The sequence below is a fragment of the Saccostrea echinata genome, unplaced genomic scaffold (genome assembly GCF_033153115.1).
Source record: "Saccostrea echinata isolate AGI-Se365-2 ecotype Australia unplaced genomic scaffold, CSIRO_AGI_Sech_v1 ptg000050l, whole genome shotgun sequence".
NCBI lineage: Eukaryota > Metazoa > Mollusca > Bivalvia > Ostreida > Ostreidae > Saccostrea > Saccostrea echinata.
The window spans coordinates 1,825,915-1,898,003 of record NW_026889799.1 but is presented as its reverse complement, the minus strand read 5'-3'; the positions used below and the strand labels follow the sequence as shown (position 1 = coordinate 1,898,003).

Here is a 72,089-nt window from a genome sequence, read left to right as displayed (position 1 = left end):
TATCGAGGTATAATTTGACAATTTTAAAAATTGAGTGTTAAATTCCTGACCTAGTTCAAAATTGTTTAAATCAAGCCCCGAGGGATACGTATGCTGGGGCTACAGTAAGGGAGGAAAGTTTTACTTGGGATATCCCTTTAATAAAGGTAAAAGTTTGAATGTATTCTCAAGAACCACTGGATCAGTAAACATAAAACTTGCACGTAAGTTTCTGATTTAGTGTAGATTTCAAATTATAACCTTCAGGGACATGATGGGCCATAATAGGGATAACAGGCTAATTCAAAGAATCTGTGTTCCCAGCTTAAGGAAAGAAGAGCATGCGCAATCTAGAGGGGTCGAGGGGGCACTTTAAGAAGGGCGGGCGGGGCCATAAGAAGTTATGGTATAAAATTTAATTGCAAAAACTCAAAAGATTCTTGAGATATCTCCCGGAAATAAAATTTTTACTCACAAACAGAATGTATAAATTGATGACTTTGACCTTTGACATTTTGAGCTCAAAATTAATAGGGGTCTTTCTTAGGCCGTAAGAACTTGTGGTATAAAATTTCATTGCAAAAACTCAAAGGCTTCTCGAGATATAGTGTGGAAACAAAAGTGTTAAAACAGACAGAATTTTTGACCTTGCCCTTTGACCTTTTTACAACAAATCAAGAGGGGTCTTCCAAAGGCTATGGGAAGTTGTTAATATGTAAAATTTCATTGTAAAAGCTCAAAGGCTTCTTGAGATATCACGTGGAAACGAAAGTGTTACAAACAGACAGAAAGACAGACTAACAGACGCACAGACATACAGACCAAAATTAATATCCCCCACTTTCAGTGAAAGCGGGGGACAAAAATATTGAATGGTAAAATATTAGTGTAAAAACTTTTGAAAAACTTCATATCAAGATCCACTTGGTCGGAATGTTAGCGTCCTGATGAGGCCATCTTTAAATAATTGTCTGGTTGCCCTTTCCCGACCGACCGGCTAAAATGGCTCGACTTTACCTTTTTTTAAACTCCAGGAGGCAATTATTTTTTTATGCATTTCGGAAAATAGATTTTGAAAATTCAGCATTGATGTTGAAATTTTCTAGGAAAAAGAAATTCTCACCTAAATAGCCTTTCAATTTTTTCATCGTGAGTAGGGGGAGGGCAAACAAACTTTATTTTAATGTTGGCCAGAAGTGAAAATTTCAAATTGATCAAATCATGACCTTTTGTAGTTGCTTTGGACCAATTTAGGGAAGCCAGTCTTAAAATGGGAACACAGAGAAAAAAATCAAAAATTTAAAAATGTTCTAAATGCTAATTGACCAGAATAAGTAAGCTTCGTGATAAATATTTTAAATTGGTCCAATCATGGCCTCTGGGAAAAGGATCAGACCACGATAGTAGATCAACTTTTAAATATGAATATATATAATAAATCGTCTTTAAAAATCCTTTCAAGAATGACTGGGCAAAGAGAGATAAAAATTAGTATTAATTACACAGTTTAATTCACTTTCTTCCAAGTAGAAAAAAATGCAAGATTTTAACAGAAGTTTGCTAGAAAGACAACAGTTATGTTCCTTTTCTGTAGTTATTTTCGTAGAAAATTTCTATAGCCCAAAGAAATGTTTCCCCTCATCAGATTCATGCATCTTATGTTTTTTCATCAGGTCGTTTTCATAGAAATGCCCATAGTCTTAGCTCACTAGCGCATGATGCTTGTATATACTCGGGTATAATCGGTTATCCTTTATGCCGTTTGTAATTTTTGCGGTAATTTTGGAGGGATTTGCAATTGACCCGCTTATAAGTCGGTACATCTTTTTGCCATAATTGGTTGACAATTTCAAATTCATTGAAAAAAATGACGTCGATATTTAATTTTAGATCATTAAGAAAATAAGTAACGCACACTTAAGTTAAAAATAAAACTATTACAGTTTATAAAATCTTGTACTTTATGCATAATCTTATAATACATAAAGGATATAATATGTATAGACGTTGTTCAATGATAATCGCCGTGATTGTTTATTAAATAATATATTTCGTCGTCCAGAAAAATACTAATCTTTCTATGACTCGTCTATAAGTCGGACAGAGAGTTTTGGATCAAAAAACCGAGTTATAGGCGAGTTAATACGGTATATACAGATAGCATTTAATTTTTATTTTTGGATCCAAATTTTATCACACTTAATTAAAACAAATTTTAATCTTTGTGTCTATACTTAAATATGATTACGATATATTGTCCACACTTCAATTTGAGGTTTTGATTGATTTTTTTTTTAAATTATGTTTTAATATGTAATGTTTAGCGACCTCTAAATGGTTATTAAACATTTATGGAGGATTTTCAGCATTTTTATGGAATTTATTTCAAGAGTGGGCAGGTTTTCTTTAATTATATTTTAATGTGTGAACGTCCGAAATAAATTTCAGACCGAACTACAAAACGTTGAATTTCCTTTGATTTTCCTTTCATAACGTTTTCTGTGACGTCATATCTGAACGATTGAAAGACGTTAAAGCTCTTAGTGTTTGAGACTGAGAATTGTAAACATGAATCTTTAACAACAATTTGGAGAAGCTCAAGTAATCCATTTGAGTCTGTGTCAGGGTGGTTTATTTGCTTTCGCTTTCTATCAGTAATAGTATATTTTAGTAATAGTATTTAATTCATAACGCTTTTCTTGAAGGAAAGGAAAATCGGGAGTCTTAATCCCAATCTTTATATTTCCACTGTGAAAATATCATTTGTGAAATGTCACATTTTTTCAAGAGATAAATTACATTTTTCTCTTTACTTTGTTGAAAAGTATACACACTTTGTTTGAATTTGATGTTTCCTTCCACCAAAGATTTCCTCAGGTATTTGAGATAAATATATATAATGAAATCGAAATACACGAAATAATATTAGCAAAACATCTAACTTCAATTGATACCGGTATTCAAATTTCCATAACAGGTTAAAAGTTTGTCAGTAACTAATGGTAGGATGTTTTATGGAGCTGGATCTGCAAGTGTTGGCAATCCATCAGAAAGCCTTGGAGGAATTGTTTATGGATACACAGAGTCTGAAATACTGATATGGACACCAACTAGTATAAATAGTCACTTAATCTACATTGATGGCGTTTGGGGAGACGGAAGTGACAAGCTGCAGGAAGACAGAGTGCAAATAACAGTTAAGATCATCAATACTGATATTTCAGGTATCACTCAAAGCGTTTTGTGGAGAGGTACTGCCTCCACATCCGCATATATATCCCAAGGAATTAACATCCCCCTGAAATTTGGCACTTCTATGTACTTCACTTGGTATGGAATGTCAGACAAAATACAAGCCAAATAAATTATATGTTTTATTGCAAACGAGGTCACCAAATCGACCGTAGAATTTGCAAAAAGTTGACGTTAAACGAAGTTGTTGAAATCCTTGTAATACCCTATAACGGGTATTTTCTGCGGTTGGAAAATTTTACGGTTTACCCCTTTTAAAGAAGCAAGTTAATTTCGGCGTTTTCAATTTCTGTGGTTGCACTACATCGCAAAAATTATTTACGGGGTATGTTCACTAAACTCCAAGAATTATCAAAACATTGCCATGTTTACGTTTTATAAATTTTTATTAAGACATATTGATCAAAGGTGCATGTTAACTGGTACATGTATTAAGCTAAATTAAACTACTTTCTTTTTGTTAGTTCGTAAAATTTTGTCGAGTCCCAATTGAAATGAATTACATTACTGCAGTATCAGTACACCCAAACAACATGAACAACAATAAAAATCTTTATTCAAACAGACGTTTATTTTATGCGATCTATTAAAATATTTATATAGATAATGATAATTAATGCACCCAAGCCATATTCTAAAATACAATTATAATAATTTGCCATCAAAAATATTATTAATTCCAGTTAAGTGTGCCGTTTTGCATTACGTCACAACCTATGATGACAGCTGTGATCAAGGTATATAATACACGCCTCCTAACCGCAAACTTTATGACTGGTAGTTTCTTCTTATCCTTGATTGGTTGCTCGTGCAACAGACTATTTCCGTGTCAATGTTGATAAAATGAGTTGACCAATCAGACAGCGGCGTTGTGAATTGTTTACGCTGGGCGCATCTATCGAAAAAGATCGTGACGTAATGCGAAACGGCACACTTCACTGGAATTGATAATAACTTGGTGTTTGTATTTAAGGCTCACAAAATCAGTTGCATAATCAAGTATCCTAAAATCACAGGTGCCATGTGCATTTATGCGTAACTAATCCTGTCAGTCGTCCGCATTGGTTGAAATTCACGAGGCAATCAAGCCACATATATATACAAGCAGTAATTATGTTCTCAAGATAAAACACAAGATTGAAAAAGTGTTTAAATAAGAAAGGAACAAAGAAAAGCTACCATGTATTGTTTGCAGCTATCGGAGTTTGGACTAATAATCGCGAAATCTCTTTTAATCATTCATATCCGTATTTAAAATTAAGAAATAGGTACAAGAAAAGATGTTATTTTGTATAAACTTATTAAATACTTATTATTTACAGGAAGGTTTGTTTCAATATATTTTGTACAAATCCTGACTTCTAAAATCTTCAAATTTCGATGACACCCGAATTTTCTCGCTAACAAGGACATGTCCACTCATGAGTCTGCGGACGCCCTTGCGTCCCCAATAATTTTGCTGAGTCCAGTAGGCAGGTTCTTGCGTTAACGAGAACCCTGTGACATACATACCACTTATCATAAATGCATGAATAAAATATCTGTATAAATATTAAAAATATTTTGCGATTGCAATTTTTGCGGATTTAACCTATCCGCAAAATTCCGCAAAAATTGGACAACCGCAGAAAATATCCGTTATACCATATCAAATTATTTGTCAGAAGCTACCCTAGGTTTAAAAAATTGAGCTTATACATAATATGCTTCCGCGTATTGAATCAGTTGGGAGACATATCCGCCATATGCAGGTGATGTTCTTATATTACCACATATTAAATAACTGAAGTTGACGATGGAAAAGCTGAAGTCTTCCTGTTTGTCGTACAGTTTAGTTCTTAGTTGGCCATAATCGTCTATCAAAAATACATTCTAACTTATAAATAAGAAAAGAAAACCATTACACTAATTTCTTTGTTAAACAATATACATGTATATCAAATATACAAATACAAATAGATGAGGACTCTTTTTTAATGAAATCTAAAAGACAGGGAATTAGATATTAATTCGTAAAATGGAAGTAGTTTGAACTATAATGTAATTAATTCTGATTCTTTCATTATTACTTTAATTACTGCATGAAATTTCATATTTGAATTTAATCATTGATGAATATCATTTGAATTATCTCTAGAATGTGCACCGCCACCTGATATTTTAAACACTGTAAAGGTGAATAATGGATTAGGCAGAGGAAGTCTGACATCTTACTCTTGTTTGGCGGGATTCGTGAGTAATGGTGGACTGAGCGTCTCGTCATGTAACGGAACACACTGGCTAGAAACTCATCTTACATGTTCGCTTTTTAGTAAGTTAATTTTATAAAACTATATCTAAAAGTAAAAATAAAACACTATTCTATTCAGCATTAATAGAAATATACACTTTTTTATTAAGAGGAAAAGTTGAAAACGTCTAACAATCTATCTTTCATTTTCCAAGTTTCCGTAAATCAGTTTTCATTTTTTTTAAAAATAAATTTTGGTTCATTTCATATATATTTTTTTTATATTTCTTCTTTTCATTTGTTTTTTTTCTATTGTTATGAATTTCCACTACATTTGTCTGAAGGAGTTTTGAAGGTGACAAGGACTTTCTAAATAAACGTCACAGTAATAATTACCAAAAGTGTAGTTGTACATACAAGATTCAAAATGGCAGCGGTTGCCAAAGAAAATGTTTAACGAAACTTTACAATAATAATAATAATAATAATTACGAAGTGTGTGAATAAAACTCCCACAATGGCCGCCCTTGTAATGGATTCGGAGGAAAGACAATATTATTTCTTGTTTTCATTATGTTTCAAATATATTCAGTACATTATTGTAAGAAGCTGCAAATCTGTAGCTCGCTGGTCTGAGAAAGTTTGGAATATTTTTTTCTTCGGAGAGAGCTACAGTTCTGCAGCTACATTGTAAGCAATGTTTTTGAAGTTGAAGAATGTTCATTTCGATTTTTCAAAGTTAATATATAGATATTCCAAAATTTACAGTCAAGCTGTTTTAGCACAATCAACTTTTTTTTTCAGCTACAGTACCAAACCCTCCAACCATTGCTAATGCAGATCATTTGGTGAGTGGTAACATTGCTCAGTATGCATGTCGAGTAGGATTTTACCCAGACATGGGAGGAAACATTATTTTATATTATGGAACTGGTTGGACCACAACTAAGCTGGAATGCAAAGGTGAATTGTTATTTAAAAATATGTGAAACCTACTTTTAAAAAATCATTTAGCAGAAGTTGTTTTAAAATCCCCCACCCCCAACTTAAGAGGCTTAATTTATCCAAAAAAATAATCAACGATATGCACAATGAAATAGGTTAAATTTTACTGGATTTCGTATTTTCCTAAAAAAAAGAAAGAAAACGTTTCAAAGGAATAAATTAACAAAGGAAAAGAAAAAAAGACGCATCTAGCAGAACTAAACCACTAAACCTTATTTATTTACAGTTTCACATTTTTAATTTGGATGTTTACAACCAAAGTAATTTCAAATAATAATAGTTCACACTTATGCACATCCAGCTGGTTTGCGTACTCTTGGAAGTTTAATTTACGTTATTTGGCAAATTAATTTTATATAATTAATTACTCTGTATGCGCAGTAATAGTATTGACATTTCAAATTACATGCACATGGTATTTTGACAACTCTGGATACAGTACAAAAATTACGTTACAGTTGAATGATCGGAGGTTGATTAAAACAAAAACAAAACAAAACAAAACAGGATGTGTTTTGAAAGTTGTTAAAAAGTGGGTCTAAAGTCATGGTCAAAAGGTCAGAAATATTTACACCCATGGAAAGGCCTTGTCACGATAAATACAAAAGTGAAATATGAAAACCCTAGCACCAAACTGTTCAAAAGTTTTGGCAAAGGTTATAGTTTGCAAAAGTTGGTCAAGCTCTAAGGTCCAAGTCTACGGGTCAATTATGTTATTACCCAAAGAAAGGTCTTGTCACAAGGAAAACTCATGTGAAATATGATAGCCATAGCTTTATCCAATCAAATGTTATGGGCAAGATCAAAGTTTTTGCGGACAAACAGACATGTCAAACAGAAATACAGACATACAGTTGGACGGACAGGGCAAAAACTATACACCCCTGAATCTTCGAAGACTTGTATTTTTTCTTTCTATTCAACGTCGTATTATTCTCAAATTAATGATGTGTTTCAAATAATTCGAACGTTAAACTGGAAACATATGGTCAAGGAGCATATCGAAATCAATTAAATTGAAACTGAACAGTTGTTGAAAATAACAAAAAGGTTACACGATCGGTCTTTGGCCTGAATACACTAAAACCTTAAAATGTCGTCCATTTGTAACATTAAGACCCCTTATAACCATTAAAATCAGTTAATATTGTTTAATTGTCTTGCAAATAGACACACAAACAGACAAACGGAAAAATAAACAGACAACGTAGATGGAAACATTACATATATTTTGTTTACTTTTCGTCGTAATATTAATTGGAAAAATAAAAGCATGTCATTGATGTATACAAATTAACTATACTTTAATTCCAAGGGAGTGAAGTTACTCATATGTAGCGAAACTTATTCAAAAACAAGATGTGTTTGTGAAACGCTGATGCCCCTGTATGGCAACTTAAAGTGAAGGTTAAACTTTCTCAAATGAAAATCAAATATGTTGTACCCAAGGTAAGGTCTTCTCAAAAGAAATACCCTTGTCAAATATGAAAGCCCTAGCACCACCTGTTCAAAAGTTGTTTTTTTTTTTTTTGAAAAGAAGGTCAAACTCCAAGGTCAAGGTGAAATGGTCAAAGTTGTTGGTCTTGTCACAAGGATAACATATGTGAAGTATGAAAGCCATATCTTTAACCATTCAAAAGTTATGGCCAAGGTTAAAGTTTTTTAAAGTAGGTCAAACTCCAAGGTAAAGGTCAAAGGGTCAAATTTGTTGGTATCTAAAGGAAGGTATTGTCAAAAGAATTACGTATGTGAAATATGAAAGCCGTAGCCTTAACCGTTCAAAAGTTATGGCCAAGGTTAAAGTTTTTTAAAGTAGGTCAAACTCCAAGGTAAAGGTCAAAGGGTCAAAGTTGTTGGTATCTAAAGGAAGGTATTGTCAAAAGAATTACGTATGTGAAGTATGAAAGCCGTAGCCCTAACCGTTCAAAGTTATGGCCAAGGTTAAAGTTTTTTAAAGTAGGTCAAACTCCAAGGTCAAGGTCAAAGGGTCAAAGTTGTTGGTATCCAATGGAAGGTCTTGTCACAAGAATTACATATGTGAAGAATGAAAGCCCTAGCTTTAACTGTTTAAAAGTTATGGCCAAGGTTAAAGTTGGGTAAAATTTTGCAAAATTGGATCAGACTCCAAAGTCAAGGTCAAAAGGTCAAATATGATGGTAATCAAAGAAAGGTCTTGTCACAAGCATTAAACTTGCATATATATAAGCCATAGCCTCAACCAATCAAAAGTCATGGGCAAGGTTAAAGTTTTTGCGGAAAAACAGACAAACAGATTAACAGACAAACAGACAGACAGCTAGACAGACAGACGGACAGAAAGGGCAAAAACTATATACCCCCGAATCTTTGATTACGGGGGCATAAAAATTATGATCTGAATTAGACCATTGACCAGTTGAAGGTACTGTATTATGCTCAAATATTAATACAAGCTCAACGCATTCTTTTGAACGGGGTATCATTTGTGAGTTCTGTGCTCACAGTACCTCTTTTTTTTATTTCTTGTAAATTTGCAAAATATTTTGCTTTTGATTTAGTTCCTAAGATTTTAAATGAATAATTTGAGCATATTGGGCATTTTTAATTTCCTATAGTTTATGATTATCAATTGAAAAATCGATTTATGAAAGATGTCAAAGTAATAAACATATACATGTAATTAAATAAAGAATTATGTCTTTTTAAGCGTCGAGAATATCAGTCGGAAACACCAGTGTAAGCTCAAGAGAAGAAATTATTTGCAATTTGAAAATTTCAAAAAGAAACACAAGTTCTTACGACAGAAGCTTGAGATGTGCCTATGATCCTCGCCCTAGTTCCCTAACAATCGGAAGTGTTGGTGTCGCCATATTGTGTCTGGTTGCTGCATTACTTTTCCTTGCTGATTGTCATACTTTTCTTCAGCGCAAAAATTAAGCAACACATCAAAAACTAATTTCTGATAACATCTTTTATTTATTCATTGTGTAGATACACTGTTTCTCAGTTTCGGCCAAAAATAACGCATTTTATCACATTGTTGATTAATGATTGAGTAAATATCATTTTGTACATTATGATATTTTTTCGGATATTTTATTTTAAAGAACAAGCTGAGATATTTTTTTTTTCTGCATATGTTTGTTAAACTTTCTCTTTGGATTTATTTTGTATAATTTTGTATAATTAGAGATAATTAAAAGTATACTTAAAACTGCATCCATTGATTATTTTAGATTAAAATGTTTTGATGTATCAGTACTGTCGAAATGACATCAGCATTCTATTTAATGAAATTATCTGCATTGAGGTTCAAGATTCTGTATTGTAAAGAAGATTTTGATGTGCTTTTTTCATAGTAATAAAACACAAACAAAAGAAATGAATAAATAGATGTAACTCTGTAGAAGTCTTTCCATGATGCTTATTTAGATAACATAATTAATTATGTTATTTTTGATTTTCATTATAAGAGAGGATTTTTTATTAGTGTTTTTTTTTTTATTCCATACTAGTATTTTAGGACAAAGAATATAATATAATGAATTTGATTTCTTCAAATGGTGATGCATTTAAGAAGTGATTTTGAGTAGATGTATCAATCAAATAAAAATATACAAATGATTGTATGTATAATAAATATATTGAAATTATTTTTTTTTTTAGGTAAGTTGTTTTTTTTATGTTAATGCCACCTCTCCACTTTCAAAATCGATCCCACTTGCCTAACTTTTTATTTTTTATTTTTTAACTTCCACTTCTCTCATTGCGTTTGGTTAAGCCAATGTAATCAAGTAAGATGTATTGTATTGCTTAACGAGTTAGTGTCATTTATTCATTGAATCATATAATAAAACAATTATTGCTGTTTTTTTAGACAATATAATGATTTAGGCACCTCCAAAGTACAATATTCACCTCGCCCTTCGGGCTCGATGAATATTGAATTTTTTCAGGTGGCTAAATCATCGTATTGAAAGAGCAATATTAGAGAATGTTCTATCTGATATATCCGTATAAGTATCTCTGTCCGTATACGTATTGAGGTATGAGAAGCCTATGTCTAAACAATTTTATAAATCGTTTGGTTTTAAAGCAACCCCATTCACTGGGCGTAAGGATAGGGTGAGATCGCATCTTTTTGGTCGTTTCCGGCAAGTTCGGAAAAACACCTACCTCGAATGTATTTACAAAACCTGATGTTAAAATTTAATACAATATGGAGTATAAAGTATTATACGAACAGAGTTAAATGCCACCTCCAGAGCATTTTAAGGTAATATATTCACATTCAATGAAGTTAAGCTCCAAATATCCAAAGAGGTCTCCCAGTATTTATTTCAATGTTGATAAAAAGGAGGGTTTTCATGGTTGCATATATAAAACATTCGAGGTTGTTTTTCCGCTCGTCGTAAATGCATGAGAAGTCATGATTAGCTTATAGTGATTTATTTTTTAATTAAAAGGAATTAAGCAGCTGTACATCCCTATCATTTCGCGGAAAAAAATAGAAATAAGTACATAAGTTTGGAGTTCCATATACGACTGCCAACTGCTCAATGCCAACTGCAGCTCTATATATAGATAATATTTGGTATTTTATCTTATACCCTATTAAAATTGAAATGATTTTATCCTTCTGAATTCCAACGTCCCAAATGTTGAATACAACTTTCTGAATATCCTATTTGCGCAGCATGAGTGGCCGCATCTATACGAAAACTTTGACCTTTAAAACACTTGGGGTCAAATCCTGCAAAGGATATGGCTTTTGAAAGCTGAGAGCTAACAAACGAGTAAGTGACCGGGGTGCCGTCTACAAATTGAAAAAATGGACCTGCTGAGTGAGGTGATTTTGTACAATACTCATGCAGGACTTGGACAGGACAGAATGCACTTCCCGAACTTCCCTGAATAAAGATAATCATAGGATCATTTTTCTTTTGTGTTTTGTGGTGACGAATGACAATTTGAACACTGTGTGGCAGGTACCCATCACCATGGAATGTGACATCTTGTACTTGCAAAACCCGACCTCTGTCTGCTACTGACTTTACAACAACCTCTCCTAACCGTAGGAATGCATTAAAACAAAGGAGATACAATACTTTTAACAACAATTGATTCAGTGGCTGAGATACTGTCATTTTAGTTGCCTTGATAAGTTTGTGCAGGATCTCCTTAGTGATAAGTAACCTAGTATCCTGTGAAGGTAACAACCTACTACACCCTTTAAGTAATTTCTTTACAATAAAGGTTTGAGTTGGGTCAGGGAGGTTCAGAAGTTTATGCAGGTAACTCAGTGCAGACACATGTTATGCAATGCTACTGGCACTGTACTGCTTATCGAATAGATAACCGATAAAATTACAAACATTTTGTAGACTCAATGGAAGAGAGCTAGGACCTTTAGTCATAGTTTGAAATAAGTTCCACGACTGTCTGTATGCAGCACGTGAAGCTCCCGAGAGCGACGCAGCCAAAATGGAACAAGTAGTTGAGTTCAGATCTGCAAGAGACAGGGGCAACGCTGTTGTAGCTTGATTCAGAGTTAGAGGTTGGGACGCTGTGTGCGTACCTAAATTCTGTTGTTGTACCAGTATTAGTTTCGCCAGCTCAGCATAGTCAATCGAGACTTGATTTGACACTTGAGTGACAGCAGGCCGAAGTTCAAGACTTGTAGTTTGATGAGTGGCTCCTTGAGCTCCATCAAATGGTTCTCCTGTGCCGTTATTCTGAGGCAGGGTTGGTACAGATGTAGTTGGTTCTACCACTGTGATCCCCGGGGAATGAATCCTCCTCCTTTTCCTCGGTGTTTTTCCAGCTTGTTAGGAGTCATTGTTACTGAAACATACCAAAACCGTGTAAAACATGCCAAATTGGTAACCGCACCTTATAATATTTACCTGGTTATATGAATGACAAATCATTAAAAGAAATACCCAACATTCGCTTTTATATATCTTGTCACCTTACGATATGTGCGAATATATTAGACTTTGATAAAACTAACACTGGGTAGGAATTAAAAAACTTTCTCAACACAATCATTAACATTAATACGATAATACATAACCTATTATCTCAATTGATCTATAGGTAAATTCCATCCATATCAACATTCTTAATAAACTTGATAACGAAAACCACTTTTTCCAATTCCAAATGCGACTAGTACATATAAAAACTAACCTCTGTACTATTATTTAATATGTGGAAAGGTACATAAAAACTCTGAACCAAAACTCCCACACAACAAGCACATATATACGGCCTACTCTGTACTATTGCTAAAGAACGTGGGTAGGTACAGATGTACTTTGTACTTAGACTCCCACACAATAAGTACATATATATGGCCTAACTCTGTACTATTGTTATACGACGAGGGTGGGTACAGGTATACTTTGTACCCAAACTCCCACACAATAAGTACATATATACGGCCTACTCTGTACTATTGCTAAAGAACGTGGGCGGGTACAGGTATACTTTGTACCCAAACTCCCACACAATAAGTACATATATACGGCCTACTCTGTACTATTGCTAAAGAACGTGGGCGGGTACAGGTATACTTTGTACCAAAACTCCCACACAATAAGTTCATATATACGGCCTAAACTCTGTACTATTGCTAAACAACGTGGGTAGGTACAGGTATATTTTGTACCTAGACTCCCACACAATAAGTACATATATACGGCCTAATAAACTTTGTACTATTGTTACATGTAAACAACGTGGGTAGGCACAGATCTACTTTGTGCCCAAACTCCCACACAATAAGTAAATATAAGGCCCAAATTCTGTACCATTGTTAAACAACGTGGGTAGGTTCATAAACTTTGTACCTCTACTTCCACATGATAAGTACATATGGCCTAAAACTCTGTACCAATCTTAATCAAACAGATGAAAAAATATAGACTCTATACTATAGTTTCCTACATATTTTGCACCGAAGAATAAACAATATGGGAAACTTTGATTAATCCGTAACCATGTCCTACATAAGACGGAAACCATTGTCATTATGAGCAACCCGGTCCTTAATAAAGCCATCGAGTTTGAATAACAGAACAAATAGGGCAAAATCTGCTTAATAAATTATGTATTCACAGAAACAAGCTAACCAAACGTGCCTGTGTAATTATGATTATTTGGAACATATTTAAATGCCTAACCGCAAGTCAGTCATCTACTTGCGTTTAATTAACGACATTGTCTGACAGAGTATCTAACTTTATCTTTACGACCTAAATCTTGTATAGCCTACCATAAACATAAACACCCCTCTGTGCAATACAGGTATAATGAGACAATGTTATACTGGCCTTAATAAGTTAGGCGACTGAATCACTGCATTCCTTATACTTCGAAGGAACTTCCACATGGGCTGGTCGTGGGAGGGGGTGCAGCATAGATGTACGCCATCTGGACCCAGATAGCTCAAGTCATGCCAGAAACCCATTTGGCACCAAAAATGAATCCACGGCAAAGACTGGGTCCTGATCTCCAGCTGCGTATTTGTCTTTACTACTTTGTCATTAAAGCTTTTGCAGGCTGCGAAAGGCAATCGTCGTATCAACTGTCTAATCATCACTATTTTTACACCGACGCCATCCCGCAATGATGCTGCCACAGATATGAGGTCTCCGGCTAACTTTTCACAACAAGTCAGATCACTTATATCATTTTCCCCGACCTGTAGGAAAATAATATCTGGCGGCGAAATAAAATGAAAAAGTTCCCTTCTAGCACCGAGCCCTTGAGACACATTAAGGTGGCGTAAACAAAGACCTCCTTTCCCACGGAAATTAACATTAAAACTGTCATCCAACTTCAAATTAATTATACCCAAACTAGAACAATATTCCTCCAATCTACGGATGTAAGAATGTCCAATGATACAAACATTCAGTCCAGAAGCCATACTTATCAACTTCACACTTAAAAAAAACTCTTTGTACGGCTACTTAAACGATACCCCCGCACTACCAGACTATAAGCCGACTAAAAGAATAATCATTTTCAAATAACGTAACTTAGAAAGCACAACTTCTTGGCTTTCTTTAAGCGTCAGCTTCCAATTTCTTTGAAATATACGTGTTTCAAAATAACTGTGGTCAGCGTGCGGGTATCAAAATACATCTGATCAGCTCAGCTGACCACGTGACCCTAGCTCGTTAATCATTGGCTGGAAATTTTGCAGTCCACCGGCGTGAATCCCCAGCATGCTATATCTATTAAATAAACAATTACACACATGTAAATAGTAAATACAACGCATTTAATACATAAATTTAATTATAATCATAATTGCTGTTTGTGTATTAAACTATTGATTAATAGGGGAGCGTGTTTTTCAGTTTATTTCGTGGTTCCTTCGTAAATTCGGTCGCGAAATGCCCGCGAATATTAGCACTTCGCGTAAGTCTTGCGCCACAGTTAATTCTGAAATGATGGAGAACCCTTGTATTCCAAAGGAAATCTGGCCGCCATATTCTGAACAAATCCATAAATGACTTATGGGTGAAATCTTAAGACTTGTAAATCATCTCATTACATGTATATAGTTTTTCTATTAACTTAAATTTTCCAAAGCCATTGGCATTTACATGTATTTATGATTTCATGACAGGCATGACAGATTTAATATTGCGCACTACAGTAGGGCAGTAGGTGCCTGCTCCAATTTCATTCATCTAAACCCCCCTCCCCCCTCCCCCCCCCCCCCACACACACACACAAATTTACACACATACATTTTTTTTTAGAATGATGCTCATTCGTGATAGGAGTCTACAGGATTACCTAAAAAGTGAATTGCACTTAATTACTATAGTATAGTATTTGAAATCAGAAAAGTTCAGACAGGAGATACATGCATTTCTGACGCCCTCTAAGTTTCATTTTATAATGGAAAGATGTAATTTCCACATTTTCTCAGAATCCAAATCTTCATCAAAAGCACAAGTTTGCCCTCCTTAAAATGTGTTGACATTTAATATGTACTCGACTGCAATTGCATATTGATTATCTATTCATGTTGCAGTAATTATAATTTTACTGAATATGGGGTTTAAAAGATGTGAAAAATCATGAATGGTTATTTTTTTTCAGTTGATCTATTTACACTAACACCTTTATGTTAAAAAAGAGAAAAATAAACTAAAAAACAGCTAATGAAAAAGCAATATTGATAAAACTTATGTTTGACTCTAAAACTCCAATATATTGTACATCTTAAAAAAAAAATAAAGAAAAAAAAATCGTCTCTTTCAAATTGCTTTCTATATGCAGGTGTCTCCCTTTTCTAGTTGTGATTTTTTTCTTTGCAGAGCATCAGATGTCAAATGCAAAAATTGGAAGAATGATAGACAAATATTTAAAACATAAGAATTTTTCCATTTAAAAATAATTACAGGGAGGAAATATATCAACTTCTGTGTGTGTTTTTTCTAAATATATAAAAGACCGATACCTTCATAATTACCGTCCCTAGAGAATGAAACCAGGATCAAAAAAAAAAAAAAAAAAAAAAAAAAAAAAAAAAAAATTCCGGTAAAATTCCTGTAAGAAATTTACAAATCTCAAGGAGTGTCAGACATTTTGAGTAAGAAGCTTTAAGTGAGTTTTACTGATAGAAATTTGTCCGTATGTTTTTCGCTGTTGTAGGAGTATTAAAATCTTCTCACATATCTTTATCTTCTTATCAATAGCCACTTGGTCAATACGTTTTATTTCCATTAGTGAACTCTTCAAAATTAGAGGCGCGTTTGGTCGTCTGACTGGGACAGCATGGCGTTGCGGATAATACAAAACATGCCAATCTCAATCCAATTTTAAATGTTAAATGTATTTGTGATTCTAATTAAGAGTAGAAGAACCAAAAGACATATGTAAGAGAGCGAGAACCCTAAATTTATCATCCATTAATAAAAAATACGACATTTCCGAGGCATGTATATTGTATTTAGATGTACCAGACGATAAATAGATACATACGATCAACAATTATAGATATAAATTGATATCGTTGTCATTCCTACTCTTGATGTATATAAAGTCCACAACAATAAAATATTTCATTTGCATTTTCTTACGTTCATCGACATTCAACATATTGTTTACATTTTTATGTTATGTTTGTCCCAGTAATCCCGCGAGATTTGTACATTTTCCGACTTTTTCACAAAAGAGCGCACTAAGAAGTATAACTCTTCCATAGTGGAAATACAACGTATTTGGAGAAAACTTGAAACAAGAATCCTTGAGTTTACCAATCGAATGTGACTTAGATTTAGATCTTTTAAAATAATAATTTGTATCAATTTTGACTTATCTGTGTGTGAAAATTGGTGACATAAAAAAATCTTGACATCACTAAACGTATGAACATCAAAATATCATAATCCGTGAAAGAATATGAATCATAAACAGGGCAAAACACGGATCCAAGGAAAAACCAGAGGTGGAAACAGGTGTCCAACAGAAAGGAAACATCCCATATTCACGTGAGCCCGCTGTATTGATCAGGTAAAGATCTTAAAAAAAGATCATAAAAATGTCTTCCTTCTTAAATTACATGTACAGTAAACAAAAATCCTGTGATCAAAAGCACCTATGTGCGAATGAAAACGGTCACTTGAGTATAATACAACCCTACATTAAAAAAAAAATAATTCAAATTAAACTGATAAATCAAGCTACACTGTATTATGCCCAAAAGCAAGAGAAATACAATGACCAGGGATCAACAAAATAATTAGTCCAGTATTCAATAAGAAAATTTAAAGTAGTTCTATTTACATACCTGTGCTTGCCCCAATTTGTCACAATCACAGTATTATATATATAAAAAAAATTATGTATAACTGTCTTAATCAATCGTCCTTTCAATCGCATAATTTTCAGTGATTAATTATAATTAAAAGAGGAATAACAGCTCTCAGTAGAATACAAATGACTAGAGTCTGTCTAGCACAGAAATACCTGACCAAGTGGTCCAGAATTTTAAAATTTGGTAAAAGAACCCCTTGATTATTACAACTTTGTACTCTTTTTGCACCTGGATGTCGTGCAGAAGAGAGGAAGATTTACAAAGAAAGAATGTATTTTCACTACAGATTCAACACAGCCCCACCCTAACACTATAAATTCATGACCAAGGAGCCACGAGAATCAATATTTTGTAAGAGGAACACTTGCTCATTCATCAAAATTATGCACTTAGTTGAAGATTTTCAAAGCATTAATGCGTTTTCATTACATAATCAATATAGCTGCGCCCTAGCAAGAGAACCCCGACCCTGGGGCCATGAATTTCACTATTTTAATAGAGAGCTCAATGTTTATTACAATCATGCCAACAGTTTGTCTATTGATATCCAGGAGTAAAGAAGAAGATTTTTAAAGGCTAATTTTTATGGTTTTTAGCCAAACTCCTGAAGCCCCAGGGTGACGGGGAATATGAAATTCACAACAATTGTTTCCCTTTATCTATAGATACATGTACTATCTGCCAGAATTGGTTGAAATTGGTCCAGCGGTTCCAGAGAAGTTAAAAATGTTCAAATGTTAACGAACGACGAACAACGACGTTCAAAAAACAGCAAAAGGTCACCTGACTCAGGTTCATCAAACTGATGAATAATGAAAGGTAAGGTATACATCTATGTTTTACACAATTACAATGATATTTTGCGATAAGCCAGATTTACCTGCAAAATATAATTGTCCCTTTCTCTTGAAACATTGAAATGACATATTGATTGTACTATAATGATTGATTGAATGTTGTTTAACGCCCCGTTCCAGAAATTTTCACTCATATAGAGACGTCACCACATACCGGTGAAGGGCTTCAAATTTAGAACTTTACTCGGTACTCAGCGACATTGAACAGTGAGTAGTCTTTATCGTGCCAACGCCTACCGTGACAAAGGGTCTCGGTTTTTAAGGTCTCATCCGAAAGACCCGCTACTTTCACTTCAGAGTGCCGAGCGCCTGGCGAGGTAACAGTTGCTACCTATTTTTGTCGACTTAAGTCAGTAGCGGCCGTGATTTGAACACAGAACCTTCCGATCACGGAGCGAGCACTCTACATGTACGGACTGAGCTACCGTGACAGTGATTGTACTATAAAAAATGCTTAAAACAATAGATATTTCTCTTTTTTTAATCAGAGTTATCAAATTTTTTTCTGATTTAATCGAAGTAGATATTTAACATTTTTCCTGATCTACAACTGCTGTTGAATTGTTTCTGTAATATTTATATCATCTTTGCAAGCCAAGAATTTTTGGTCAGATTTCGTTCCACCACACGCTTCGTTCCAGTGGTCAAAGCGGACAGAAAACTCTTGACTTGCGAAGATGCATTTATATCTAACTGGACATATTTGCAAAATCTAGATAGTATATAAATTTTCAAAAGCGTAGTTGTCCTACCCTGATGCAATTCCAAGTTGCATTCCAAATGAATGAAAAAGAAAATCTTGATTTTTTAATAACTGAACCATTATTTTGAATATTAAAAGAACGTTCAAATGCTTACCCAATTATCAGGACTGCTACATTGCATTCTTAAGATTTCCATATCATTTCCGAGTTGTTTTCATATAGCTTCCAAATAACTAAAACCAAGTAGAAGTAAAGTCATCAAATACTACAAAACAAAATGTCGTTGGATTATCATGAAAAATCTAACAGTTTTAATTCGGAAACATACTTGAAACAAACCGTTCACGGTAGCTCAGTCGGTAGAGCGCTCGCTCCGTGATCGGGAGGTCGTGAGTTCGAATCTCGGCCGCGACTGACCTAAGTCGATAAAAATGGGAAGCAACTGATCCTTCGTCAGGCGCTCGGCACTTTGAAGTGAAAGTTGCGGGTCCTTCGGATGAGACCTTAAAAACCGAGGCCCCGTGTCACGGCGTTGGCACGATAAAGATCCCTCACTGCTCAATGGCCCTGAGTGCCGAGTAAAGTTCAAAATTTGAAGTCCTTCACCGGTATATGGTGACGTCTCTATATGAGTGAAAAATTCTCGAATGGGACGTAAAACAACATACAATCAATCAATCAATACTTGAAACAAACTCACAGTTTCTACTTTCATCGTTTTCTAACATGTGTGTCTGTGTGTAAAAACAAGAATTATAAGACAGATCTTTCAGATTTAAAAGTACCCCGGACCCTTAAAACTGTTTTCAATAAACAAAGTGTTGCAAAACTAAAACTCATTTAAAAAAAAAATTCTTCTGTCGTGTTCTTGTTTCATATTAATAATTTTTGAGAAAAATAAATTCTCTGACGGATATTTACGTTCCTTTTATGCTTCAGATATATATCATTGCCATCATGTAAACTTTTAAAATACTATTCCAAAAAGATAAAACTGGAACCCCCCATTTTTTTAAAGATGGGAATATAAAAAAACAGCTAGAACGGATGACGATCTATTTTTCAATATTTTCACTTACATGAATCCAACTAGCTTTAGCTTTAATTATCTCTATTGAAGTACGAGTTTTGCATAGAATTATCCTCTATTTTTCATGCAAAATCAATTCAAAATAAAGAAACGTTTCTTCTTATGAAAAAAATAACCTTTACTCTCTGTCTTATTGATCCGTACTATTAAAGTTACAAACAGAAATGTTGAACAGCAAAAGAAAGTTATCAAAAAACACAGCTTGTATTGATTAAACATTCATAGAATATTAATCTCAATCTGCTAAGCATGAATTTGGGTTTTCAATATGTTTGTTTGCAGTGAAATGACAATCTCAACAATAAGATTTTTTAAGGTTGTGCAAAATAAGACTAATGTTCGATGAATTTAAAGGTGTCCAATTTATCTATTCCCAATTCAAATTGTGAACTGATGTGGTGAATTTTGAGTTGATTTATTTAAATGACTAATTCTAGATATATTTATCAACACTAATATTTCCACTTATCTCATTATGTCATCAGTCATATGCTATATTTAATCCATGTGTCTGACTTTGTAGAGGCTAATGGTCTTTTAGTAGAGTAGTTGTTAGTGTAAAAAGAGACATGCAAAAAAAAGAACCTTAATTTTCAGGTGGAGTTATATGAAAATGAACTTAAAATCGTGATAAGTTTTAGAAGTACCAAAGAAGATCTTAGGAATAATGTATGGTTTAAAGTTCGACTTTCACAATTATTAATTCACTCTTTTTATTCAAGCAACGGTTAATAAGTAAAGATCTGTTCTGAATTTAAAAAGATCAATCATTAATGTTCTAACTCAAAAGGAAATAGCCTAGGTAAACATATTAAGCTTTCAGAATGTTAAAAGAGCATTTACATGTTAATAAATCTATTACCTTATCTATATAGAGTCTGTTTTAACAAAAGTCAATAGGAACATTAAGGCATACAGATATTATTCTGGAGACTGCCAAATGTTAAAGATTTCTTTCTTTTGTTAATTAAAAGTGAGAAGTACAGTAGAAGAAGCCATGAATCTGTATATTCTTGTGATTGTACTGTATTCGTTTATGAGTAAGTGGAATTTCTTCTTCTTTTTTTTTATATTTAAGAGAATCATTGAATATCCATGTATGATACATGACATTATTGTATTTCCCAATTTTTCAACATCAAAAACGGACTTGCCCATTTCTTTTCTGATTAACATTTGATAATAATAAATCCTAGATTTATAATATTTTTTAAAAGAATGGAGATTCTAGAAATACTTCTCAACATATTCTAAATATATAAAAGATGTGAATGAGATGGAATAAATCCAAATTTCAGCCTGTATGTTTGACATATTTTAGAGCACATTCATGTATGTGTACGTTTTTCTTTCAATTTGTTCCATTAAAAGCGGAAAATACATGTAGGGAAAACAAAATTATTTCATAAGGAATATATTCATTTGATCTAATACAATTTTGAAAATACATATACATAGAAAGAGTAGAATTTTCAGAAATTAAAGAAATTATTCTGTTCAAGTAATTATGACGCACCAGTTATCAGAAATAAAACAATACACTTTTACATAAAATTTGGCCCAATTACAATTGCCTTTAAAATTCTTAATTTTGATCATGTGTTTTAGAAAAAGTATTCTAAGAAAGAAAAAGTAAAGAAAATCATCTTAAAATTAGGATTCTTCAAGATTTTGTCGTATTTGGCGTCATTAAAACTCACTGATTTTTTGATGTCTCTGTCTAAAAAAAACTGTTGATGTTGGCTGTATTATGAATGTCATTCACCAAGAAGAAGGTACAGTTTTAACTTTATTGTGCCTTAAGAATGTAATAGTCTCAAAAAGTTATGAAATTGGCCTTAATATGAGTTACGTATATGAACTTGATAAATCATGAATGAATACGGGATGAAGGAGGACCATTATGGAAATATGACGTCATTAAATTGGTAAATTTCTAAGGAAAAAAAAAACCTCAAAATGAATCATTTTGGGGGTTATTTCCTTAGGAAAATAGTGTTCACAGCCGTCGCCCATTTTCTTATTTTGGATATGTTGTGTAAAATCCTTGTAAAAATTACAATTTTGGACGATGCAAGTTGTTCATATTACCAGAGAGAAAATTCCACTGAAAATTGTTGTCTTCTGCTACTTTTTAAGAAAAAACTGAAAACTGCAAAAGTTCATGACGTCACAGGTAGCATTATGGAGGTCTTATGAGAAATACGATTTATATGTTATTACTGCATAGGATTTGAACAATTTAGATATTTTTATTTCTTACGTCTTTTTCATACTTTGAAACAGGTCCTAGAAAAATGCAGAGCTAGATTTGTATTGAAACTTGTAGTCAGGATGATGCAAACATGTATCTAATCGGATAAAAATCATGATTAATACATTTAATACTTTGTAAAATCAAATTTGAGAACACAGAAAGAAATGGAAAAACTGAGCTGTAGTTATCCTTACTTAAAACATTGTTTAACTTAACTGTTTAACACAAAAAGGGTGTCATTAAGCACAGCTAATGCAATAGAAACACTTTTTCGAAGATGATTTATCGAAGGCATTGTGAGAGGAAATCATGAATCCTTATACCAGAAAAAATATGTTGAAAAAAATCTGATGAATTTATCTATAACTATTATGGGGATGAAGGACACATGGTCACATGACTCTGTTTAACTACGTCATAGTCTCCATTTATATATATAAGTCCAAAACGTGTAAAGCATCAGTTCTTGTGTACATTTGTGACATTTGGTTTTTTACTTTAATTACCATCTTATATAAAAAATAAAAAAAAAGTTTTAACATTCTTTTAAACATTAACAAATTATGAAAAAGATTGATCCACTCCTCTGTTTCCTTAAACTGTACGTCCAATAAGTCTGTGACGTTATACACGATCTGTTAGTACAGCAAGATCATACTCGGTGAACAGAGGGGCAGTATTATTATGTAAAAACGGTCATAATCAGTATATGATGAAACATTTTGAGAAACGGTGAACACAAAATTTTTTTTTGCATGGCTGATGACGGAAATCTTATGTAGGTATATCTTACTTCGCTTATTTAGCTTACGTGTGACGTCATATTTGGTTTTTCCCGTACTCGAGAAATGTAAACATGACACGTTTTGTCATGCTTATGTCCTCTTTAACGATGTTCTGCAATATTGAGGTAAGCTACACCATTCGAAATTTTTAAAGATAATTAACAATTTGAAGGACTTGCATTTCAACGTAAATTTAAAAATATTGAATGATAGAATTTTTTATAAATTACGTTTTCTGTCGTTTAAGTTTTTTTTTAAAAAAGTACGTAATTTTCTCCATCCAGATGCAGTGAGATAGAAGAAACTTGCTTTTACGAATTTTAAACCCTATTCATACTCTGATATATTTTAAAAGATACATGTCCACTTACAAAGTTTTTATACATGCTTAAAAAATCCCATTATGGACAGAGTAATGAGCCCGGAAACATGGAGAATATAAACTCCACTTAGATTCTCTAGGGCATAGTATTTGTCAATCAGTATCTCTGAAATAAGGTAAGAAATCTAATGATATAACTGCTTAAAGATATGTGGGACATTCTTAATTAGAAATATACAAAATGTGAAAAAAGGTATTTTTTCAGCCCAAGGTCCTTCTTCCCCTTAAATAAATTAATCTGATGTATTTCTATAACAGTTTGTAACGGGGACAGATGTTATAAAACACCCTTTATGTATTGGTAAAGTCAACTTGTGTGTGGTTCTTTTCGTTTATTTAGACATCAAAACATTTAGCATAGATAAACATTCCAACGGGAATATAGAATTGAAATTTATACTGTACACAACCTAATTACAATTAGATGCTTGATGCGCTCTCATACTCTCTACACATGAGTTACGAGTATGGGAACAGATCTAACATTTAATTTCTATTAGATTGTACTGGGCATGTCTTGTGGAAGAGTTTTGCACTGTAACTTACAGTTTAACAGACAGACGGCAGACTCTCTCTAACACTTCTATTTTCTTACTGGCGGAACAAACAATAAAACAACCGTTGGTGATTTTTAAGTATTTTCCAGAATTCAGATTAAAAAAAAATCCACGGAATTGTAAATTTGCTTTGCAGATCGATTAACCCCGCTCAATATTTGCTTCTTTTATTTTTCTAGTCTTTGTTTCTTTGATGTTTGTAGAGTAAAGACATATTTCAATAGTACTTACGTATGCAATAATAATAGCATCGCAAGGCAATGTTGAATTAATACAAAGAAAAGTTTCATAATATGGGTTCTGAGCAAACATTCTGAGATCAAACAATTTCTGAAGCGCAAAAAGCTGTCGGGATATATTTTAAAATGAACAGATTGCAAACTCAATGGTCGTCTTTGACCTCGTTTGCAAAAATAAATAAATAAATAAATAAATAAATAAATAAATAAATAAATAAATAAATAAATAAATAAAATAAAAATAAAAAGATAATAAAATAAAAAAAAAAAACGCTGTCGTTCCGTCAAATGATGACTGTCATTTTTTTATACAATTATTTGGTAATTGTTTTTGTTTCGATAATGAGATACTTAATCCGTGTAACTGATCAATACAAAGGCTTCACAGCCTGTGTGAACGGTTAATAAGATATGCTTACTTCTCCATTATGGTTGGTTTCTCCGTTGGTCTACGTTTGACTTGCTATCAACTCTTTATAGTTATTGTTTTTTAAGTTAGTAATCTATATAACAATCATCTTGAGCTAATAAAATTGCTTAAAGTATTCTAAATGCAAGAGGTTCTTAAAATTCCTTAAATCAAAAGGCAAGAAACTGCAATAACCAAAAATTACAGTTGCATACAAGAACATGGAGAAATGATGTATATTATCTGCTTTATTTCTGTTTTCATACAGGTTTCTGTCAGATGAACAACATAAGAAAACCATTCATAAGTGATTGGTATACATTAACGGTCAATGGCACAAGTCCCTTATGCATAACTCACAGCTTAAATGAAATACCCGCCAAAGTAGACGTTCAAGTAAAAATTCTCCAAAGTGGCAAAGAATACATATTTCCAGGACTTGGTTCCACTCCAAAAGATGACGATATTCCTAATGAATATGGAGGAGTGGCGTATGGATACAATTATTCACATGTTCTGTTGTTTGTTCCTGTGATCAAGCCTAGTTATGGTGGTGGTATCGGGCGTGTTTTAACTACAGGTGAAAACTTACAGCAGTACATTGTACTACATAATACAAAGTAGATTTATTTCTGAAATGTATTTCATTTCTCCTAATTCCATAGTTCTTGATCAAAATATTTTTTTCTACTTCTGTCAGGGAAGGATTTTAAAATTCGAACTAAATGAAAATCAAGCATACTGTACATAAAATTCTGTCATTGTTGTAGGTGGTTCCTCATACACTGGCCCATTTATTGGATCCTTTGAAACCTGTAAAGTTCGCATTAGAGCTTGGAAACTATCAGATTGGCCAAAACCTGATTTTAGTCTTACATCTGGACTGACGATTTCTACAGGTTTTTAGTGAGATAAATTATTTGTTTGCAAACATTAGGACCTAAGGTCAAGATCTAGTAAATGAGTTCAGAATGTCTTGTTGGTGGTGCTAGATCCATTGTGACGTCATAATTGATTTAAATCTAATTTCTCCCACATTTTACTTCTGAAATAAAATCATGTAGAAAAAGAAGCATTTTCGTGGAATTCAATTTGAAATCATATCTGAAGTAACCCCGATATCTATATTCAATTTAATTTAATCATTTTAAAGTAGAGATCAAGAAGATACAAAAAACCGTTTTCTGAAAGACTGTGGGCAATATAGATACACTTCTCTTTTCTCTGAAGGAAAAAAATTCCTAAATTTATATCTGACTTTCTTCATTTTTCGTTGAAAATTACAGTTTAAGATATGTTTTTCATTGAGTTAACCTAAAAATTATGTCCCGATACACCTTATTTTACCAAGCAATATTTGTAAAGGATCATTAAAAGAACTCGTTTCTTAAATTTAAGATATATGTAGGCACCTTCATTTAGTACATCTTGATCTTAAGAATATATAACACAAACAAACATTTGATACATGAACTGATATATACTTTTTCACTGATTTTGAATGGAAGTGGCATAAATAATCGATCTCTAAAAAAAAAAAAAAAATAAAAAAATAGTAAGTTTTCTTTGGTGCTTAGATATGCGACTCTCTGTCGTTTTCCATGTAATTCTATGCAAAATTTTGCACATATTTTTGCCATTGTGACAAAATCCTACAAAATTTTCTCACTTAACCTAGAAAACACTATTATTAATCTAGGAGATATATTGCGGATTTCTGAAAAAAAAAGTTTTTGCTATTTATCCTTAAAAAAATATTACACCTTTGACTTTCAATAAGTGGTACATGTTTTTTTCCTTTCAAAAAAAAAAAAATAATCAAAACTTCCTTTTATAGGATCATAGAAAAAAAAATTTCACGTAGCAATGCATTCTTGCATAAATAAATATTATTAAAGTATAAGATTTTTACACCAAAACAATGAAATGGATAAAACACTTTCTAATATGCTACACGAATTGTACAAAATTGACTGATATTTCTTTCTTCAGCAAATCCATATCAAAAAGTTTATCATTGCCTGGGAGCATACCCAGATTTTGTGACTGTCCAAATTATGCATCCTGCAGGGCTGGTTTCAGAAGGACTTGGTAAATATTTTATATCTTGACATAATAGATTTCTTGGGAACAGTTATGATAAATTTTCAGTTATTTTATCGCTTTATTTCTCTTGCTGATAAGGTAAAAACCTCAACAAGATGTTGTCATAAGATAGTAATATCCTCACGTAAGTGCCTCTAGATACTCTCATTCATATTTTGGTACCTAAGGAATAAGCCGCAATAATTCTATTATTTCGAAATACTCAGTAATTATTATAAAGTTATGTTAAAAATGGAAATTTTGTAATAAAAAAAAATATCTGCCTCTTTAGAAAATTTCAAGACTCTCGCCTGGCATTGAAGTTACCTCATTTTGTACTGATCAAATATCTTTAGAACAGTTGTTACCCCAATACCTACACTATGTGTATTCTTGTTGCATGCTAATGTCAAAATGTAGAAAGGGTTGTTTAGGTTAATTGGTTCTAGGGTCATCCTAACACCATCGTTTTAGAATTACTGAAGTATATATAAAGCAGTTGGCATCCCGACCTCTTACCTGGTTGTGTCTAGATGCATTTAATTTGTAGAAAAACGTCATTTTTCAGCCTCAGCTGACCCGAAGTAAAAATGATTTTTTTTTTAAAAAATATGATGGCCAATCTACATGTCACCACCGATCGTTTTCCGAAAGATGATTGACTACTGTATAAATTGTAACAGGCGTTCAGGAAAACGGATTTTTCTTATTAAACATCTGTTTTCGCTCTTTTATCGCCTCAGCGGTGAAAATCGAAATCGCATATCAAGAGGACACCATGAGACATTCTCCAGAGTATGAATTAGCTATTGCGAAAAATTAAGATGAAGTCAGGAAACCAAGTATTTGTAGAAAAATTTCTTTTCGACCCTTCGTGCCCCAGGGTAAAAAAAAAAAAAAATCAAAATTCCGAAACCTTAATGCACATGTCTAGAACACCACCAATCATATTCAAAAAAGATGAATCAGCTACTGCTTAAAATGAAAGAGGAGTCGGAGGATAAAAATAATGTGACATACGGACGGAGAGACAGACGGGCCAGGACAACATATCCGAGGTGGTGTAAAAGTACATATGGAAGTAGCTATGACTTATTCACCCTCGTGGCGCAGTGGTTAGGGCGTTTGCTCTAGTGTCGCGGTGTAAGGACTTGATCGCGGGTTAGAATCCCACTGCAGGACGTGGAGACCAATCCTTCGGATGAGACCGTATAAACCGAGGTCGGTGTAGCAGTAGGTGCTGGCACGGAAAAGATTCCTCACTGCTCAATGACCCTGAGTGCCGAGTAAAGTCTTAATTTGTCCACCCCACGTGGTGGCGTCTCCTTATGAGTGAAAAATTCTCGAGAGAGATGTTAAACAACAAACAAATAAACAAAAACCTATCACTTCTTTGTTTATTAATTGTAAATGATTTTACCTTACATGTACAACATCAATCACGGTTGACCATTCCGGTGCTGTAAGTGCATGTGGAACAGTATTTGGAATAGACGACACAGCAATCACATTGTGGGCAGCAAGCAAATACTGTGAGTTTGTTACATAATGGGAGAATAAAATATAAGTTACATGTATTATTATAGGTATCATACTATCCATTAAAGAATTAAAACGCAGAGGGGAGGTATGATTTATACATGTATACAGATTTTTATAGATTTTCATTTCAAAGAAGTTAGTACCTACATTTTATTTTCTTGAAAGATGATTACGTAACCTGCTACAGGGATGGATGGGGAAATGGTATCAATATCAATGCAGTGTCTGCTGACGTCATCATTCGAGCATGGATACTTTCGTCATCAGATTTATCAAACACGAATAACTTCGGGTACGTCAAAGGTGACGTCTTGTCCGGAGCAGGAGTAATACCCATGTTAAACTCAATTGACCTGGACTTTCACTTAGTCAATGTTGAGGTACAAACATACATTGTTGATTATATGAAATTAGATACGTATCAAATACTTTACTTTCTGAAATAGTACGCAGCACTGTTAAGGCTTACTTCGAAGAAATCAACAGAATATAAACGTGCATAAATACATACCTTATTAAAATGAATTTTAATTTTGAAAAGGTACTATATTATCTTATGACTTTTACATTCTTTGAAATAACATTGTATACCCCGCTCTGTACTGAATTTGGTTTGGTCACGTTATTTGATAGTCACGTGATAAATGCATGTAATGTGTACTGTATGTAGGTCACAAACAAATTTCAATATCGCAAGGGCATACCCTAGTTAAAATTAAAAATTAAAGTAATAGATTGTTTCTACATAACTTGTAGTTTATGGAAAGTGCTGCTGCTTTAAATAGAATTCGCATTTTATTAGTTTAAATTTCAAGTTATCTTGCTAATGTCGAAATATGTGTGACCTTTAACAAGTATTTTATGTATTTATTAAGTTATGCTATCGATTTCAGGAAAGCAGCAGTACTTTTCAAGTTAAGGAATATGTCCATTATGTGTATTCCAAAAATGGTCAAGATCTATTAAGTGCATGTCCTTGCGAAAAGGCGATTTAATGAGGCACCTTGGCGTGAAATATGCACACTCTGTATACAAAAACACGGTAGAATTAATTCAGTACCTTCTCTCGATATTTTTTAAATAATGGCACTAAACGAACGTCTCAGATTTGTATTATTGGTCTACCTAAGATTTTCAAATAATATTCTGTTTAATAATAAAATGCATTTTTCACTGTGAAAAAATTACTTGATCCGCCTCTCACTGCACATAAAATGCGTAAAACTTTACCATGATGACGTCATGTCGACAAGTGCATTGCGATCAGTGACTTGTTTATATCTTGCTGTATGGGATTTAACTAGCGACACAAATGAATGCAGTGGTAAGTTTTGATGTTGTTCATTACTCTTATGCAGTTTAGATTCGCAAATTATTTCATTTTCTGTTATTGTGAGGAATTGCTATATTTGTGTGATGTCACGGTAAACTTTTCCCGTATAAATTAGGCCCCGCCCCCTTTATGCAGCCTTAACAGAGCTGCGTAATCACAATATTCTTTACATTTTGAACACTTGTACTTTTTTCATTAAAAGAAATTGTTACATGTACATGTAAATAGACCGGATTCACATTCGCATTGTTTGACAATAATCAGGTTAGGGATACCTCAGTCAGCAAAGGAAAAGTGTTTTACGGAGCTGGATCTGCCAACCTTGGTTACTTGGGGGAATCATACGGGGGCGTGCTTTTTGGCTACACACGAACAGATATTTTGTTATGAACTCCCAGCACGAGTGTGTCTGGGGGGAATCTGATCTACATTGGTGGCTTGTGGGGAGATGGTACAGAGAACATGCAGATTAACAACGTTCAGATATCAGTAAAAGTTATCAAAGCAGGATTTACAGGTCTATTTTAATGCTACAATCAATTGAATATTTTTTTATGATTCCAGTTATTCGTATAAAGCTACTGTATTTGATGTATTGATGAGATAATATTTCTTCGCATATCAATGTAAAGAACAAATCAGTCTCCGCTTTTAGTAACTTAATTACTCACTTAAATATCACTATCCAAAAGAAAAAAAATGATAAGAACTTGTATTTAATTTAGAGTGCACATTGCCTCCAGATATTCCAAATTCAATAAAAATGTATAATGGGATTATAGCCGGAAGTAAGACTTTATATTCGTGTGTACCTGGATACCAAGGGAATGGAGGTGCAATTGAGATATTGTGTAATGGAACGTCATGGTCTATCACAACTCTGGCTTGTTCAGGTGAGTATCATCAGCTTCTAGTTAAATCAGAACTGTATAAAAGAAATCCCAAAGTTTAAACACACACACAAAATCTATCAATTTCAGTTTAGATCAAAATACTTCTTGTTCCTGCACATGGGATTCAAAGCAAACACAAGAGTGATAAAAATATTTTTAATTTTAGTTCTTGTGGAAACTTTGTTAATCGAACAATGTCATTTATAGACAACAGACGACTTTCTTGGGTAGAAAACTAGCTCCTGCTCCCGAAATGCTCATTATTCTCAATTCTAAACATAGCATTCATATCATTCTTGGTAACACAGTTTCATCTTTCCGCTCACGCTATCCATTTTGATTTCAAGTGACTAACACCCAGGAAGGAATTAGGTTCCTCATTAAGGAAGATAGGCAAGAAGTGTCATTTTCTAATGTGTTAAACTGTCCTTTCAATCGTAGGTCTGTACACAAGACATCTAAGAAATTGTTCACTAAATTTGAGGACATCAGAATGAATGTGCTAATACTTAAATATAAGAGGGTTATCAGCCATAGTTTAATTGGTTTTAATTTCTTTTTTTTTCGAATGAGAAACCATTTTTACTTTGAAAATATTTAACATCATATCCCCCTCCATCTCTTGTGAGACAGAAATATTGCTTTATTCACGTGTAACCTCTTTAATGTTAGTTTAGAGTTCTGACTAGTTGTTGACTTGGGTTTCATGTATATCCCTTCGAAATCTTTGAATATCTGTTGAAGCATAATCAATGCTAAGAACTCTAAGTCTTTCAGTTTAACTCTTTGAAATTACTCAAATTATAGTTACCTGTATATATCACTTTTATCAATAAACTCCCTGCTTATCTTTAGAAGAAGGATTTTTGTTTACAGAGGGATAAATCAGTAGACAATACAGTATGAAAATAATGGCCTTAAAGTCTGTATGAAAAACGTCACTCAAAATTCGCATATTGAAAAATATTATTTGCTGACAAGGTCATTTTATCAACCATAGAACTTGCGAAATGATGACTTTATACTAGAGTGTTGATATTCTTGTTTTATCAACTTATTTGTCAATAGCTTGCCAAAATCTAAATCAAAGATCCTTCCGAGATATTTCTTCGAAAACTTTGACTCTGAGTCCTATCTAATCCTAGGTCCATGCATTTAGTCAGAGTCCAGTTATAGTAGGTAATGCATATAGATATGTAAGTTCTTTTTTATGGTTCAGTCATTATTTTTAATGAAGATGATGGACATAACAGACAGTGGTCCTTCTCAGAAATCCTGTAACAAATGCAAAATCTAAAACAGGCCAGAACACATATGACTGAGGACACCAGATTTTTGATCAGGTGCCTAGGAGGAATAATAAATCCCATGTCGACCTGTTACACCCATCTTCAGCCTTCTGTATTCATCACGAAAACGCAGTAAACTTAGTCAAAATTGATATGAAATCTGCTGTCAAATTGAACCAAACATAACCCGTAATTCTTTGATAGCCAATAATATCTTCCACGGAATTGCAAAATGCTGTCTTGAAACGAAACAATTTGAAACCATAGAATATCACCTTCGAACATTATTTCTTAACAAACCCACGACCTTGAAAAATCTTCTGCCTTTTTTAAACCACTTAATGTAAGTTTACCAAAGTGTGGTTTCCAGCAAGTTTGATGAAACGGACGGTTTTAGTTTCCATATACCTGGTTGATCTACATAACTCAATGTTTTTGAAAGGTACAATTAACGAAGATATGTGCTATGGAACACCATCCTTGTAATAAAAAATATAGTAATATCTGTCTTTAATATAGGAAATATTTATAAATCTAAATCAAGATATTGACAGAAAACATTATGAGTTTGAACAGAGGAAGTGTATTAACTAATTTCATATGAATAATGTCAACTATTTATCAAACATATAAATAAACATTGCATATTTTCTCTTCTTAGCATCAACATCTGCATGTACGATGTATTCAACTGCCCAAACAACTTTATCAACGGGAACACCAAATACAAAGAGTATCAAAGAATTCGAAACCATTATCTCTGAGCTCAAAGTAGACAAAATGAACACTAGTGCTTTTAAAAGAAGTTTAACTTGTGCTTATGACCCTCGACAGAGTTCTATAGCGATAGGAAGCTCAGGAGTTTCTTTAATCTGTATTGCATTTGGACTTATCATTATCTCAGACTGTTGTACACTTTTAAGGGACAGAAAAGAATAAATAAAATAAATATTTTCTAAATGTTAGTTTGATTCTGAGAATGAAAATTCATCCTATTTTAAAAATTAAGCTTTTCAATTTATATGACGATATTGCCTACACATATTCTAACATCAGCTATATTGTCCGTTACACATTCCACCTTATTTTCACCGATTACCGATAAACGTTAAATAAGTCTGAAAGATAATACTATTTAACAGGGTTTTCCATGAGTTGTTTTACTGTGCCCGCCCCGACACAGTAGAATTTCCTCAGATACAGTATTTTAATTTAAATTCAAATTTTATGCGTGCGCCACAGTAAAAAAATTTGCGACGCAGTAAAATCTTCGACGATCAGAAAATCAGAACTTAATTTTCTCTAACTGAAATTTTAATCAAAGAAATTTAGAGTCTTCAATTTTTAATGCAGAGCACTTAATTGTCTCTTAATTAGGGCACGCTGTCTTGCTTCATCTTGTATTATGAATTATCTCCTTAACTCCTAGACCCTCAATGGACTTTATGCATAAAGAAAAAAGACAAATCATTTACGCAGTACAGTTAAGGTGCCAAATGATAATATCGGCGAATTTTTTAGATAGAAAATACATCCTTTACAAGGATGGGCGTTTCTTTTTAGGACTTTACTATTACAGTGAAACCTGTCTTATCCGACATGCTGCGGGAAAGAAAAACAAAGTCGGATTAGACAGTGTGTCGGATTACCCAGTGTTGAATATTTCTGAGCGTTATGATTGGTGTCAAATGACTTCAAAAACCATTTTTCATTAGGTTTAGAGTACACGTGTATTTAATTGTCAAAATGTTTGCATAATTGTGTGTTTCTTTGTTGTATAAAATATACCTTCGTTAATTAGCATTTCTTTGAGCAATAGTAAACTATACGATGTTTGTTTTTTTTAAATGGACAAAACAGATGGAACTGCGGATCGCTTAGAGATGTTGCAATTTAATTTTTAGCATTTTACTAAAGCATATATATATATATATATGAATTGAATTTTTGAATTTTGAATGGTTTCATACTTATTGTTAGATCAATTTTTACCCACTGAATTGTCGATGGAATTTCCTATCATTACCCGATCATGACAAAGAGCACACCGCGGATCTGACCGGTCGGCAGGGAATGCTCACTCCTCCATGGCACCTGATCCCTCTGATGTTTTAGAGGTCCGTTTTTGCTCTGCTCCTGATTTACATTGTTTGAATGGACATTTGAGTTTGAATACTGTTCGTTATCTCCATATATGTCATCAAGTATGTCATACCCACGATTTTTTTTTTAGATTTGCTTATATCAGTATATACGCAGATATTAACGTAATATCATATATAGATAATGCCTTAGACTGTTTCTGTTGTGGCTGATTTAGTCTTCTGTTTGTATTATATTGATATATCATAATTACGATAAATCATTCATTGGTGCTAAAAATATTTATATTCTTATTTGTTCACCTTGTGCTTCCAACCTCAAAATCTCTGTCCCTTCCACTGTTATGTAGAAGGACAGGCCTCTGTATGTCGCGTAGATATACATGTATATATACTTATTATTCTTTTTAAATGATTAAATAATAAATAAATAACCATCTTGTTACTTAGTCGGGAAGTCTGAAGCAATCATTTTTTGGTTGCCGATCATACATGGAGTTAAATGTTAACTTCAACAAAATTAATAATATATCAAATTAAGAAAAATTATAAATGATAAAATAAAACCATAATTTTGGTTACTGTAAGTTATATGCAAGGTTGTAAGTAATACTTAACCAATAATTATACTAATAAAAAAGGAAAGACATTTATAAGATTTTAAGATAAATGCAAGTTTGTAAGTTTCTATTTGTTTGCGTGTATGTAGTATAATACAAGTGCATAATTACATCTTGTATTAAAAACTAAAAAGAATACAGATTAGAAAAAGGTGAGGGCTGCCAAAAAGGAATTTTGATAATGTGCTACATGTACAATGATATTATATAAGTCCAAAATTATAATTTTGAGGCCGTCATCAGGTTCCACACCTCAAGCCCTATACCATGTTTCTGCAGCTAGTACTAGCCGTAGCACGACATGGTTCCCAATTTCTTATGAGTTAATATGTGAGTAAAACTAAGAATGAATGTATGTTATAACAAAATATTTATAAATAGCTATCCGAAACTTAATTTATCTTACAATTATTTTTGCCATTAAATGGATTGTAGTAAAATTCAGATTTTCTGAACGATAGTATAATTTTCTATAATATTAATTTTGATATCATTTAAGTATTAGGTCGTTGAAATGTGACAAGTGGTTTTTTTTTTTTTTTTTTTTTTTTTTTTTTACCAAGAGAGGTTTATCAAGGCAATAACTGATCTCCATTAGTTGCAGAAATATATATAAATAAGATTTATATTTAATGTAAAAATGTAAAGTTTCCAATATAAGGCTTTGAATTTAGGTTATTCGTATATATTTGTAAGGTAAGGCTAAGCAAGTTATGAATGCTTTCAGAATCATTCTGAGTATCGAATGAACGTGCATTCTTGTACATGTATGTAGCGTAATTGAATAAGCAAATCAATTTTTCTTCAGAAAAATGATTATAAAGAACACAAGCCTTCAAAATGTATTTGTGCAAAACAAAACGAAAATATTTGTACAGGAAAGAAATTCATTGCCCTACTTGTTTTAAGATAATCAATAGGATATATCCTAGTGTCATCAATTCATTGAAATCAACAGTTTAAAAGACAGTGTATAAGGAAATGGTTAAGCTCTATATTTCCTACCGACTTGCGTCCCTCAATTCCGAAGAGTGGAAGAGAAGAAATTATGATTTTACAGATGCGTGTTATTGGATTGTTTTCATTTATATGTAAGTAAGCAAATGTCTTTCAATACGATGCAAAGGTGAAAGATTTATAATTCAGACTTACAATTTTTCCAAAATTTTATGTTTATAGTATTTCAGCTTCTGATACGGATTTTCTTGATACAAATATAATAATATAACATTTACGAACCACGTAAGCTTTGATTATTATAACACAATGGCGAAAAAACATACTTCAAGTTTTCAAAATGGAGAAACAGTGATATATGGAGATAGCGAACAGTAATCAAGCACAAAAGTCCATTGAAACAATGCAGATCAAGAGCAGAGCAAACAAGGACCTCTAAACATCAGAGGTTGAATCAGGTGCCATTGAGGAGTCGGCATCCCTTCGACCGGTCACACCAACCGTGTGCTGCTTGTCATAATCGGGAAAACGGGAAAACTGTGTACAATTCAGTGTGTAAATGGTGGCCTAACAATTAGTATCAAAGACGTTAGTCAGCATTCGACTTAATAGGTTGTATTTGCTGACAAGGTCATTGTATTGATCATTGAACATGCGATGACTTTAAACGAAACTGTTAATATTGTGTGATTTGTGTAACTTTCTGTTAAACTGAAATTAAGTCTATCAATGTTTGGATTCTCCGATCAACAATATGTCTTCTGATTGAGTAAATCACACTTTGGAAGCATTTACTTTGCGACATACATTTCACATTACGTGTGGTTTCCAGTATTTGCATTATGACTATTGATTTTATCTGATAAAGGAAAATTTTTAGGCGTATGCGTCTCGTCAATTTATTTTTGACACTCTAGGTCTTACATGGGGGATTGTTTACCCTTTGAAATCCTGATGCTGTGGCTTTTCCCCTGCATATGTGAATCACAGATACATTGTTTTCCCCAGAGACACTATGTACATTTTTAAATGTTTTTAATTTTTTTAATTGAGATATTTACAGTACACCCTAATTTGTCATTCTCCAGATTCGGGTATCAAATTCTACAGATAACCTATGTTAAGGAAGGAAATGGAAAATGTTATCTCAGTTCCTTAATAAATATTACTTTTAATAAACTTTGTAACAAGATAACCATGTACGTACAACAAAGATAGTATAATTATCCATAATGAATGAAATCGTGTGCCGTTCTAAGTACCAGTTATATCTCATGTATCAGCTTTGTATCACGTGACGGGTTTGAATCAAAAATGTTATCATGAATTGAAAAAAGACGGTGCAGTTGATACACCATATATATTCAGCTCAAACAGTCTGATCTATGCCTTTGTATTTTTGAAGTAAATTGGAAAATACGCTTATCGTAAAGGCGATTTTCTTTTACATGTACAACCTCAGTCGCTGTGCAGCTCCATAACGCCTAGATAAAATGATTATTTATACAAATGTTTAAATATCTGGGTCCCTTTTTACAAAATAACTTACGCTAAGATCAAAATTTAGTTCTGCTTATAATTGTCTAATTCACATTCAATTAAAAACGGTTTTAATGTTTTTAAAAGGAATATATATAGTTATTTTTATTCTAAAGATTTTGAACAGACTCACTAATTTTGCAAGGTCTTACAATCAACTGAAGTTTTTGGTCTTATTCATAAGTTTTTTTGTAAAACGGACCCCAGATTTGTTGTTTTGGTTTTATTGGTAAAATCTAAAAACTGACGATGGTTTCATTTTTAATTCAGCATTTTTTAAAAGTATTTAATTGAAAAAAAGGTGAATAGTGAACTGTCTCAAAAAAGAAAAAAAAATCTACAAACGATACAGGTATAAAAAAAAAAACAGACCCCCGGAAATCCAGAGGTGGAATCAGGTGCCTGGGAGGAGTAAGTATCCCTTATTGACCAGTCACTCCCGCCATGCGCCCTATGTATTGATCAGGTAAATTGGACATTCCGTAGTTTGTTTGTTTTGTTTGTTGTTTAACGTCCCTCTCGAGAATTTCTCACTCATATGGAGACGCAACCACTTGCCGATGGAGGGCTGCAAATTTTTGACATATACTTGGCACTCAGGCTAGGGCAGTGAGGGATCTTTTTCGTGCCAGCATCTACCTCGACATGGGACGTCGGTTTAAACGGTCTCATCCAAAAGACCGCTCTCCATGACCCGCAGTGGATTCGATCCCGCGACGTAAGGATCAACTCCTTGCACCGCGTCTCTAGATCAAACGTTCTAATCACTGCGCAATGCGTCAAATTTAATATAAAAACAGGTCTAACAAACTGTATGAAACACGTCAGGTAAAATACGACACAGGGGTAAGTTATATTTGCTAACAAGGTCATAATAACGACCGTAGAATTTACGATATGCTGACTTCAAATGAGGTTGTTGAAATCCCTATAGCATCATCTTATCTGTAAGTAGTCCGAACTGTTTGAAATTCGGGTAGTACTCAAAACATGCTCCTGAGAATCAAACCAGTATGAAAAAGTTTTGTTTATTGTTACTCGACAGTATTGTTATAAAGAGTGAGAATTTGCATCTTTTGCTAAATAATGGATAAAATACATGTATGCGAGTTATTTACGCATCATCATGGGGCAAAATTGATTCTTGTCAGTAATTTATTTTCACGACATCAAAATGATATTTACCACACGGTGCATCACAAATGTAAATTCAGACCTTCCTTAGGGTACATGTATGGCACTCGTCAGCTTTTAAGAAAAGGTCAGTCAGAACCTATAACTTCAAAAGTATTTCTTACAAATGAATTTTTATAACATGTTTGAATTAAACAATGCAAATTATACTACATTCAATTTTAAAACTGCTCATAAATTCATTACAAAAAAAAACAAGATTTATGGAGGACTATTTCTTGTGGTTGAAGGATATTTAGAAGAAAATTCTTCAATTCTACACATTTGTTCAATTTAACATCTTGGAACTTTAGCCCTATATATTTTTTCCCGTTATTATATTCTGTGAATACTAAATATATGTTTCAATTAATATTTCTAGAACAATTTTTACACATTCACTCTACAGGATTTGCCAAGAAAAGAAGATATATTGAAGAAATCAAGATAAAATTTACACTGTTTTTTGCCTGAAAATCGCATATTTTGACCAATATCTCCCAAACTGCATCACTGGTCTCAACTTTTTCTTTCGTTATCAGCTCTGAAGTCATAAAAAGTGTGATACAAGAAAATATTTTATTGCCTATTTAGATTTTTAATGCCCCAAATATAATATGATACTTTTTAGTGCAAAAAGTCCACACAATAGTTTATGTGTATTAATTGGCATGATTTCTTAAATGATAAATATTATTCAAACTAATTTTACGTAAATTAATATTATATTTATTGCCATGATTATATCTGGTAAAATATTATGAAGGTTAAAATGGTAATATAAGAGTTACAATTTAAGTGCAAAAAGGTCAAGTTAATTGTACCAAAGCTCAATAAGATACACACTGACCCCCAATTTTCTTTGTGAATTTGAGTCATGTTATATGAATGCTTATCTAAAATATACTTCTCAAAAAATCTTTGATATAACTAATGTCACGAGTGACATACCTTAACGTAGCTAAGAGTTTAGCTTTCACTGGCAAATCTGTCACTTACTGGTTGTTTCAGTTTCCTTTTGTTGCCTTGTGTAAAATGTGTGGTCACAGAAAGTAAAATTTTGTCCCCTTCACCAAGCAGCGAAATAATCATGATTTTGAACTTGTCCGTTTTTTTTTTAAAGAATTCCCTGCACAGATTCTTAAGCTATGCATCGCGTAAATGCATTCATATATCCTTCGTTATTAAAACGATTAGATCCTTCGTTATTAAAACGATTAGAAAAAGTCAAGCCACATGGCTGTGTAATATCAATATTAACTATAAGTATCTGCAAAAACAGATCAACAGCATAAATCAGTCTGACATCAGTCTTACTTATTGTCCTGTGAGTACGTTGAAAATGCAAAACAAAAAAAAAAAGCCGATGCATATTTTCGTTCTCTTTGCAAAATAGTATAATAATAATTTGAGAAAATGCAAAATATAATTAGATAATAAAAATAAAATCATAAATATACCATTGCAAGAAGACACGAAGAGTAGTAATGATTATCCTTTTTAATTATAAAAGGCTTCGGTAAGATGAACAACATTAGAAAACCGTTTATCAGTGATTGGTATACATTAGCAGTCAACGACGCAAGTCCATTAGGCATTCCTCACAGCCTGAATGAATTACCAGCAAAAGTAGACGTCCAAGTCAAAATTCTTCAAAGTGGAAAAGAATACATATTTCCAGGACTAGGATCCGTTCCAAAAGATGACGATATCCCTACTGAATACGGAGGCGTGGCATATGCATACAACTCGTCACATATTTTATTGTTTGTTCCTGTCATTAAAACTAGTGGTGGTGGGGGTATTGGACGTGTATTAACTACAGGTGAGTGAGGTGATGGGGGTAATACACAGTTTTTCTGTTCTTTTCTTGATTTTACTACCAGCTTTGAAATTTATTTGAAGTGATTCATTATATATTATGCGTCCATGTTCGAATTACATGTAAATTGCTTTCTATCTGTAAACATCAAGTTGAGACAATTCAATATATTTTTATTTACTGTGAAAAGGTACCCTTACTATGGAATTATCTTATCATGCATATTTATCAAACAATTAAGAAAGAAATTGGTTTTAATGTAATTAATATTAAACTTCTTTTGTTTTTTTAAATTAAGCTGTAAATTTTCTAATCTTTTATACAAAGAATATATTTTTTCATGTTCGAAAAAAGCAAACTGCAAAGCTTTCTTAAACGTCTTTTTCACTTATACAACAGATATAGGGATAAAAAATATACTGCAAACCAGAATTTTGAAATATAAAGGCTTAATAAGACCTGGCGCGAATGGAAAGTTCTTTTTAACAATAAAAATGTTATAATTTGTTGCAATGTGGATCTTCAGAAACCTGTAAAGTTTTTCTTATTTTAATGTATTTATAATGATGTATTTTCTATTTCTTTCTGTTAAAATATATTAACAAGTAAGCTTCCACGTTTCAAAATGGATAAGTTTGAGTGAGAAAGTGCGAGGGAATTGGTAAAAGAAGAACTTAATACTAGTATCGTTTGTATTCAGATGAAATAATAAAAATAATAATAATAACAAAACCAATTCTAGAATTATAAGTATATATTTCTATTTAAGATGAAGTTTATTATCTAAATACTTTTGTGGTAATTTTTTTCCTGGGTAACATGTGATCGAGTTGATTACAGTATGAACAGAATTGATATAAAAATTTAGGATGTAGAATACACTTCCATTTTTCTAGGAGGTTCATCATACACTGGCCCGTTCATTGGATCTTCAAAAACCTGTAAAGTTCGCATAAGGGCTTGGAAACTATCCGACTGGCCAAAACCTGATTTTAATCTTACGTCTGGTTTGACAATTTCTAAAGGTTTGTAGTAAGACAATGTATGTGAGCATGGAGATTAAAGTTTGAAATAACTCCAACTTTTTTATTTCAGTACGTAGTTCGTGTTTTCTTTCTGAAAGGTAAATTTCTCAACTCCCTCGCGACGTTACACAAAAAAGACTTGCATAATTCTTACTGACATGATGTAAATAAAAAAAAAATCAAGAATGTTTAAAGCAAAACGAAATGTTGAAAATAAGACTTTTTCTTTCACTTTTTTTCTGGTCCACTACATGTAAATCTTTAACAACAAACGTATTGCAACAGAATTTGTTTTGTAAAAAAGAACAATATGTAGTACTCAAAATATGCATGAAAATGTGGGAAAAATCTATCAAAATTTGTAGTCTCTAACATAATTTTGTGGAAGTTATTATTTTTTTTTTTTTATAAATTGTGTGTTATCTTTTTTTTTTTATTTCCATGAACGAGGTGGCAATGTTTCAAACAACATAAATTTCTGTGAAATTCTTTCGAAGCGCGATTACTTAAACAGTTTCAGTCTGTTTTCTATATAACTGGGGGAACACAAGTGGATTACAATCAGAAATAAAATTTATGCGCCGAAGTTTGATTTAAATGAATGGTGTTGTAAGACTACAAAAAGATATATTTCTATGAAATTTCTTTAGAGGCTACACCTCCGAAAGTTTTGGTCGAAATTCAATACATGTTAGTAGGCTACGCTATGATACAATGATTTTGCATATCAATGAACTTCGTTGCCATGGCGATCAAAAATATAAATTCCTGTGAAAATCTTTCAAAAAGCCACTTTTTCTACACTTTTAATCTAATTACAATAACACCTTTTAACACTTACAGACTCTATTCAGACACATAACTCTGAATATTTGCATTTTTTGTTTTGATGAATGGTACTATACTAAGGAAATGTTTATGAATTGCTTTCAAAATTCTGTAAATTCCTTCAATAGGCTAAACTACTTCTACGTACAGTTGATATCCAATTGCAAATAAATTTGCCAAAAGAGAAGAGAATAAATCAAAGATCATTACATTATGTCAATTATCGCTGTTTCCACAGTTTCAGGTTCAAGTGTTACCTAACTCTACTTTTGTTTAAAAAAATCAGAAGAGTTACAGTCTCCTCAGAACTTCTGGTTACAGTCATTTCCATAGGAGAATAAATCATGCCAAAATAATCCATTCGCCTCAATGTTTTTTTATTTACCTGTTTTCGAAATATGGTTATTTTTACGTCACTTAAGCCAAAGGCTTTAGTAAGCTTTTCTGGTAACATTTTCTCCGGCGTCTATCTGTCTATTAATTTTTCACATTTTCTTCTTCTCAAGAACCACTGAACCAATCTCAAATAAACTTGCCACAAAGTATTATTGAATAAAGGGAATCAAATGAAGGACCATGCCTTCTGTCAAAGGGAGATCATTACGAATTAGTGAAAAATTCTATAGAACCACTGAGCCAGAAGAAAAAAAAAGATTAACCTTATGTGGGACAATTCTGAGGGAGAGTAGATCCAAGTTTGTTCATATCACGATCCCCTGAGGATGGGGAGGGGCTACAATGAGCCATCAAAAAATTTACAAAGAAATACATAGGGAAAATCTTTAAAAATATTCTTTTCAAGAACAGCAAAGCCTTGATCGGTCATATTTATATGGAAGCATCTTCAGGTAGTGTAGATCCAAGTTTGTTCAAATCATGAACCCCATGGTACGGAGGGGGTCACTATGGGCCATCAAATTTTTCACAGGAATACAGAGGGAAAAAAAACTATATCATCTTCTCTAATACAACAAAATCATGATTGTTCATATTAATATGAAAGCATCCTCAAGAAGTGTAGAATCAATTTCATTCAAATCATGACCCTCGGGCGTAGGGAAATCAAAGTTTTACACAGGAATACATAGGAAAAATCTTTAAAAATTAAAGCCGTGATTGGTCATATTTATATGGTAGCATCCTAGGGTATGTAGATTTAAAATTGTAGACCGCCCGTGGAGAGGTCACAATGGTCGATCAAGGTTTTATAAAGGAATACATAGGAAAAACCTTAAAAACTCTTCTCAGGAACAGCAACATCATAATTTGTCATATTTATATGGAAGTATCCTAAGGTAGTTTATATTCAGATTTGTTCAAATTATACCTCCGGATGTACAGAAGGGTCACAATGGGTGAACAAAGTTTTAAAATAGAATAGATGATGAACGTATGGGGGAAAAACCTTGAAAAAATCAACATCAACCAAATTTGTTCAAATCATGCTCCCCACCACCACCAACCCCTCTTTTTCCCTGACCACTTATATATCTAAACTTTTCAATAATGTGGATGCGATGTGGCCCATGGGCCTCTTGTTATTGTAAAAGAAAAATATTCATCACAAAATAACTTCCTTTGCAATGAGATTAAACAAAATTATCTGGACTATGTAATTATGCATTTTTAATCATTACACCTTATTTTCCGAGATGCAGTGATACGTAAACTTAAAGGAAACTTTAGGAAAGTATACATATACAAGCTGATGTTTAACTTCGGTGATTCACGTACATATGGTAGATTTTAATCCTCTTTCATATTTGTAGCAGTGTTTACACTGTGAAAAGATATGGCATATTCTCAAGGAATAGCGGTGATATCTTTTTATTTTTAAGTCCCACATTACATTTCCAGCATAAAAAAAAGTATCTTTAAGACCTACCAATTCATTCCAATTCATTTTCATTCCAAGTCCTATCCTCAAACAAGGTCAATTCTAAATATCATTGTGTACAGTTTCTCTCCACTCTAGTTAAGGATGAGATACATAGAGCCATGTTCCTGAATAACAGCAGGGAATTCTTATTTGTCTGTTCGAAACGTAGCTTGGAAAACATTGAATTATAAAGTATTTCTTCCCCAGCAAGTCCATACAAAAAGGTATATCATTGCTTGGGAACATATCCAGACTTCGTGACAGTGCAGCTCTTAATTCCGGGAGGATTGATTTCAGAGGGTCTCAGTATGTATAAATATTTATATTTCCAGATAAAGAAATATGTTACAGATGTATAATGATTTATCAGTTTCATATTTCAATGTTTTATGTCCGTAATGATAAAATAATGCGATATTTTTTTTTCAAAACACATTATGTTAATTTCTGATTATATTAAAATAACTTAATGTGATTTGGTTTATTGCTAGCTTTTGTTCGATTTCTTGAAGTTTGGTCTTTACTGTATTTATATTTTGAAACTCTTGAAAATGCATGAAAAGACAAGCAAACAGTTATTGTACTTGTTGTTAATGATCTATTTAACATGCACTGCCAATTACGGTTAACCATACAAAAAAGATAAGTGTATGTGGAACAGTTTTTGGAATAGATGACACAACAATCACATTGTGGGCAGCAAGCAAATATTGTAAGTAATGTGCAAGAAAAAAAATATGAGTACTTATGTGTATATTTTCAATTTCTATTAAATACACACTGCTTAAGAAAAAAGACATCGTTTTTAGAGTTTCATTGGTAAATGACATGAAGTTGGTCACGTGATCAAATCCTAAACCGTCCTAAAACGCCCCAAAGCTGTTAAAGTAGATCACATACAAACTTCATATCATTTCCCAATGAAACGCAAAAATTCAACATATATATATATATATATATATATATATATATATATATATATATATATATATATATATATATATATATATATATATATATATATATAGCACCATACAATAAACGTTATCAATTCATAGTTGAAATTCCTCAATTCTAATAGATGAAGAGGAAATATAGGCTTGATGAAATTACAATGTATTTTGGTGAAAGTTGGCACAATTTGGCTGTACAAATGCACGAACTAGCTAGTACATATGTACAGCCAACGAGTGCCATTATTTGTCGACATAAGTTTATTAACTTCTTTACTATGTAGCTAAAACACTGTCCACTGTTTGATATTAATTATTCAAATTACAGTTAATTATATATCATACTTAAAGTGTGCATTAATCAGTGTTTGTCCTGGAAGTGTTCAAAATTAAATTATTTCAGTGACCCAACCAAGGGTTATGATTTTCTTATTGAGGTTTTTTACTGAACTTATAGGCACTAAATTGTAAAAAAAATCTCATTATTTAGAATAGACACATCATACCTACATGTAGCTGTTACTATCCTAATAAATATTGCATCTTACCAGACAATACCTTGTGTTCACTACGGCGCATTCGATATTGAACCTCGACTTTGGAATGTTTCCGGGCATACATTTATACGTAATGCAAACTCATCGTTCAATAAAACTCCAAAATTCTCAATGCTAAAATTCTGTCGATTTAAGTATTTTTTTTATTATTATAAACTATTTATAAGCTACTTAAAAAAAAGATGGTACATGTATTTTAGCAATAAATTTCATATTCACGAACTACCTTTCTACATTTCGTATACAAATAATATAATGCAGTATACTTCCAGATTGATGCATGGTCCATTGTCATCAGTTCTATACTACTGTTAATGTACTAGCAGAACTATTGGTTTCAGTAATAATGAAACGGAAATAGGGAAAAAAATCCTTGTCAGATCTTTGAAAAATGTTAGAAAAAACAGAAACAATAAAAGAAAACAAAGAAAAAAAAAACACCCCCGACCAAAAAAAAAAAAAAAAAAACAAAACAAAAAAAAAACAAACAAAAAAAAAAAAAAACAATTGCATAGGGTTTGAAAAAAAAAATGAAAGTTAGGTAAAATCGGGTTTGGAAACATTGATCCGATTATATATACATATATATGATGCAATGAAAAGAAATGCACATATATTCCAAAAAAAAAAAAAGTTTGTCTTTTAATAAATCTAAGGCCCTATTTGGAATTTTTAAAATTAATTATTTCACAAATTCAAGTGTCGGAATCATTATAGTGCACATCAGCGTATAAAAGGAAATTGTATTTATTGTTGAGATACAAATAATGATTTAGGAATATGTTCATAGGCAGATCAATCAATAGGAGTCCCTGAACCCGACCTTGAAGGTAGTTTTGAATCTGTAAATATCAGTCTTGTGAACTGAACCTGCCTTCCTTATCTCCTATCTCTTAAGTAGTTTTTTCCCTCTTTTTTTCTAAGGCGTGAATTCAGTTTTGTAACTGAATATAATCCACACAAGGTAAACGTTTCTGGATCAGACCTTAATCCTTGGTGTGTACAAATCTATGATTTTTTTAAATTCTTGTGACCATATTTACATATATTTTCAACTGCAAGATACAGGTGATAAACTAACATCGCATCTTTACGTTACCATTCATCTTAAGAAAATATTAGCTACTTACAGTTTTTTTCTCTCGATGCTTAATTTGGCAGATGACTACGTCACCTGTTACAGAGACGGATGGGGGGCCTTCGATTATATCGTTCCCGACAATGTTGAAGTCATCATCCGAGCTTGGATTATTTCGTCATCAGAGATAACAAATATGAATACTTTTGCGTATGCTAAAGGTGGCAACATCTCTCGAGGAGGAGTAATACCCATGACGAACGCAATTAACCTAGACTTTCACATAGTCAATGTTGAGGTAAAATATTATTTTGTTTTCCTTTGGGCTTTTGATGCACGCAAATAGGGTACTGTATCTCTGATGGATGATATATTGCATAAATCAGTCAGTTTAACAATTGAATACACAATTGAATACACAAACCGTTCCAGATCAGGGACGCCACAGTCAGCAGAGGGAAAGTATTCTACGGAGCCGGATCTGCTAACCTCGGTAACTCTGGAGAACCGTTCGGGGGCGTGCTCTTTGGTTACTCACAAACAGAAACTGTGTTGTGGACTCCTAGCACTAGTGTGTCGTGGGGTAATCTGATCTACATTGGTGGCTTGTGGGGAGATGGCACAGAGAACATGCAGATCAACAACGTTCAGATATCAGTCAAAGTTATCAAAGCAGGATTTACAGGTTAATTGCTTAAATGAAAACATATGAATATCTTTAATTAAAATGCAATAACTGGTTCTTCATTAACTTCATTTTAGAGTGCCCATTGCCCCAGGATATTCCAAATACGATCAAATTGCATGACGGGCTGGTAGCCGGAAGTAAGACATTGTATGCATGTGTACCAGGATACCAAAGCAATGGAGGAGCAGTCGAGATTTTGTGCAACGGAACTTCATGGTCCAATATCACTTTGGCTTGTTCTGGTGTGTAATATCTGCTTTTTAATGAACTTGAAAAGTTCAAAAATACCACCACCCCCCCCAAAAAAAAAAAAAAAAAAAAAATCATAAATAATTTCTATTCATTTAAGTTTTGTGTAATTCTTTTTTATTCATTTACACACAAGTAGAAACGATAAAACTGTCTTTTTTCTTCAAGTCCGTCAGGAAACATGGTCAATTAAGAAAAAAAAGTTTTATAAACAAACTTAAGACTGCTTGATTATGTACTGTTTTAGGTCCCATTCGAGAATTTTTCACTCATATAGGGACGTCAACATAACAGAGTGAAAGACGTAAAATTATAGACCTATACTCGATACTTAGGGCCATTGAGCATTGAGGAGTCTTTATCGTGCCAAAGCCTGCCTGATACGACCTTGGTTTTTTAAGGTCTCTCCCGAAAGACAAGTGTTTTATAATATATGTTACACTCTGAATCTTCAATTTCACAAACACACAAAAAATACAGACAAGTGTTTTATCAATTTGATGCATGTATCCATAAGATTCATTATGTATAATTATCAACTAAAATATTTAACACTGGAGTAAATCTCAAACATTAATGAAAATTAGCAAAATTTCTAAATTACGTCATTTTTGTAACGTTGAATTTCACAACGTAAATCCCACCTGACATGTTCTAAATGATTTCCACTATTTCAACTACAGATAAAAGCTGCTTCTCGCAATTTATATAACCTTGTCACACATTATTGCTCAGACACTCCTCATTTGAATATTTATGTATCTTAATAGTAATCTGGAGGCCACCAGATGAGTTTCTGGTGGCCGCCAGTTATTTATGTGAATATTCTTAATCCCCAATACCATGCTTCAAACTTGATTTGTACTACGCAATGAAGCTACTATATGTGTTCTATCTTTTTCATTGTTCAGCTACATGTATTCTTTTGAGTAAAACAGTTGGAAAAAAGTGTTTAATTTCAGAAATTCTTTATACCATGCCAAATCAAAAATAAAATAATATAAATGATAAAAATATAATGACTTCTAGACACTTCATAGTTTGGATCAGGCTCCGAGGCCATAAAACTTAGACGAGCTCACTTTTAGTCTCAGTCTCACTTTTATCAAAGGAATTAGTGGTAGAAAAGTGAGACTGAGATCCAATGTGAGTTCATCTAAGTTTTATGGCCCCAGAGCAAGGTGCCTAGGAAGAGTGAACATCTTCAGCTGTCGATCTGTTAAACACGCCTTGAGAACTAAGAAAAATACACAATCTTTGAAGGCCATTAATTTTTTTTTTTTTAATTTAAAATATGTTTATAAATATTCGAGGGTCCTATAGTCGTGCGTGCACAGTAATCGTGCACAATTTTGCTTGTTGTCGTACGTCCGCACGTGGTATGATATTACGTCATAAACGACTGATTTTCAAAGATCAGAGAAGGAAGTGCCTACTCTTAAACAAAATGCCAAATATGCGGAGGAATCATTTATAAATTAATCAAATAAAAATAACCATCAATAAAAGCTGCCATTTTGCTAATATCCTTTTTACAGTTTTCTAAATATATATTCTACCTGCATGGAAGTGCCACCTATGGACACGACGAACACATGGCTACTTAGCATAATAATACGTGATGATCACTGGGTATTTCAATTTTTTATTTTGGTCAAGAATTTAAAAAGATGACTTGATCAAAATTGTATAGTCCTTATACTGAAATATGTAATTATTACGTAGGAATACATGTATAGAAAGAGTGATAAAAATCTTATGACCTATTCTAGGGGAAAAAAAAAAAAAAAAAAAAAAAAAAAAAAAAAAAAAACCGTAAACCTAATTAAGGCCAAGATCTAGTAAATGAAAGGAGCCTACAGATTTCTCAAATTTGAGAAATAAATTCCTTTAAAGATGCTTTTCAAGTATAGCTTGGTCAGATAAGGTGTATCCGGGCAAATTTTGTAGGTAAACAAGATGAAAAACCATATTTTAAACTGTCTTTTTTGATGAAAAATTTATAAAATCAGTCATGAATATGGGAGTTTTTTTTCTTATCGGACAAAGGAAATGTATCCAGATTGCCTACAATCTCTCAGAAAACGGTAATTTGTTTGTTCTTGTCCTCTTCTTTAAATTAATATCAAAATAAATATAGGTTTTGGGATTAATTTTCACATGGTTTCAAATTGAGTTCCATGAAATAACTTTATTTTCTACATAATTCTATTAGAGCCGTAAAGTGCGGGAAAAAGAAAGTTTAAATTGATTATGACGTCATAATGGATCTAACACCAAATAGACAGTCTAAATTCATTTACTAGATCTTGACCTTAAATCAAATAAATTCTAAAAATGATTGAATTGATCCTTGAAGAATAAAGTCTTAGTCACCTGAAATTTGTTTTTATTTTGTTTTCATTTTCCTTGTCCTCATATTTGCTGCTACATCCGAGTGCACGACTACTGGTCCAAAACAAATATGGCCGACGTAAACCTCTCTTGTTTTGTGCATCGATACTAAATTTAATAAAGCATTTAGAAATATTTTTAATAACAAGAAAATTAGACAATTAAACGGTAAGTTAGAATATCAGATGAAATAACCATAGTTTTCATTTAAATTGTACTTAGCACTGATACTCTCTTAAGAGCACGACTACTGGGCACTCGAGGGTACAATATATTCATTTAAAGAGAAAACATATTATTTGATTACTTTTAATGAAAAAAGCGAGAGTGAATTTTTTTGTTTAAATAGAGCATACGATTTAACACTATTATCAAATTATTTCAAATATATATCAATTATATAAATTAAAATCGCACAATTTCTCTTCCTAGCATTTACAGCTACAGAGTGCACAAGTGCCATGTCTTCAACTGCCCAATCAACTTTATCGGCTGAAACACCAAATACGAAGAGTATCGATGAATTCGATACGATCATAGCGGGCCTCAAAGTACACAAAGTTAACACCAGCGCATTTAGAAGAAGTTTAACTTGTGCGTATGATCCTCGTCAGAGTTCTATGGCCATAGGAAGCTCGGGAGTCTCTGTTATTTGTATTGTAGTTGGACTAATTTTTATCGCGGATTGCTGTACACTTTTAAGAGACAGGAAAGCATAAATAAAAAAATTGACATTCTATAAATTTCTTTCATTTGATTTGAAAAAATTATACTGATGTTGAAAATACGCATTTTTTCACATCATGTCGATATTACCTACAGGTATACTTATATCTAAAATGTATCACATTGAGAAGAAGAAATTAAAAAAATAGAACTATATTTACTTATTAAAATATCCAATGCAATTCTCTGAATTTCAAATTATATGACATGTAGCCGATAGATTACAACTTCTCGAACTAATTGAAAGTGAATAAAGATGATATGATTTTGCAATTGAAAAGTGCTTGCTTGATGCTGAAAGCTTTTTGTAGATAATTTAGGGAGGATCTTTACACCTTTGAAGTCTAAGTGATTTTGTTGAGTTTATTTATTTATAATAAAAGACTCAATATCTGATAAGATAAAGCTTCAAAGTATTTAACTTTATTTTGTTTAAGTTTGGTATATTCAATTCATTTTGAAAAAATCCCTTATTTTATATCTTACAAGACTTCTGCTTTTAGATTCTTATGAAAGTTCAATGTTTCAAACACTTAAAATGAAAACCAAGAAAGTCATAAACGAAATTTATGCAATTTTTTTTTAATCTAAAAAATGACAAAAGAAAACAGCATTTCCATGAAAAGAGGTGAATGGACTCTTTCCAAAATCTGAAAATAAAATTAATATCAAAGGGTAAAATAATGCAGAAAAGAAATAAAATTAAAAACTAACAAAAATTTTAAATATCACTAAATTAAACTGGAAAGATCCATATAGAGATAGGACTCAAATATCTTGGTAATATTTTTTTTATATATCTAATATCTTATAAACATGCACAAGTATTAACAAAGGAATTTAGATATGACAATCCAGACAAGTACATCGAAAGAAGTTCTAATTGTTTTTTTTCCAAAATGAATTTATGCAAAAACACACGTTTCTAGTCTAATTATGTTTAATTACAGATGATTATTTGAATTCAAAGTATTGATAAAGAAAGATTTACTAACTGTTATCATCTATCATGTATGTATTATCCTGTGCTACAGATGACATGACAAATAAATGATCAAAAGCGGGTAAAAGGAGTTCGAATAACGAAATCCCTAATTTTTTTCAAATATTTACATTTTCCATAAAAAAAAAAAAAAAAAAAAAAAAAAAAAAAAAAAAAAAAAAAAAAAAACAGCTGGTTATCAATGTTGATCAAAGTTTGAGTTAATACAACTCCACTTTCTATCTGAGCGTTTTGGTTTGGTGATTTTATGAAGAGTTCAAATTTTACCGGATATAATCACACATATTGGGTGTATACTCTGTTGTTAACAGTGTGTATCTTCTAAGTGATAGGATGGCGGTGGATATACCTTTTGTGTCTAATTTTGCATTTTTGGATATATTTCGCTGGAAAGCATACGCTTCTTGATGGAGAATTAATTTAGGACTTTATGGAGATATTTTGGTTGGTTAAACAATTATCAAATATCGTCACAAGGCTTTGTTTTATCATCACTTTTCTGTTTACTTATTCAATGATAATAATATTTTATCTTTATAAGTTTATACATATATCAATTGTGAATAAAATCAGTCGAATTTGAATTTATTGAGAAAAAAAAAATCATGTTTAAAATAAAAGTAACTTGACCACCCTCGTCGCCTCGAGAGGATGCATTCCTTTTACAACAGAGTGTACATAGAGAATACGTGTTATGGTATTACCCATGAATTATAGGTGTTTGGTGAATTTGTTTAGGACAGAATCTAATCATTTTGAACAAAAATGATGTTTCAAACGGAAGTAAGCCATATTGTACGATGTAGAGAGCCCCCTTAAATGTAGAACTCTTATTCTGTTTTTTGCACTAAACAATGTATTTCATTTGTCATAATTTGTGTGGGTCCCTGTGAAAGTAGAGGAGCTAGGTCATTTTCTAAAACATATGCAATTCTTTTTTTCATATACAGATTTCTCACAATCCATTCATTCGATCAACTTATCGTCGAAAAATAAATAAATAAAGTAAAATAAATAAATAAATAGAATAAAATTGCAGTTTAATGACAAACAAAATCACCTGACCAGGTATGGCATAGAAAGGAATTTTGTTGAGCTTACCAGTGAAAAATCACTACCTGCAAGATACGACATTAAAGCGAGAAAAACTCTCGGTTAAGTAGTTCCAACCAAAACCCTTCGACCTAAGACGGTATAAATTTAAGGTGAACACGAATCGTAAAAGGAATTTGTCCGTCATATTCTTTTATTCAGTCGTTATATCTGAAAACCCCTATATAAGCCATTCACTTAGTCACTGTTCAGTGTTTTCAGTTGTCACCTGTGTATACGGACATATTCTACATAGCTATTGTAAAATACTCGGTAGCGACGAAAGTGACTGCGTGCTCTTTCCATGGCAAGACAGAAAGATACCAAACAAACTTACAACAGTTGCACAGGTCAGTGCAATATACAAACAAACACAAATACACGTAAACTGCAATCAAGTGTAAACAAAGGTAAGGTAAGATAACCAACACGAACACATGTCGCCCATTGCACGCCGGTACCCGTGATAAGAAAGCAGTAAGTTGTAACGAATGCGAAGGATATACCACCGTGCTGATATCGGAGAAAGCAAAACTAAAATGGCGTATGCCTATTTACGAGTCGTGTTCACTTTTTCACTCTGACCTACGTTGAAATTTAGCTGCAGAAAATCTTATGTTTACTGGCACGGACGACCAGAGATGCTGTTCAGATCTACCCATTGAAATTATTAATTGAGAACAAAAACGTGCGAACTTTCTCCATTAATATCTGCGTGACATGTATTAATACTGCCATCTCAAAATATGACTTACCATATGTTCTTAACATAATGATTCGTTGACTTCTTGTACAACAAAACATTCCCCAGAACCAAATTTTTATTTTGTTAACATAATTTTACACATGTGGAGAAAATCATTAATATGTTTTATTTAAACAATAACGCAGCTAGGGTAAGGACTCCCATATTTACGTCAGCCTATGCAGAGGTTCGGGAAAGCTATTATGACGTCACGTTAAAACAATACAAATGACTCTCGATGAAAAAATACTATGTTCTTTTTAAAACACACTAAATACTTTCGTTTCTCATATATATTATAAAGATAAACTGATGTGCAACTTATCTTGTCATAAAAGCACCTAGCATATGTAGAATGAAAGCCAGCTTGATCCTGCTGTACATACTGAGATGACGTCATTTCTTAGTTTGATACGCAATTTCTCTGTACTTGAGGTGTGGATCAAGCTATCATCGTAGTTTGTAAAAATAAAAATGAATACGAAACAAGCTTAAAATTGGACCAACATAAAGACATATTATGTTTCATACATTTTATTGTCAAACTAAATTGATAATGTGTAGACTTTTTATATAGCCGTAGGGAGCACATTTGTACAGTAACGTGCTAGAATGAGGGGTCCAGCCCCTCGAAAATATCAAAAGTTCAACGATATCAGCTTCACTATAGATTGTGAAATTTTAAACACGCGTAGCTATTATTACTACTATTCTGAAAAGTGCTGGGAGCTGGTTGTGCATTGTTTATCTATTCCGTAATGTAACATTATTCCAGTGCTAATTACATATTTGTCTGTAGTTTTTAGAAAGACAGCTAAATTTTACACCATTCCCGAGCTAGAAGTTGCTCGCAGCAATTTTCATGGTAAGGAATTTGTCTCAAACAAAACAGAATAAATTTTATAGCGGAATGATACCCGTATATCGTTGAACTTTTACGATCTTTATAGTTGTACACATATGTTCTAATTTTAAACCTGTCACGTGACAAACAACTGATGTTAGCAATGTCGCTTTGGCCAAACTCGTCAGAGACCCAATATATACAAGTGCAAACACCACAATTCACATTCATCAAAGCTAACGCTGTTAAAAATATTAAAATTTTATTCATTTTCTCTGAATATATCATGGCGTATATTTCATAGACATCCTTAACCTAGCTGCAAAAATGCTTTCTTTGGTTGTAAGTATGGGAATTAATGTTGCAGCTGTTGCAGAAAAATTGCATAACCCACGTAAGCGGGTTATGAAATTTTTTCTGCAATAGCTGCAACATTAATTCCAGTACCCTGTACCAACAAACAAAGAAAGACATTTTATCGTTTATATTTATATGTGTAGAAATAATCATTGAAAGTAGGATTTTGCAGATTTAATAGTTTATTATTGATATGTATGTCATTGTATGTTTGATGGAACATTGATGGAACAGCCACTACTCAAGAAATCTGTACAGGTGATATGTTTAGTGCTGATTACATCATGTACTGACTGATAAATGGCAATGGTTTTCTTTAGAAATTAAGGAGATAATACTCAGTGGATAGAAATAGTTTTGATACAATTTTTTTCTAAGGATTTCATCCTAAAAGTTGATTTTTTTTCTTTATCGTTTATTATATTATGTTTGTTTAAGCTCATGTATTTAGTATAAATAATTGGAAGGTATGCAAAGAAAATCTGAAATATGATGAAATGCCATTGAAGACAGTATATTTAAAAATATGATCATTGACTTTTTATATAACAACAATACCAGCAGAAGTTAACTGAGGCTAAAAATAGCTTAGAGTTCTGAAATGTTAGATCATAACAGGTATAATTTAGAATATTGACAGAGGAAACTCGGACTGGAATATTTTAAAAAGTTTATTGTCCCAATTCTAATCGTTTATTTTATCTAGTTACACTACCCTTTTCTTCATTATAATTCATTTTTTAAAGCGTACAATTACTTTTTATTTTTTGCTGAGAACAAAAGTCTTGATCATAGTGCAAATTTTAAGCATGTTTAATGATTGATTATATTTAGTTTTATATCCCATACGAGAATTTTTTACTCTATAGAGACGATACCATATACTGGTGAAGGGCTTCAAATTTTGACCTTTACTCGGCACTCAGGGCCATTGAGCAGTGAGGGATCTTTATCGTGCAAACGCCTGCCGTGACACGGGGCCTCAGTTTTTAAGGTCTTATCCGAAGGACCCACAACTATCGCTTCAAAGTGCCGAGCGCCTGGCAAAGGAACAGTTGATATCTATATTCATCGACTTAGGTCAGTCGCGGCCGAGATTCGAACTCACGGCCTTCCGATCAGGGATCAGAAGCCTGTAAACTTATGATTGTGGTGGTGTTTTTCACTCTCAAATAATTAGGTCCATGACCTACTTTTCATTAAGTTGCTTTTCTTGCCATCAGTGGAATTGTTTACCGGTAGTCACCTTAGTAATTGTCATGCTAATAGAAAATGAACTCCACTAAAATGATCGTCGCAGGACTCGCTCAATATGCATTTCTTTTTCAAGAACCAAATATATTTCCCTGTTACCCCTACAAGTGTAAACATAGGTAATTATTTCAACATTTAAGCAACAAAACCTTCCTCTAGATGCCTGGTAGACATCTCTGATAGAATCGCTTTGATATATTGATGTGAAGTATGGATTTTACCCACGTTTCATATCCATAAATTTCAATTTTCCTTTTATTACTTTTTCTAAATGGAGGATTTCAGTTGTCTGAATGTTGATGAATTTATTTCTAGTTAGTAGCTGGACTACTTTTTTTTGTAGAAGTAATGAAAAGATTCTTCAGTCATTTCATTTTAGTTTGGAAAGGAAATAATACTATTAAATAAAAACAATCTCCCAGGGTAATAATTATGTTCTTCAATTTTTTTATGATTTTAATCAATACTGCTGTTAATGTATTTTTTTCGCTAATATATATTTAAAGGAATATTTCATCCATTTCCTTACCAAGGATATACAGTATAATATTTAAGTTAGTTTTAAAAAAGAAAAAAAAAATAATCGAGAAAATTATTAAGTGATAGCACCGCTGTCCTTTGTTAAATCCCGGACTGGCAGGGATATAACTCTGTTAAGAGGCACATGTTTTACATATTGTACCCAAGATTAGTAAAATTATATCAGATGTTACGAAATTTAACAACGCAACTAGAACAGATATTTTAAATGTTATAAAAAATAAAATAGTAAAAAAAAAAGTCTTAGACTCTAATTTTTTTTATGTGAGCTTTCTGTTATTCTGCAATTCAATTATTTTGTAATTTGTCTGCATTTAAATAGGACTTTGAAAGTAGGGGGGGGGGTGTTAACTGACAATGAAGTTCCTCATGTACTAATGTGTAGTGTATCAACAAGCAAGTTTATTTCCAGAGTTTGATTTAAAAAATAAAATTCGTAATAAAATCAGTAACTGTGAAAAATGTTAATAGGTATGGAATCAGGTTGTCAATTCATCTAAACGTCTTGTAATTGCTCCATGAATCCTATGACTGCTCAGTAAAAATCATTGGGTTTTTTTTCAAAATTTTGATAAATGGACCCAATTTTTTTTTTTTTTTTTTTTTACACACTATTATACGGAAGCCCGTTGAGGCCAGTTCAGAGAAAGAAATATTTTTTATTGCGTTTAAACGCAATAATCATTGCGTTTAAACGCAAAACATTGCGTTTAATCGCAATAATTATTGCGTTTAAACGCAAAAGATTGCGATTAATCGCAATGTATATTGCGTTTAAACGCAAAACACTTTGCGTTCAAACGCAAAAGATTGCGATTAAACGCAATCTTTTGCGTTTAAACGCAATACTTTTGCGATTAAACGCAATAATATTTTTGCGTTTAAACGCAATATTTTTTGCGTTTAAACGCAATAATTTTTGCGTTTAAACGCAAAAAGTATTGCGATTAAACGCAATACTTTTGCAATTAAACGCAATAGTATTGCGATTAAACGCAACAGCATTGCGATTAATCGCAATAAATTTGCGATTAAACGCAATAATCTTTGCGTTTAAACGCAATAATCCTTCCCTATAAGGATTTGTTTTGCATTTAAACACAATGATACTGTAGTTTCAAAATCAAACATGAATTAGTCAAAGCTTATAATTACATGTACTAGGACCCGACACTTCAACTTTGAGAAGATCCGATTTGTTCTGTGTCTTTTTGCAAAATTTTCCAGTTTTTGAAAATTGTAATAAAACAATGGCATCCTAACAACCTGAATGTCTTAAATGTATTAGAACCCAAAACTCTTAATGAAGTCTCTGATCAATTGCTTACGTGTATCACAACTTATAGAGAAAGTTTCAGTGGTATTACATGTAATAGCACTTGTCAATTTGATACATGTAGTACACATCGATCAATCTGTTTTCATTTGATTTTGATTTTGACCTCATATAAATCCATCACATATGTTCTTGTGTTTACTGTATGCAACCATAGGAAGGATTATGAATGTACATTGAAGTCTAAATACTTCATCATGTTGTATGTAATTCCAACATTTCCTCAGTCCTTTCCAAAAATCCCTTTATACATGATTTAAACTTGTGACTGCAACGTATGGGACAGTTTTTTTTTAGCAGAACAACTGACCGAATCTTCATTAAAAATGTAGAGAATAAGCTTAAGACATGTCTCGTTCTTAGGATTCCTTTGTTTTTACAACCCGACCTTTTTTTTCTCCTCTATAAATTCTTATTAGTGATTTACCTTTCAGAGAGTGTTTGCTCGGAGAAATCTGATTCTATAAAGACAACACACAATTTCCTAATAAGTAAAAAGAGAAAAAAATAAAAGATATAAGTATACGTGGGTCCATTGTTCTCTGCAAGGTTTGATACAAATGACTGCCTTTAAACACAAAGATTATTGCCTTTGAACGCAATGATTATTGCATTTAAACGCAAAAATTATTGCGATTAAACGCAAAAGTATTGCGTTTAATCGCAAAAATTATTGCGTTTAAACGCAAAAATATTATTGCGATTAAACGCAAAAATTATTGCGTTTAATCGCAAAAGTATTGCGTTTAAACACAAAAGATTTAACGCAAAAATTATTGCGATTAAACGCAAAAATTATTGCGATTAAACGCAAAAATTATTGCGATTAAACGCAAAAATTATTGCGTTTAATCGCAAAAGTATTGCGTTTAAACACAAAAGATTGCGTTTAATCGCAATCTTTTGCGATTAAACGCAAAGTGTTTTGCGTTTAAACGCAATATACATTGCGATTAAACGCAATAATTATTGCGTTTAAACGCAATGATTATTGCGATTAAACGCAATGTTTTGCGATTAAACGCAATAATTATTGCGTTTAAACGCAATAAAAACTATTTCTTTCTCTGAATTGGCATCAACGGGCTTCCGTACTATTAAATAAAAGATAAGAATTTAATCAGACATACTGCATTCTTCAAGTACGCAATAATTTTTTCGTAAATTAATGTGTCTACGAATTTCTCTAACAACCCTTGTATGTTCTTATTGACAGATTGACATTTTGTATTTTTGTTCATTTATTTGAATAAGCTTTGTGATTGTCACAAAATTATGTATTTATTGAAAGCCCAACATAATATTAAACGTTTTTGACCTCATAATCTTGACCTTTGAGTTTCACCTACATTTAAACCCCCTTTTTTAACTATACCTACCTATGTCTTTTGAACGGTTGTTGCTAGGGCTTTTTATATTTTATTAATGCATTTCATATGACAAGATCTTTCTTTTCGTACCATTATTTTTCACATAATGACACTGACTTTGGGATATGACCTTTAAAAAAAAAAAAAAAAAAAAAAAAAAAAAAAAAAAAAAAAAAACTTTAACCTTGTCCATATTTTCTGAATGTTTGGTACGATGACTATTATATTTCACATGTTTGTTTGTTTGTTTGTTTGTTTTTGTTTTTTTGTTTTTTTTTTTGACAAGACGTTTCTCTTGATATCATCATTTTTGAACCTTTACCTTGATCTCAGAGTGTGTCCTAAGTTTGAAAAACTTTGACCTATGCCTCGGGCTGCCATACCGGGGACATCAATGTTTCACAAAAGCATCTTGTTTTTTTTCTGTTCTTGATTTTGCATAGTTTATACAATGTATGAAATTGCTATCTCCACTTTTTTAGATTCTGTACAGTTTCTCAAGGTGTGCAAAGAGCAACTAATTAAATGATGTAGATGAGATACTTTAAAATATCGTATCTCCCCAATTGTTGGTGTATTATGCTAGTATATAATTTCTACGGTATTTTAATATTAACCCCATTTTTACATCATCTTTGTGCTGATGATTTTAAACTTTACATGCCATAAAAATGCTGAATCAAATATAAAATAAGTAATAAGCAAGGTAAGAAAAAAAGTATGCAAAACTTCACAATTTCAATTAGCGCTCCTGCTAAGTTATCAATAAGTCAAGTAAAAGTAGCAAAATTTAGAATTTAAAATTAAATTTCATTGTAATTACTCTTTTGACAAGCAATGGTTTACAGAGAGCTAATCAATTCTACCCATTTCTTTAATTCAGAATGAAAACAATGTTATATAAAGAAAACAATATTACTTTAAATGTAGTTGGGATTATTTGAATGATTTTCAGAAATTTGCATTGATCAGTCTGCATACATAAATTGTAATATCTGCCATGCTCATTGTATAATGGTGAAAAGCTCCTATGATGAGAACCACTTATTTCACTAGGGTAATTTGGATGATTTTAATTTGGAAAAGTAAGTTAAATTTTTTACTTAAATGGAGGGTTGAAATATTATTTTTAAATTCTTTTTAAATGCATTGTTTTAATTTCTAACTGGAATTTCCAGAGGTAAATGTGAGTTTTATAAATACAGCAATTAGAGATAATTTACTAAAGCCATGTCAAAAACCCCAAAACATTAAAGAAATATAGTAAATTACAATTATTGTTATTTTTTTTCTGATCATCTTTTATTTAATGATATATTTTAAATTCTTCTTAGGCCAGCAGCACCTTTTCGTATTGTTTTAGTTAATCAAGACCACGAAGGACTGCAGGTCCCTGATCAATTTTAGATCATTAAAGGTTCATTTTTTAAAATAAACTTAGCTAGAATCATCTTCTCTATACTTAGGCAATTTAACCCAACTATATTCAGTCTTTAATATGTAAGATGCTTTGTGGGTTCTGCAATCCAACGTTTTGAAACATTGAAAGAATAATTACATTCTTACTTATTTCATTTATTATTATTATTATTATTTTTGGTTTTTTGGTTTTGTTTTTCGTTTTGTTTTGTTTTAGATTTTTTTCTTGTTTCTGTTTTTTATAATACGCTCAGAACTTTGTTATAGTGACAAATGTCACTTTTTAAATATACGAGGATTCAAAAACTTAAATACATACTAAAGAAACCATCGATATCTCCAGTATAAGATTAAATGATTAAAAGAATATGCGCTAAAATATATCGGAAATAATGCATGTGTATTAGTACATGTATAAGACAGAAGGATTTAAACATTGAAGAAAATGAACTCTCTGCTTTCTCAACTCAAGATACTTGCTATCCTTTATATATACTCAGATATTAATAAACAGGTATTTATTTTAAAAAAATTGATCGAGTTTACATTTCTACTTCTTTTAAGATATTTTATAACGAATTATTTTATTATCTTGTAATGTATTTTTAATGGTTGTAGCCTTGAGAATACAAACACTTTTTATAAGTGACTGGTTTGACGTTAGTGTGAATGGAACAAGTCCCATTCTGATTCCCCACTTTTTGAACGAGATACCTGCGAAGGTTGACTTGCAAGTTCAGGTGGTACATGGAGGTAAACCATACATATTTCCTGGTATTGGATCGACACAGCGAGATGATGACATAGCCGCGGAATATGGGGGTGTTGCATTCCTATACAATACGCAGCACTTGAAAGTGTTTGTTTCGGTTGCAAAAGAACACACGCGCGGTTATGGACGAATTATTACCACAGGTAACTAAAGGGTTGGAATAATGCTTTAGGTGTCACTTTTTGAGTCTTTGAAACATTACTTTGAATTCAGAATACATGCGTTAATTAGTTAAGTCATATACTGAGACATCTAAGAATACGGTCTTCAAATAAATGATTTTCCTAGTGCCAATAAGCACAAGAAGAAACTTAATTCTTGATTTATCATAACATTAGTGATACTTAGCATATTTTTCATGAACTGGTTTTCCTGTCACCCACTTCTGTCTCCCACTCCAACTTTTCTACTTTTATTGAATTTTTTTTCTTTGCATTGCAAAGGCAGAACCAACAGGAAACGACAGTGGTAAGAATAATGGCGAACTAGAAATAGCCACTGGAATCTTCACCTGGCATACAGGGAAATAAATATTGTTTTAAAGATATTTTGTTTATTTACTCATAAAGTTTGAAATTATGATTGGTTCCTAATATGCTTTTCATCTATGAATCATTTTTATTTGCCTCAGAGGCATTCTCCGTTTAAAGTCGTAGCCATTCCCTGTTTCTACCCCGTATTTCACTTTAGTACTATGTACAAACATTAATATAAAGTATGAGGAGACAGTGAAATAAACAATCCATGTAAATGTACAAAAGCACAGTCCGACAGTAGTATCAGTAATTTTATGATTTTTTTCTTCGATATAGCTGTCAATTAAAAAATCAGTAAAAACCTCTCACATTTCCCTCTATATAGCCCGAAGGAAAATAAAGAAAAAAAATTCCCTGGCATCGTAGTATGAAAATCCTGCTGTATGTTATAATCGGTTTTATTGATTTATGGTCAATTTACAAGATGATCAATTATCAATAAATTGTTTGTTTTGTTTGTTTGTTTGTATGCTCTTTAACGTCCCTCTCGAGAATTTTCACTCATATGGAGACGCCACCACTTGCCGGTGGAGAGCTACAAATTTTGTCCTATACTCGGCACTTACGGCAATTGAACAGTGAGGGATCTTTTTCGTGCCAGCACCTACTGCGACACGGGACTTCGGTTTATACGGTCTCATCCGAAGGACCGGTCTCCACGTCCCACAGTGGGATTCGAACCCGCGACGTAAGGATCAACTCCTTACTCCGCGACTCTAGAGCAGACGCTCTAACCACTGCGCCACGCGGGCGACTCAATAAAATTGAACTTCGGACAAGCACAAGGGGTTCATAATTTAAAATAAAACGAAAAAAAAACCCACCTTTTCCTCTAAGCCATGTATGTGTATGAAGAGTTCAAATTTTGTTGTCTAATGTTATCTTTATCATTTTCTTTTAAATGTTAAATGGACATAAATTTGAATGGATTATGAAAACTATCATTCACAAACATTTTAGTTTGAAGCGTAAGAAAAATAACAATCATTTTATCTTAATAGGTGGTGGGTCATACAGCGGTCCATTTTCAAGTATGTTTGTCACTGGTAAGGTCCGAACAAGAGTTTGGAGATTGCCTGAACTACCCACTCCAATTTTTTCCATCACATCTGGATTATCAATATCCACAGGTATGTATTTTAAACATTACATTACGCTCTCTGTTTATCTATATAGAATGAATTTTTTTAGCATTTAAAGAAAGTGAATGGTTTCTTTACCTTTTTCATCATTGATATCAATTTTTCGTAAAGCATATTTTTATCCACAGATTTTCCCTATCAACATTTGACGGTTTGTTTTGGAACTTACCCGGATCTAGTGACTGTACAGTTAGTATTTAATGACGGCTACGTCACAGAGGGAACAGGTACGTTGAAATAAAATAATTAGTCATGCTAATACCTAAGCATGAGTAATGAAGGGGTTTAACATCAAGACGAGGGTTTAGCATTCGTAGGAAGACACCTACAGCTATGAATATAGTACCGTATCTAGTCACAGGATGTATCTGTACCATTAAATCAACTGCATGGTTACTGAAAGTTCTGGAAAGGTGACGAAATGGTAGAGCTCTAGAATTTAAATTTAGTCACCTCTCAGTAAAATTTTAGTCATTTTTTTCAGTAAACTGAAAGACAGAGTCTCATCCTTTGTTATGCGATGGCGCTAAGGCAAGATCATTGGACTTTATTCGAACTAAGGAGAAAAAAAAATATCAGCCTTCAGGATAATCAATGATTACTCACTTGTTTTATTTTTTTACGTCACAATGTAAGTCCAACAGGTCAAGGTTAGTAGTGGATGATAACGTCTGGTTGAGAATTGTTAATTTGATTATCATGACTCTCATTTCAGGTGTAACTCCCGTGACAGCTGATGACACAGGTACAAATAACATATGTGGGGTCGTGTTTGGAGTCACTCAAACCTCAATCACACTCTGGGCTCCGAGTAAAAATGGTATATACTTAATCTTTGCTGAGAAAATTATCTATTATGTTTTCCAGTTACATGTGGTTTTTATGTACATTTCACAATCTAGATGTATTCTACAAAATGTTTTGCGGTTTTTATGTAACCACCCGAAATAAATTACTATATTTATGAGTAGTACTTGATTTTTTAAAATTTCTTTTCATATTTAATATGGATCTTGATTTCTTTATATTTATAATCAGAAAACATTTTTAGTTGTATGTAACAGAGTTTAAAATGATTATAAAAATGAAAAATGTTAAGATTCCAATTTTTATTCCACTAGCGTTTTCTTTATTTCCATAAAAGAATAAAAGATGATGCATTTAGAGAATATCTCAACCAATACCTTGGAAATATTGTAATTTTTAAGGATTTGACACATCCGAGAAATTCCAGAAGAAGACAACCGTAGAAACAATATCTGTTTAACCATATGCATAAGTACCATGTCCTGCTTGAAGGAAAACATCACTTTAAAGCAATACATTCTACATTTTTTTTTATTTCTGTAGAGGACATGGTAGCTTGTTTCTGTGATGGTTGGGGTAGTGAAAACTTACGATAATCATCAGCTGACGTTATCATCCGTGCATGGAAATTCTCAGCTTCAGATATTCAAGAAGTAGACTCATTCACGTATAACTGGGGTGGCTCTTTCTTGGATAGTCTACCTGCAAGCTATCCCATTGATTTAGATACGGATATCGTCACTGTTGAGGTACAGTTTCCCCTGTGTTATATTTTGTCTTTTTGAAAATGTCTTCATTGCCCTGACCGTTTTACCTCTATATGACATATGGACTAGATCTTCCAATTGTATCGTCCAGAGAAAATAAAATGTGTTCCATACACGTGTATCATTGGCGAGTATTGATTGAAGTAAACTATTTCTTTTTACTGAAATGTTCAAAATTGAAATAAATGTTAAGCTTTAATTGGTGGCCAATTTCTACCGTATCTTATTTAATATATAGCTGTAGTACGGTGTTGGGTATTGCCCTATTACCACACAGAATTATTCTCATTTTCAATATTCCATGAGCTTTACCATTTACAAATATAGCTAACAAACACATTTTTCAAGGGTAGCAAAGATACTGTATTCCTGACACGACTTTTCGACTTTTTTTCTTTTTAAGTTTCTAGGTACAATCGTATGTTGATGTTAAATTTCTAAATACAGTTGAACTCAACTAAGTATACATGTACATATAAACGAAAATTAAATGCACTTGAAGAACTGAAAACTGACTTTTTTACCTTTGAATTGGACCGTTGACCTACTGTTCAAAGTAGTTCATGGTGCTGATATACAGCATATGTTTGACTTTTAAGAAATAACTTCATGCTAATAAGCATGTGCACTGTTTGATATATATATTTTTTAAATACGAAAACTATAGGCCACTAAACGTTGACTTTTGACCTAATTTGCACAAAACAATCCTCTGGACAGTTTGATTTTAATTATGTCTTTAATTTTAGGAGGCAGAGTTTCGATGATAAGCATTTACACATGTTTATGAGCTTATGACACTGTACTTTGAAACTATGTGATAAAGAGTTACCACACATACTGATATTTGAATATTATGAAAACACATCGGGGTCGGTATTCCAAAGACAGACTGAAATCTCTTTTGTTGGATTGTTTGAAATACGTATTAGTTAATAAAATAATAAAATATTTTTTAAACATTATTTTAATTTTGTCATTGTTTTTTAGCTTTGAGGGTTGGGGAAATCAATCATATTTGTATTTGTCTGTCAGATTCTGTCTCAGCCTTACTATCGTGGGTGTTTTTGTTTCCTACCCTCTGCTCATTGTTAGGGTACCTTCCTTAGTTTATTGCATAATTTTCAGTTGACAAACAATCACCTCTTAAGCGTCAGAAGACTCAGTATTGAGTCTCAGGCAAAGTGTCAGTGTCCAACCTATACGGAACCAGAAGTAAAGGTATTTTCCTCAAAAAAAGAGATAATAAATGATTCACTTCAAAGCGAGACATCTACTTGTTTGTTTGTATATGTTGTCTGTTAATTGGTTTTATTATTTTAGATTTTGGCCTCAAGCAGCTGTACATGTTCCTTCCATATTTGTTAATTTGACTGCATTTTGTCTTAAAATATCATGCCTAAAAGATTGATTGAGATGCAGATATTAATGCACCTTTTTTCTGATCTTTTGAATTTTTATATGGAATCTTTGCCCCAGAAAACCGTTTGTATTAATAATAAATAATATATCTTTTTACAATACAGTAATAAAACTGACTACTTCTACTGAGTGTAAAATGTGTTATCATCAATGAACGTAAAACATTTATCATTTAATTGCAAGGTCAAAAGTTTATCAATCACTAACGGGAGAACGTTTTATGGAGCCGGATCAGCGAGTTTGGGCTGTTCGTGGGAACACTTTGGAGGGATTATTTATGGATACACGGAATCTGAAGTACTATTATGGACACCAATTAGTTCACACAGTCACTTAATTTATGTTGGTGGTGTTTGGGGTGACGGAAGTGATAAGATTCACGAAGACACAGTACAGATCACAGTGAAGGACATCAGTACTAATGTTTCAGGTATCCCTCAAATATTCTCGTAGAGAACCCCTCCCACCTTTTTTTGAAGTCTAGCATTTATGGGACAGTTGCACTTTTTATGATAAGAAATGCATTGGTCAAAAGCATATGTGCGGATCATGTAGATGTATATTCTTTGTAGGCTAAAACTAAAAGCATAAGCAATATGTACTAAATATTAACCAAAAATGTTTCATTTTTATGCATGACATATATCTGTATTAAACATAAACCAAAAAAGATTCATTTTAAAAAGGTTTCATTGTTTATATGTGACACATTTATGTACCAAATATAAACAAAAAAGGCTACAATTTTTATGCATGACACATAAATTTTATTTTGGAATGTTTATAGAGTGTCCACCACCACCAGATATTTTAAACACTATAAAGATCTATAATGGACGAGGCAGAGGAAGCCTAACATCTTACTCTTGTTTGGCGGGTTTTATGAGTAATGATGAACTAAGCTTTACGTCATGTAACGGAACACACTGGATGGAGACTAATTTTTCATGTTCTCCTTCCAGCAAATGTAAGTATACTGACCTGCAAAAGAAACGTTACAAGAAGTAAACGAATATTTCAAGATTTTTAGTTAATGATATTTACAATTCATCATGATTTTACATAAAGAGATAACTGACTTATACACAGGATATTTGATTGAAAAGTTGAACGTTATCAGATTTTTTAAAGAAATAGAAAGTAACCATTCTGACTCCCCTCCAATTCCGTTGTGAGTGTGTTCCCCATGTTCATTAATTGCAACTCGGTTTCTACGATGCATGGAGTTCATCAGTTTCCTGATTTGAGCAAAGGAAATATACAGGCAGTCGTCATAAAGTGTCTGTTGTTCCTCGCTACGGGCTCAGTGAAATGTTGTACTGTGTTCCGATCCCATTTTTCCTGAAACTTTGCTTGTAGGCTGAAGTCGGTGTAGGCTACTTATGGTATAATAGTTTTTATTGTAGTTTATAAAAAAGAAAAAAAAAAAGGATAAAAAAAATGTAGACCCCATTAAATGAACGACAGAAAATCAATTATGTAATCACTTTTACAAAGCAAATCATACAGAAGGACTTTTATTTCTTCTGATTGTTTTTCCTCTGTGTGTCAATATATATCACAATGAACGCTTTGTTTTTAAAGCTATTCTTTTCAAGATTTATATATTGTTTTGATGTACTTTACACGTACATCATTTCCTTATAGATATGATTTTACTTGCATTTAATTCAACCGCACTGTATAATTCATTCATTTTAAGGTTCTATTTTTAGGTCACCTGAGTCACTCAAGTGACCTATTGCTATCTCTTTTCGTCCGTCGTCGTGCGTCGTCCGTCGTCCGTCGTTCGTCGGTCGTAAACTTTTGAACATTTTCAACTTATTCTCTGGAACCAGTGTACCAATTTCAACCAATTTTGGCATATAGCATCTATGGGTGAAGGGGAAGAAAAGTTGTGAAATTCGTGGCCCCTGCCCCCTGGGGCCTGAGGGGTGGGGCCAAAACCATCAAAATTAATGCAATCTTTAAAAATCTTCTTCTTTACTCCTGGACATCAAGCAGTCAAACTGTTGACTTGATTGTAATAAGCATTGAGCCCTCTACCAAAATTGTGAAATTCATGGCCCCAGGGTCAGAGGTTCTGGTGCTAGGGCGGGGCTATATAGATCATATAGTGAAAGTGCATTATTTCTTTGAAAATCTTCTTCTCTACTCCTGGGTATTATTGAAACAAATTGAATACATAGTTATGATGAGCAAGGGTGACTCTACCAGAATTTTGAAATTCATGGCCCCAGGGTCAGGGGTTCTGGTGTTAGGGCGGGGCTATAAAGATCATATAGTGAAAGTGCATTATTTCTTTGAAAATCTTCTTCTCTACTCCTGGGTATTATTGAAACATATTGAATACATAGTTATGATAAACAAGAGTGACTCTACCAAAATTGTGAAATTCATGGCCCCTGGGTCAGGGGTTCTGGTGTTAGGGTGGGGCTATATAGATCATATAGTGAAAGTGCATTATTTCTTTGAAAATCTTCTTCTCTACTCCTGGGTATTATTGAAACAAATTGAATACATAGTTATGATAAGCAAGAGTAACTCTACCAAATTTGGGAAATTCATAGCCCCTGGGTCAGGGGTTCTGGTGCTAGGGCGGGGCTATATAGATCATATAGTGAAAGTGCATTATTTCTTTGAAAATCTTCTTCTCTACTCCTGGGTATTGAAACAAATTGAATACATAGTTATGATAAACAAGAGTGACTCTACCAAAATTGTGAAATTCATGGCCCCTGGGTCAGCGTTTCTGGTGCTAGGGCGGGGCTCTTTTGATTATATAATGAAAATGCATTAATTCTTTGAAAATCTTCTTCTCTACTCCTAGGTATTATTGAAACAAATTGAATACATAGTTATGATAAGCAAGAGTAACTCTACCAAAATTGTGAAATTCATAGCCCCAGGATCGGGGTTCTGGTGCTAGGGCGGGGCTATATAGATCATATAGTGAAAGTGCATTATTTCTTTGAAAATATTCTTCTCTACTCCTGGGTATTATTGAAACAAATTGAATACATAGTTATGATAAGCAAGAGTAACTCTACCAAAATTGTGAAATTCATAGCCCCTGGGTCAGGGGTTCTGGTGCTAGGGCGGGGCTATATAGATCATATAGTGAAAGTGCATTATTTCTTTGAAAATCTTCTTCTCTTCTCCTGGGTATTATTTAAACAAATACATGGTTATGATAAGCAAGGATGCCTTTTCCAAAATTGTGAAATTCATGACCCCTGGATCAGAGGTTCTGATGTTAGGGCGGGACTCTATTTATTATATAGTGAAAATGCATTAATGCTTTAAAAATCTTCTTTGCACCTGGGCATATCAGAGGCAAAAAGAGTAAAAGTTTTAATAAGGAAGGGTATTTTTACCAGATTTTTGAACATCAAGTCCATTTGGTCAAGTGTTCTAGTCCAGACCAGGCTCTATTAATTTGTATTCTACTGAGAGGAGTTATTCCCCTTTGCCATTTACTTGTGATAATTAATCACTGTAAATAATGTACTTGAAAGGTTAATAGAATAAGAGAATTATGCAAGAATTTTTATTGATTAATACAAAAAGTACTTTCATAGTTTTAATGATCAGGTAGACTTGTCTTATTAAGGTTTTCCATCCCTAATAGGAACTAATTCTCTATCCTTAAATATCAATCACGTATATAATACTCTGATATAATTCAAAGAACTTTACAATAGAAAAGGATTTGCTAAGTGAAAGTTTCAAAAATGTAATTAACTAAGCAGTATTTAATTAATAGAAATTGCATTGAAGTCTATGGAGACAAGCGATTTTTTTAAAATAAAAATTCAGATAATAAGAATATCAATAAATACTGTGGTGGAAAGATGCATTAAATCATTAGAAATAGAATGACAATTGAAAACAATTTTTTTACCGTATATTTTTTTTAAATTGATTTTTATTACTTAAAAAAAGAGGGAGATAACTCTTCATCAAAGGTCAAGTCATAAATTAGGACACTACCATTCTTACATGCTAATAGTAATAAATGGAGATTATGTCTAAATATACTGAGTATTCCACCTGTACACATCTGTTATGTATTCAAATTCATTGAATCTGAGGCTATTAGGGATGGAATACAAGTACCTTAAATGTTCATCAAAGACCAAGAGTCTTACTCAGGCCATTGTAAGAGATTTCCACAAGGAATTAAAAAAGTACAGAGGCACTGATAGTTTCTTAATATACTGTCTGGTGAGAGTGATAAATGGGAAACAGATTAGAACCTAATTTATGAACTGTTAATGAATACTAGACTAATTATTTTGTTGATCCTGATCACCCTATTTTTCTTGCTTTTGGGCAACAAAGCTTCACCTTTCAGTTCATTTTATACTCTATGGATCCTCTAAATTGTTGTATAATACTCAGGTGACCGTTAAGGCCCTTGGGCCTCTTGTTATTTATTGTACCCCCGTTTGAAAAGCTGTATAGTGATGGACGTGTCCGTCATTCCGTAGGTCCTTCTGTATGTCCGTAACGCTTGGGGTACCCATCTCTTATCCGCAACGGATTTTATACCACTGCATAAGATTAAGTGAGATTTTCAAAGAATCAAAGGTGATTGTAATCTATAAAATTACTAAAAAAAAAACAAAACAAAAAACAAGCAACTCATATAAAAGTAAAGATAATAAAGTGATATCGCAGTGTTGTATGACATCCTATCAAAATTAAGAAAAATACGGAAAAATATACTTTCTGAGTTACATTAAAAACGATTTTATTGATGAGAAGGTTAAAAAAATCCAATATCCTACCTGAAAGAATGTAACAGAATCGTCTTTTTATTCAGTTCTCAAGTTAAGAATTCAGACAGACAAACGGGTACACAGACTTTTAAAAAAGTGAAAGTGTAAGCTCTGCTTTACCGATTCTGCCTATCTGTCTAGCATAGATAACAACTGAAATAAAAAATGTAGAAACACAACATAAAAACAGAAAAAAAAATGTTAAAGTAAGAATTTAGATACCAGTGACTGGCATTTAGAATTATATAGTGCAAGTATGATCATTGAATCATTTATTCGTATAAGAATCTCAGTAATCCAATAGTAAAGAATGGAAGGTATGAGATAGCACAGCAAATTTAGATAATCTTCTTTTCTATTTCTTAATACTTAGCAAAATAACTCGCCATAAGTACATATCCGTATTAACAACAATAAGGATATAGAAATAATCAACTGATGAAAATAAAATAAACTCTAGCATGTACAATTATTCATGTGTCCTAAAAGTTTGATTTAATTTGTTGTAATTTTTTTTTCTTGAGGTTATCATAATAATTCTGCCGACAAATAATGTAAATAAATGATATAATACATAAGAATTATGTTTTATTAAATATTGAAGCACCGAGACGACTAAAGGAAACAGCCAATGTTAGTTCAATTCAAGAAATTGTTCGAAATCTGAAAATTCCAAAAACAAACACAAGTTCTTATGAGAGAAGCCTGAAGTGTGCCTATGATCCTCGCCCTAGCTCACTGACAATCGGAAGTGTTGGTGTCGCCATCTTATGTCTAGTTGCTGCATTACTTTTCCTTGCTGATTGTCATACATTTCTTCAGGACAGTGTGTAATGTGCTGAATCAGACAATCTCTACTTTTCAATATATTGATTTCTCTCAAATTTGTTTGTGGATGTAATTTTCAGCGTTTGTTCAGCTAAAAAGGGAAACATTAGATTTATGTTTAATACATATATATGTTTGAGAAACCATTAACATACACACTGTAAATTTTTTTTTATCTGAAAATTGATAATTTTTAACACGTTTCTTTGTTTGCATTTATATTGAGTTCTTTATTTTCATAACTGAGATAAGGTTTATCCATATTTAGAATTGCATTGTTTAATTGCCTGTTGGTGTGCTGACTTGTACATGTATATCTTAGTAGTATTTATCGTTATATTTTCGCCTTTAAGGCGTAGTCAACTTCAGAATCTGTGTATTTTACATATATATATGTGTGTAAAGATTTTAATACATGTTTTAAATTCTCTCCGCTAAGATGTAATTATCTTGAGGATCCGGGTATTTTATATTTTTATGCATAAATAGGTTTAAAATGTTTCGTAATTTTTTCTTCGTTAAGACATTAAGATTATGCTTTCATGTTCTTTTTTTTTGTAGGCTTTATGTTCAAGATTATGCTTTCATCAGGTTTTTTTTTTTTTTTTTTTTTTTTTTTTTTTTTTTTTTTTCAAAATAAGAAATAAAAGAATATACAAAATGAACCAAACTCGTTAATTCTTTCTTTGAAAAAAGTGTTTGATCTTATCTATAAAATTATTCAAAGATGTAAATAACATGTGGCTTAGAGAATATACCTTAAGTTTA

General features: G+C 32.5%; 6 protein-coding genes across 6 annotated transcripts; 5 read left to right on the top strand and 1 right to left on the bottom strand.

Moving 5' to 3' along the window:
- Positions 1 to 2,986: 2,986 nt before the first annotated feature.
- On the top strand, positions 2,987 to 9,382 carry LOC133203382 (uncharacterized). The gene is made up of 5 exons (XM_061339173.1): positions 2,987 to 3,203; positions 3,915 to 3,968; positions 5,369 to 5,542; positions 6,266 to 6,424; positions 9,153 to 9,382. The coding sequence occupies exons 1-5, from the start codon at positions 2,987 to 2,989 to the stop codon at positions 9,380 to 9,382; spliced, it is 834 nt and encodes a 277-aa protein (XP_061195157.1).
- Positions 9,383 to 11,760: 2,378 nt separating this feature from the next.
- Positions 11,761 to 14,381, bottom strand: LOC133203380 (uncharacterized). Its single transcript, XM_061339172.1, has 3 exons — positions 13,779 to 14,381; positions 12,638 to 12,644; positions 11,761 to 12,269 (listed from the first exon to the last, which is right to left on the bottom strand). The coding sequence occupies exons 1-3, from the start codon at positions 14,379 to 14,381 to the stop codon at positions 11,761 to 11,763; spliced, it is 1,119 nt and encodes a 372-aa protein (XP_061195156.1).
- Positions 14,382 to 21,692: 7,311 nt separating this feature from the next.
- On the top strand, positions 21,693 to 29,921 carry LOC133203379 (uncharacterized). Its single transcript, XM_061339171.1, has 6 exons — positions 21,693 to 21,717; positions 24,840 to 25,151; positions 25,342 to 25,470; positions 26,564 to 26,662; positions 28,364 to 28,578; positions 29,796 to 29,921. Exons 1-6 carry the CDS (start codon positions 21,693 to 21,695, stop codon positions 29,919 to 29,921), a joined length of 906 nt encoding a protein of 301 aa, XP_061195155.1.
- A 9,707-nt stretch (positions 29,922 to 39,628) lies between these two features.
- Positions 39,629 to 46,936, top strand: LOC133203378 (uncharacterized). The gene is made up of 4 exons (XM_061339170.1): positions 39,629 to 39,929; positions 40,823 to 40,951; positions 46,330 to 46,544; positions 46,679 to 46,936. Exons 1-4 carry the CDS (start codon positions 39,629 to 39,631, stop codon positions 46,934 to 46,936), a joined length of 903 nt encoding a protein of 300 aa, XP_061195154.1.
- A 3,102-nt stretch (positions 46,937 to 50,038) lies between these two features.
- On the top strand, positions 50,039 to 64,116 carry LOC133203377 (uncharacterized). Its single transcript, XM_061339169.1, has 6 exons — positions 50,039 to 50,231; positions 60,882 to 61,178; positions 62,573 to 62,701; positions 62,842 to 62,940; positions 63,429 to 63,533; positions 64,064 to 64,116. The coding sequence occupies exons 1-6, from the start codon at positions 50,039 to 50,041 to the stop codon at positions 64,114 to 64,116; spliced, it is 876 nt and encodes a 291-aa protein (XP_061195153.1).
- A 1,743-nt stretch (positions 64,117 to 65,859) lies between these two features.
- Positions 65,860 to 71,327, top strand: LOC133203376 (uncharacterized). The gene is made up of 3 exons (XM_061339168.1): positions 65,860 to 66,139; positions 66,497 to 66,676; positions 71,098 to 71,327. Exons 1-3 carry the CDS (start codon positions 65,860 to 65,862, stop codon positions 71,325 to 71,327), a joined length of 690 nt encoding a protein of 229 aa, XP_061195152.1.
- The last annotated feature ends 762 nt before the right edge of the window (positions 71,328 to 72,089 follow it).

Excerpts from the sequence above, each read along its gene's own strand:
- LOC133203382 (XM_061339173.1), top strand. The coding sequence starts at position 2,987 with ATGTTTTATGGAGCTGGATCTGCAAGTGTTGGCAATCCATCAGAAAGC. Across the intron at positions 3,204-3,914 it reads CATCAATACTGATATTTCAG|TTAAGTGTGCCGTTTTGCAT; the intron begins GTATCACTCAAA and ends TATTAATTCCAG. Across the intron at positions 6,425-9,152 it reads AACTAAGCTGGAATGCAAAG|CGTCGAGAATATCAGTCGGA; the intron begins GTGAATTGTTAT and ends TGTCTTTTTAAG.
- LOC133203380 (XM_061339172.1), bottom strand. The coding sequence starts at position 14,381 with ATGGCTTCTGGACTGAATGTTTGTATCATTGGACATTCTTACATCCGT.
- LOC133203379 (XM_061339171.1), top strand. The coding sequence starts at position 21,693 with ATGAATGTCATTCACCAAGAAGAAG. Across the intron at positions 21,718-24,839 it reads TGTCATTCACCAAGAAGAAG|GTTTCTGTCAGATGAACAAC; the intron begins GTACAGTTTTAA and ends GTTTTCATACAG. Across the intron at positions 25,152-25,341 it reads CGGGCGTGTTTTAACTACAG|GTGGTTCCTCATACACTGGC; the intron begins GTGAAAACTTAC and ends TCATTGTTGTAG.
- LOC133203378 (XM_061339170.1), top strand. The coding sequence starts at position 39,629 with ATGAACAACATTAGAAAACCGTTTATCAGTGATTGGTATACATTAGCA. Across the intron at positions 39,930-40,822 it reads TGGACGTGTATTAACTACAG|GAGGTTCATCATACACTGGC; the intron begins GTGAGTGAGGTG and ends CCATTTTTCTAG. Across the intron at positions 46,545-46,678 it reads TTCACATAGTCAATGTTGAG|ATCAGGGACGCCACAGTCAG; the intron begins GTAAAATATTAT and ends AAACCGTTCCAG.
- LOC133203377 (XM_061339169.1), top strand. The coding sequence starts at position 50,039 with ATGTCTTCAACTGCCCAATCAACTTTATCGGCTGAAACACCAAATACG. Across the intron at positions 62,702-62,841 it reads TGGATTATCAATATCCACAG|ATTTTCCCTATCAACATTTG; the intron begins GTATGTATTTTA and ends TTTTATCCACAG. Across the intron at positions 62,941-63,428 it reads CTACGTCACAGAGGGAACAG|GTGTAACTCCCGTGACAGCT; the intron begins GTACGTTGAAAT and ends CTCTCATTTCAG.
- LOC133203376 (XM_061339168.1), top strand. The coding sequence starts at position 65,860 with ATGAACGTAAAACATTTATCATTTAATTGCAAGGTCAAAAGTTTATCA. Across the intron at positions 66,140-66,496 it reads CATCAGTACTAATGTTTCAG|AGTGTCCACCACCACCAGAT; the intron begins GTATCCCTCAAA and ends GAATGTTTATAG. Across the intron at positions 66,677-71,097 it reads ATGTTCTCCTTCCAGCAAAT|CACCGAGACGACTAAAGGAA; the intron begins GTAAGTATACTG and ends TAAATATTGAAG.